We start from the raw sequence: 57958 nt of genomic DNA, 5'->3' as shown, positions 1-57958 counted from the left end.
AAGTGAAGAGGATAAGGAGCAATTGTTTGTGGTTATCAATTGCAAATTCCAAGATTAATAATAAAAAGAAGTTGTCAAATCAATCTTTATCTTATAATTGTCAATTCCAAGCTTAATAAAAACTGGTTAAATTCTATTAAATGAATCAATCAAATCCCAAACTAGATTAGGACATGATCTTGTACCCTACCTGTTATAATTTATTATCCAGACTCAACTGGTATTTCTCTATTGTCTTGATCGGTTCCCTTATTTGGATTTTTTTTTTTTAACTTAAGATTATTTTTGATAAAAATATTTAAAGAATATTGATTTATAAATAAAATAAAAAATAAAAGTTATTTTAGTATTTTAGTTAAGGAAGCAAATGATGTGATGGTTAAAAAGTTGATTAATTGAAAATTTAATTTTTTTTCAAGTAATTTTAAAAATTTAAATCGAACAAGGTTTATGTCCATTAAAGTTAGAATGAAGGTCGAACAAAAGTTAAAAATTTAATACGATTTAAATTAAATTTATTTATTATCTATTAGACTATTATTATTTTATATCTATCTATAATATTGTATTTTGGTATCATATTTATCAAAATGTATGGAAAAAATTAAGGTGCTAACTTTTGATATGTCTAATTATAAACATAATTTTTATTTTATAAAACTAGTCTATGTGGCAGAACCAAACCCTTTTATTTTGTTTTTTCATATATAATATAATTTTTTTCAATTAAGGTTATTTTTTTAATATTGTTATATATAATAATGTAACTTTATAATTTTGATATAATTGTAAGTTATATTATTATATAAAATCAGATAAAACAATTATTGACATTTTAAAAAATATTATCACATCCGATTAATAATTAAAGTGTTACAATGTTTTGAATAAGATAAAATATTTAAAATACTATATATATATATATATATATTAAAATTTCAAATAATATATATAAATTTATTTATGAAATTTAAATTATTTATTTAATAAGTTTGAATAAATTAACAAATTATTTAAAGATAATAAATTATATTATTAGGAAATTATACTTGAAGAGTTATATTTAAAAGTTTATTAAGTGTAATATAAAATGATGTGTTCTAGTGTCCAAGCCTTCAACTTTTGAGAAAGTTATTTTGAGTTTTCATATATTTTACACCTTTTATGTTTATTTAATAAATAAGACACAAATTGTTATTTTTTAAATAAAAAAATTTGAATATAAAAATAAAACCTAAAATTTTCAAATTTATAAATAATTGTAATCTATTGAGAAATAGAAAGGAACTTAAAAAAAAAATTGAAATTGATAACCAGATATTAAAAAGTATAGTAAGATAAGGTGGAAGGTCATTATTATGACTTAGTGTTTATTTTTTAAAGTTGAAAAAAAAATCAATTATATTATTTATTTATTTATATAATCACATTATTTACTAAAAAATAATATCATTTAAAATTATTTTTTATATAATATAATGTTTTAATATTAAAAAATAATTTATACTTTTTAGTTTATTTTATCTTTTACTATATTTATTGTTCTTATAAAATTTTACAATTCAATTTGTATAGTTATTAGGAAGTTATTTATTATATTAATTAAGTTTCTTACTTATTTTTATTTATTATATTCAATTCTTATTATCTTTTTACATCCATTTTAAAATATAATTATTAGTAGGTTATTTATTTTTTATACCATTCTAATTTATATGCTTATGTAATTTGACCATAACTATGTTTCTAATTTGACCATTCATTAATTTTATATTTCAATGTAGATAGAATATTTATTCTTACAAACTATAACTAAACTAACACCTTATTTATGTTCAAAAATAAATTATGATCATCTATTTAATTTCTTACATTTTGACAAACTTATAATAATTAAAGTAGCTACTACAAATTACAAAATACCCAAAATACACAAATTTTGAGTATACAATCAAATATTTTGAAACACCTGGTGTTTCAATTGAGCAACGAAAAATAATTGTGAATGGAAAGCAATGTGCATTTACAATCAAATCAATGTTTTATTTAAAATATATATACATTTCGGTATGTGGAGAAGAGCTTAATCGGCTTAAAATGATAATTGCGTGAGAGTTATTTAAAGATTCGGGTTATTTCAATAACTCACCAAAATGTTAAGTTGATGAATAAAAATTTGGTTAATTAATATGAATGTTTAATAGGTATATTTATACATATAAATAACTAATAATATGATTGTTTATTACAATACTACTAACATAGTTTAACTAACAAAAATATTTACAAGAAATCAATGTAAGGCATGCTAACTTCTTTGATTAATAATAATAATATAATTTTGACCATTGTAAATCATCTTAACATATAAACATAGATATGCATGCATCTAACATAAAACTTATTTTTCGCAATCATTTCTCTTTCGTATTTTTCTCCCAAAGTTAAAACAAACATGGATACAAAACTTTATTGTTGAAATGAGACTCTGAAAATGTATATGTGACAACTGTTACTAGTCCAAAAATTCAACATCACTAATCATTTGTTCCAATGTCTAATAATGTACATAGACATTAAATTTTCACCCATAAAAAAAAAAGTTCATTTCAATATTAATCAAAATGAGATTTATAAAAAAAAAAATAAAAAAAATATTCATTTTTTTTATTTGTAAAGGTAAAACACTTCATTAATCTATTTAATTACAAAATCTTGTAATCAAACAAAATAATATATGTATAGAGAAAGTAAAGAAGGCAAAAGTTCAATCAATAATTGGTCACTAAAAACAAGCCAACAATCCGATCCAAATGGACCAATAATATATCTTAGCTTTTCTGATGCAGCCTTTCAGCAAATGTTTGGCCCAATAAATGAGATTTTCAATTTTTTAATAGATTTTTTTTTTTTGCTAAAAGGCATTGTCACAGCCAAATGTAGGTATGGGATTTTGTTGGTTTGAAGTTTATTATTCTAATCAAAATTCTAGAAAAAAAAACTCAGGTGAAAATAGAAGTTTGATAAAAGTGGCAGGTCTATTATCCTATTTGACATAATTATGATCTCTTTTTCTTTTTATGGAGTTTTGTTAAGGCAATTCTTGAAAAATATTGTTCAAATTTTTCTGTTAAATTGAATTATTGGTAAAGATCACGAAAATGAGTTTTCTTTATTTTTTTCTATAAACTTTTTCATTCAATGTAACTAGTCTCATTATCACGATGAATCGGGATTTACAATATTGTTCAAATTTGTACAAAATTATTGCGCTAATCTTTTTGTCTTTCTCAGTAGTTCGGTAAGTTGATCCTAGTGCGGACGGAATGATACGTTGTCGAAACTGAACCTAAAAGGGTACGGAGTGTGGTGGTGTTGGAGTACATTTATTTATCAATTTCACTATTTCAGTTCAAAAACTAAAAATAAAATAACTGAATAATTTTGTCGTACACATTTTCAAATTCAATAAATGTATTAGTTGGATATTTTTCTTCTTATTACCCTGTTGCCTAATCAAAATTGTAAGAGGTACCCTGTTTTTTCGTCCTCACCATGTGAGATGACTCATTGATTATTTGTGGGGCATTAACTTTGTTTGGACTCTTGGGTAAATGTGCAAACTTTGTTTGGACTCTTGTATAGTTGTTGAAGTATGAACAATGACTCATGAAATTCACAAATACAATCAATATTTACAGGAGGAACAACAATAAAGCAATAATAAATAAAGAGTTGCAAGTCAATAAGGTAACGATCATCAAAACACCAAACCATCCAATAAAAAGACAGTTTTCGGTAGCTTGTTCATCCGTTTTAGTACCCCATTCAACTAGAGTTGTATCTCTTCCTGACTTTCAAAAGTTGTGATACGGCATGTTCTTGCAGGATTCAAAATGGTTGTCCTAAAGAATCACACTAGTTTATTATCTATTCTTCCATGATTTTGATCGTCTACCTAGGGCCGGATCTATGTTTGGCATTTAACCCTAACTCGAATTTCTCAATAAAGATTATGACAAATAAACTAAAAAGTCAAAGAACAAGATTAACAATGAAACAACTTGTTAAAATTGTCAACTAGATCCAGAACCAATTCACTAATGGAATAAAAATCTACATCTTTTATTCATGCCAACAAAGCAAGTCCCTTTAGAAATCTTAGATATTACCAAAAATAAATCTCTAGAAATAGTTTTAATAAAGTAATTCCTTTAGTTGTTTACATTTCAAAGATAAAATAATATGGACATATGGTGCATAGTAATTAATTAGCTAAGGATGACAAATTAATAACTCCCACACCACACATAAAATAATAACATTTCAAAAAGATAAACATGTGATGCTCAACATGACATATCCCATTCTATATATATATATATATATATATATATATATATATATATATATATATATATATATATAAAAGATATTTGAAATTCAAATCCAAACATATAATAATATTAAAATATCTGTCCAATATTTATGTTCTGTTTTTTTTTTTTTGGAGTGAGACCTCTCATCTGATCCCCCACACAAAAAGACACATACAAGTTGGGCACATGCAGTACTTGTAGTCCATGTATTCCCATGTTGTATGTCCCCCTTTTAGACAATCCTTACAACTGTCAACTAACATTCACATTTTTCTTCATTTTGAAATGAAAAAAAACGACAACCATTAGAATTGCGAATTGACGAGACTCAGATACGAAAAAGATATATATGTTGATCGTGTGCGTGCGTGATTATCTCATTTTGTCGTCATCGCTTATAGATAAAAGACTTTTAATTGATGGCTAATGTAAATTAAACAAAAGGGTAGTAGTAATAGTAGTAGTACCCATGATCTGTACATACATAAACTACCAATTGATTCCAAATCCAACACCAAAAGTTTGAAAATTTGACAACACCACATTACAACAACAACAAAAAGAAAGGAACAAAAGGAGATTTAATGTGCCAGCTAGCTGATCATCATCATCATCATAATGGGAAAGAAACAGAGCTAGAGATTGATGTATTAATAATCATAACTAATATTAATTAACTAATTACTATAGCTAGCTACAAATTTCATGAGTATTAGACAGCCAATTCTTGATGTAGAACCTGGTGGTACTGTTGTGATCTGGATATTATGGGCAGTACTTGATGATCTTCAATATGATCATGATCATGATCATGATCATCGACATGAGATAAATGAAGCGAAGGCTGAATCATCATCGTTGTCATCTCGTTCTGAAGATAAGAACAATAAGTGTAGAAAGTGGTTGGAGTCACATTCAAATGAAACCCCAATCCAAATAAGAAATCCACTTCAAGAAAGTTCATTTCTCCAATGCTGATTCCCCCCACTTTTGCATAATATGCATTGTTGTAATATCTGCACTCACACACACACATTAACTAATCTTTCTTTGTTATAAATTTCGAGAATCAATCAAATAATATTAACACACTTACATATCATCCATGAATTTGGCGGCAAGCATGACACTTGTAATGAGCAATCTATGAACATTGAATGAGTTAATGGGTAAAGATGGCTGTCTTTGTTGGAACCTGTCTAAGTAGAGATAAGCCACAATGAAGCAAGATGGGCTACAATTGGCGTACTTGAAGATCCTTTCCAAATAGCTTTCAATTGAGATGTTGGGCCTGCTTAGTCCCTGGAAAACCGACATCTTTTGACTCTTCAGCCCTCCGTCGTTCAGATCGTTCGATTCAGCCACCCGTTGGAGTAGGCAGGGCAGGAATCTGATCAGCCTCGGCATCCCACCACCACCACCACTACTCTCTGCCAGTTCATGATCACCATCCGCCATTGAAGATGATGATCAAGATTCAAGAATTCTAAGACCACCCAATAAATGGTTCTATATATATATATAAGGGTACTACTTAATTAGCTGCAACAGTAAAAGATGGATATTATTATTATTATTATTTTCAAATATGTATATATAACAACCTGGCCTATGGGCTATGGGTGGTCGTTATTTGGTGACTTATTATATATATTATCTTGTACAATATTCCTAGATATCAAAATATCTGTTTTCATTTATTTATGTAAAGCCAGCTTAATTTGTATATAAATTATTACAAGACATGGCCTTGATATCTAGGGAAAATTGTTTTTTTGTAAATCATGATTTATTCTCTAATTTAACACACACACACACACATCCCCACCCCCAAATAAAGAAAATCAAACAAGGCCTTAAGGGAGTTGGATTTGGAATAACTTTTTGGGTTCAAAACTTAATTTACAGAGGTGGGAAAAAAAGGTTGGGCTTAAATTAGATGGAGGGTTGTGAGTGGTGACATACTTTTCATGTGATTACATGTGGATTAATGGTTATTAATCATGATGGGACACAAACCCTATATATGGGTCCCATTGCATGTGATTTTTTTTTTTTTTTTTTTAAATTATTTTGAAATAGTTCAAGGAATGGTTTTCAGAAAAGGAAAGAAAAGAAAAACTGAAAATTGTAGATTGAAATTATAGGGTGGGGTGAGTTTGAGGGACAGTTGCATGTTAACTGGCAAAAATCCATTGTAAGAGGGGGAGTGATTTGAGGGCCAAATCTTGAGATGTCAAGGGCATGAAAAGGTCCACAAAGATAGCATTAAACCATTAATAGTGGAAATACATGGATACATGAGTGTAACACTACTAACATTTTCTCATTTTAGTTTTTCAAATAATTATCATTATCTTTGAATACTGTCTAAATTCATAGGCAATCAATCATGTCAAATTAAGAATATAACATGTATTTGTATGCATCAAGATGAACAAAGTGAGAGTTTTAATAGAATAATTGTTACATAACAAAAAAAATTAGAGTTAAGATGGATTTAATAAAATTTTGAGTGGGATTAAAAAAGTTATTAAATATTTAGTTGATAAGAATTAGAGAATTAGTAAGTAATGTCACTCCAACTTAAGGAAAGAAATTAGGGTGAGCTAAGATAGATCACCTCTCGGTATAAGATGACAATGAGCTAGATCGGAACAATGAACCAAGTGACCATCTTCGTCGCATTTTACTTCAATTTCTTTTTACCATTTTCGCTTTCTTTCAGTTTTAAGAAATTCACGTGGATCACCGTTTATATAATTTTATAAAAAAAATAAATTTTTTATAATAAAAATATGTTTTTCTATGATAAATTATTATATATATATAATCTAATATATTAAAAAATGAAGAAATAAATCTAAAATTTTATAAAATATGAAAATTAATTAAATATACTGATATTTTATATATTTATTTATTTTTATTAGTGTTCAAGTTAGGGACGAGACACGAATCTCACCACCAGGCCAGGAGATTTTTCTTCTATCAAACTAAAATAACGCTCCCCAAATGTGACAATTCTGATCGAAAAACGCAAAACGAATTATAATTGAAATTCATTCATAGTTAAATTGGTGAGATATATTTGAATTTGACCCAATGTTCTTAAAAAAATATATGTATATAAAAGAAATCCACTCAACTAATAAAAAAATAGTTTTCATGAATTTCAACTCTCTTTTATTTACATTTTTAAACTTATTTAAAGATAAATAAGATGTTTTTCTATAAAATCAATAAATCATAATTAAGAAATCATGATAATTATAATTCGTTCAACCGGGTAATTAATAGGAGATAGGTTATTTATTAATCTCATATAATTCAATATTTCGTAATAATATGCATTTTTAATATATTAATTATATAAAAATATAATTAGTGATGGTGAGCTAAAAAAATATATATATAAAAAAAATGATATATACAGCACCTTTATATAACACTACTCGATAAAAAAATAGAAACGAATGATCATCCATAATCTCTATCCATTAAAGACACCTAAGTTAATATATTAAATTTATATATATATATATATATATATATATATATATATATATATATATATATATATATAAAAGAAATAAAAGAAATCTGGACAAGATCTTTTAGGGCAAATAGCTGGACCAAATTAATTACTAAACTAGTGAAATTGACGTTCCATATTTAAGTAGTTCTACTCACAACTTTTTTTTCTCTTTTTATTTATAGCTGGCTATGCATACACACACACACACCTCAACTCCCATGTGTTTTGACCATGTGATTCCACTTCCATTTGGAATATAAATTCAAATTTTTATTTATCCCACAATTTCTAATTACATAAACAAACCCATTAAATCTATTTTGTTGGTATATGATTACAAAATATTGCCATTAATAGAACAAATAAAAGTTGTAAGCCCCACAAAAATGAATGAATGACTAGTCCATCCAAATTGATGCCCCTCTCTCAAAAAGCTTACAATATGACCTTTCATCATGAAGGGATGAACCCCCCAAGTACCATGTCCCAACATGTTCTCAAAATAAAAGTTTTAAGCCCATTTCAAAATTTATATTTTACCACAACAACACTAAACTTAAATGAATTGATTCGAGTTAACTTGCGTTAATTTCCCAACAAAAAGAAACTAAATCATCAAGATAAGCGCCGAAAATTGTGTTCCAACTCATTTTCAGTCATATTGGATCTACAGAAATGAGAAATTTACGAGATGATACCTTCAAGTTGAGTAGAAATGTCTTCCGCTTCCGCTTCAACTTCAACTTTAAGTTCATAATCATCGATTGTACCCGCCCCGGTTTCAACTACTTTGGTTAAAGAAATATGAGACATATAACCGGCATCCTCCAAACAATTAGCTATCCTCAGCACCTCCTCAACCAACCGTTCCTTACTAACCATATCTCCTTCTTCCTCACAAAGCTCGAGAAAAGCTGATATAATCGTGGGCTTCGGCTTCCAATTACTCGAACCTTCCGCTAAAACAACAGCCTCCTTTAAACAAGACAATGCAGACGAAATCCTCTTCTCTTTTACATGACCTTCCGCGAGAACCTCCCACGATGCAGCATTCGGTTTCCCGCCCGTTTCTGTCATCTGGCTAAACAATTCCTCAGCTTTTTCGAAAAATCCATTCCTCGCGTACCAACCAATAAGTATGTTGGAAATTCTAGGATCGTAAAACGTTTTAACCAATAGCCATTCCTCGTAAATCTTTTGAGCCTGTTCGATATCGCCGAGGCGAGTCAAAGACGATATCATCGTGAGGTAACCCAAGTTTGTGATGGTAGGAAAGATTGAATTGTAAAGGCTCCATACTCGTTGAACTTCCTCCTTGTTCCCCATAGTTCCGTACAAACTTATTAGATAATGGTAAGGAATTCTGTCTCTGGCTGAGATTCGGCTCTCTACCTCCTTTAAGCACTCGCATGCTTTCTCCAATTGGCCGAGCTTAATATAGGTGGTGGCCATGGTGCTGAAAGTGGTCCAGTTTCCATTAGTTAAAGCGTCCTGTTGCATTTCGTTGAAAACTCGTTCTACGCCCTCAATTGATTCTCTTGATCCTAATGATGATAGCCATATGTTATAGGAATATAAATCCAAAGGTATGCTTTTCGACTTCATTTCGGAGATGATTGTGTCTACTTTATCGTATTCTCTCATGCTCATATAGAGAGTCATCATTACGTTCATATGAAGCGAGTGGACTGTGAAACCCTTAGTTCTCATTTCGTTTAACAATGACTCGGCTTTATCTTTCAGCTTTGCCTTCCCATAGACATTTAGGAGAGAGCCATAGGTTCGCTTGTCCTTTAAGCTAGTTGGCAACTTTTGAAAGTAATCTTCAGCGCTTGATACTCCATGAACTTTTGATATTAGATCTAATTGAATAGCAGTGTCACTAGTGGTTGTTCTGAATCTCTCTTCTCGTTCATTTGTCCAATCGTAAACCTGCATGATTTAGGGGTTTTTGATTTAGAGTTCAAAGACAAAACAATATGAGCTCAATCAATTCAACCATTTCAATACCACAAACATGATGATTCCATATTTTTTGGAAATTTCCCATTTATGGTCAGATTTTATCAAAATCTGTGAATACCAATTTCATTTCAGCTTCCAAATTCTCACATTGGAAACATCTCTGGAAATTGCATATACAGGAAAAATGTAAGTTCTTTCTTTTGAAAGATTTTATCAGGTACAATCATATTTAAAAAGTATCCTTTTGCAAAAAGCATATGGTTTTCTTCCCCATGGTTACTCTGTTTGAAAATCTTGATATTTTGGAGTTTCATCAATTCATTTTTCTTCTATCAATGTATCAGAAAAGGCTACTCCTCCAAAGACAAGTTTTCTTCTCCATTGTATTGAAATTGGATTAGTTGAAAAAAACAGAAATGGTGCTATTTTTATCAATGGGATGACTATCATCATCAACATCATCATTTTCTGCTATGACAGATACCCAATATGTTCCTTCAGATAGAACTACTTCTGATTCTATTATTGCTACAAGCTTACAACACAGAAGCAAGGGCTATCATTTAGGCACTACAATCATGTCTAACTATCAGTGAATCACTCATAGTACAAATTTAGTACATCTTCATCTTTGATTTCACTAATAATATTCCTGTGAAATTAGAAAAGAAATTTTACCTCAAGAGCTAACTTATACTTCCTGAATCTCCTCAACTCCTTAACGATCCTAGAAAGTGCCCATTTGGTGAGATTTTTCCCTTCTTTCTCACACTGATTCAACACAGTGGCAGCACCTGTGTTTGGATCTTCAGAAAGAGACAATCTCTTGTATACTCTATTCCAATTCATCTGAGACCTCTTCTCGTAATCAACTACCGCTCCTTGGCTTCCGTCCTCCGATATCTTACAGCTAATGAGTGGAAACTTGAGGTTCGTAACTCCTTGAAGGTAGACGAAACTGCGAAAAGTAGAAGATGAAGTTGAGGATGAAAGAGATACATGACGATGATTCTGAAGAGGAGATTGCGAAAGTGTGGATTGAAGAAGCATCATTTCGTCGGGGATGAAGAACAGCTGCAATGATATCTGTAAGGGTTTATGGACCAATTTTTTTTTTTTTTTTGGGAACTCGGTTAAGATAAAGTCATGACTCATGAGAGTAGTATTTACTTTCCTGCCCTCAATTTTTGTATGTTTACAAAGTTTACCCATCAACTTAACTTTTTATCTCCAATATCCAAACTTAATTATAAAATGATGGATTATTATCGCTTAACCTATCTTAATTATAATAATAATAATAATAATAATAATATAAAATATCATAAAATAAAATAAGGTATCATTAAAAATTTAATAAAATAAATAACACTTCATAACTTAAAAAAAAAAAAAACAGAAAGAATAAGAGACATTAACCTAACCCATCAAAATAACCTAGAAATCGAGAAGAAAAAAATATATAACATAATGCTTAATTTTTAAAGTGTCCTGATTGTCGGGTCGAGAGAGATTAATGGTTGATTTGTCGAGGGATAAGAGATAGGTAATAAATGTTTGTTATTTGAGATAGTTGGGTGAAAAAATAAGGTTACCAGATTAGTAATATGAGATATCTATTATGTAAGAAATGATATGGTGCAAAAATAAGGTTAAGATATTAGTAATATGAGATATCTATTATGTAAGAAATGATAATTTTGATTGACCGAGAAATGAGGTTAAAATCTGTGAACTAAGAGAAAAAAAAGTTAAATGAACGTTTGTTTATCAAATTTGTTATTTTAAAAATATATTAAATTAAATTATATAGTCATATTTGTAAGGTAATTTTTTTTTCTCACGGCTAAATACTAGTTATTATAAATGTTAGTTGATGATGTGGATTACTACATGGAACTATTCATCAATTATACTTTCGGTTTGTTTGAAAATGTTTTGAGGTGTACTTACAAATATAAAAAGGAAATGCTAAATGTTTTGAGGTATATGAATATAAGTTTTTGTTATTTTTTATAAATAAAAAATTAGAAAGTCAGGTCACATTTTATCAAAAAAATTAAAATATTATTATTACTATTTTTTTTTTCAAAGACACATAAATTCTTAATATCCAATCAATCAATTCAATACCTACATCCTTCTCAATTTGGTAGTAGATCAATACATTTATTTAACTATTATTATTATTATTATTTTAATTAAAACAAATTTATTTGAGTAAGATTTGTTTCACTTTGCTATCTTAATAGGTTGGTAGATCAATACATGATAAACTAGCTAGTTAGCAAGAGTTGAACCAATTTTATTTTATTTTTAAATTAAAATTTAATTAGTACATTATTAAATTGGGAAATGCATGATCATGGAACAAAACAGGGCCAAATAATATTATTGAAGGTCTCCTCATATTTATTTTTATTTGAGTAAAAGTTCTCTCATTTATTGACACTAAAAATTAAGCACTAAAACAATATATGGTACAATCAATAATCAAAAGATTCGAAAACAATATCATATGGATCAAGAACATGATCACTATAGCTTGCACTGCCTCTTGCCTAGACCAAGAGCCCCATAACCGCAGCCACAATCATTGACCCAACAGCCAAACTGTTACTAATTCCATCAGCTCCGTTTCCTGAAGGAGGTGGTGGTGGAGAGGTGGACGTAGACGGCGGCGTTCCGGTTGTTGGTGGTGTTCCGGTTGTTGGTGGAGTTCCGGTTGTTGGCGGAGTTCCGGCAGTTGGAGGAGTTCCGGCGGAAGGAGGTGGTGGAGAAGGAGATGATGGGGGTGTGGTGGTGGCATCAGCGACGGTGACAGCTAGCTTCATGCCGCTGTTACAATGACCGCCGGTGGGGCAGATGTAGTAAAAGGTGCCTGTGGTGGTTAGAGAAATAGTAGTGGGGCTGCTTGTATGGCTTGCAATAGGACTGGCTGTGTTGCAACTGGTGTAGTCAGCTTGGTTTACTTCGTCCACACTATGGGTTCCCGAGAATCCGAAAGCTAAAAAAGTAAGATATGAGTTAATACGCTCTGTCACTGAGTTATGAGTCTTTATAATTCACTACTATTTTATAATATAATAAATAACTTACTTAATGTGTCGCCCACGGTAAATGTTTCGCCTTGAGCCCATGTAGCATAGTTGACCATCTGAGCCCAGCCGGAATTGCCACCGACGGTGTGATCAACCGCGTGGACGGTTGAGACCGCCATCAGAAGAACAACAACCAACATATTCAAGATGGAAATCATGATTTCTAATTTCTTTACTATTGAAAGATAGAAAGATGGGCACAAAAGAAGAAGTGTATAGGGTGTACATTATATAGACAACTAATATAAGAAGTGAGAGTTAAATAATAATACTTATTTTGTCATTGATTTTAAATTATATTCAAATGAAAAAATCAAAAACAAAAAACAAACACTAAAAACTATGAATGATCAACAACTGCAAGCTGACTTTAAGAGGGGATCATTAGTTGTTTTGTTTGAAGGATGTTGCCAACTAATATTGGATAATAAACTTGATTAGGTGAACATGTTCAAGCATGTTCTCTTTGACTTAATATAAAATTTACCGAATACAGCCCTAAAAATTGACCCATTATTGTTTTTTGGCAATTTTTTATTGCTATTTACTAAGATATATAGTGATCCTTAATAGAAAATTTCAATGAGATTGAAGAAGACGTAGATAGATTGGCATCTTGATTAATAATATAGATGTCATGGAGAATATATGAAATGAAAAATATATACAAATAAGGAAAAAATAGAAATCTAGATTGGGGTATTAAACATGTTAGACATTTGTTTTTGTTTCTTACCTTTCATCTTTGTTTAACTTGTCAACCACTTCACTAATATATTTTTAAAAAATTATTTACATTGAATCATTTAAGCTTAGTCAAGCTAAATATATTTATTAAGAAATTAGTTGTGGGGGATTAGGTAGTTAGTATTGTGGACTAACTAATAAATATATTTAGCTAGATACTAATTATGTCATTTAAAAAGTAAAAAATAAATAAAAATTTGCTAAAAAAATATATCATTTGGTCAAAAATCAAAACTAATTATGTCTGTTAGAAAATTTTGATCAAAAAATGATTTTTAATTTATTACTTTTTTCTTTTATTTTTACATTAAAAGTTTCATCTATTTTAATCAATTGTTTTTTATACCAAACAAAAACAAAATCACTCATTTTTTACTTTGGTGTGATTATGATTGTGATTAGGATTAGGATGATAATTGTGCCATAATATTAGTTTTTAAATAATCTCAATTATAGCTTAATAATTATTTATTGAATATGGACTAATTAATAAATATAAAAAAAGGAAAAAAGATATAGCTAGATACTAATATCATAATATATTATAACTTAATAGTAAGGTTTCAATTATTTACTATCACTAATAAATATATAGTTGTAATGATTTAAAATATTTATTATACTAATCACTTTGACAATTATTATTTTTAAAAAGTTTAGATACATAGACTTGATATGTAATAAAAAATAATAATTAATGGTTGTCAGCCCAGCAACTATATAGATATGTATTTACTTGCAAGGGACTGTATTTCAATCTTAAATGGTTTTTTACCACAAAATATATTATTAAAAAATGTCTTTTACATTAAAAATAAATAAAATTATCCTAAACACCACATTTATGAATCAAAGTCAAAAGGATTTTCAAATCAAAAGTCAAATCTTCATCCTTTCATTTTTTTATAAAGTTTTTAAGGACAAATTAACATACACTATTTATAGACACGTAAATACATATAAATTAGTAATTTTTTTTTAAAAAATTGTTAAAATTTCATAGAAAAAAAAAGATTATAAAAAGAATAGATTGGTATGCTAAGAGTTGAATTAGGCTTAAAGTTTGGTGACTTGGTCTATCCTAGGGGATGGGTTTGACTTAGTCCAACGACTCGCTAGATGTGGTGTTCAAAGGAACTCACAAATGGGTTCTTGAACTTGTAGATTGTTATCTTATCCCAATTTCATATCAACTAATAAGATTGATGAGCTTATTATTATTTGTCTTTATCAAGAAAATGAAATAAGTCTTTGATCTTATTCAATGTGGGAGAGGATCATCTATGGGATATCTTGTCTCCAAAGCTATACCTAGGGATGACAATGAGTACAGTATACTCGATATTCGTAGGCACCCAATTATCGGGTTTGAGTATTTTAAAATGGGTTCGAGTTTGAAGTCAAGGACAGAGAGTGAAAACGATTATTCGATCGAATTTGAGATCAGAAATGGAGAATATGCAAAACTCAAACTTGATACTCGATACCAAAATATTAATATTATATATATATATATATATATTTTGTTAAAGTTTAAAATGATTTTTTTTAATCATTATAAATTTATATTCAATATATTATTTAATTATTTATACTAACACTTTATCGTCCCGCTCTCCTGTCATCATTTTAATTTATATCTTTTTTATTCTTAATCTTTCATCTCTTTAATAACAAAATATTTTTTCTCTTTATTCATTTTTTATTTTTAAGATTAACATTTTTTCATATTTTTTCAACATTTTTTCTGATTTTATTGAACTTTTTTTCTAGTTTTTTTTTTTTTTTTGTTGAACTTCATTATGTAAATAACAAAGTTGTTATGCAAGTAAAAATTTTATTTGTGTTTTTAATATTTAATATATTTAAAAATAAAAATAAAAATCATAATTTAATCGAGTAATGGGTACCCGTCGGGGATCGGGTACCCGACGAATCGGGGATAGAGATACAAATACATATAACTGTCGGGTTTAGATCGGAGATGAGTAATAAAATAAAAATCAAGTTTGGGAATCACGAGGTACCTGATGCCATCACTAGTTGTACATAGAGTATTCACTCAATTTAAAATAAAAACAAAAAATTATCAATTGCTTATTCTTTTAAAAAAAAATCATGTGCCTAGAGTTGTAATTTGATTATACAAAATTGAAAACGTGAAAGCAATATTAAATTAGACAAATAAAATTTATACATATATTAGCTAGTTTTGAATAAAAAAAATACTAATAAATATATATTTTGTAAGTAAGGTATAACATCCAAGCCAAAGCCAGCCCAAGGTAATGTAGCATATCCTTTTGCATAGGCCCATTTTTAAGGACCCGATTTTAATTATTAATTAATTATATATATTATGATTAATTTAATATTTTCTTATAATTATAAGAATATTTTCAATATATATTAGGAATTTTTTTTATATAATTTTATTTTTATTTTTATTTTTATTAAAAGGTTAATAATTAGTATAATTGTTTTATTTGTATATGGCTCCAATTCTCAGGTTGGTCGTTAATTTTCGAGACTAGTCCATACAATTTGAGGTGGATCACTTATTAAACAAAAAAATTCTTTCAAATTAAAAAGCACTATGAAAGCCTCACACAAATAACCTTTAGGCTTTAGATTAGTAACATAATTTTCTAGATTAGTAACATAATTTTCTTACCAACTAAGTTAAAATTTATTTGTTATATAAAACCTGAATATATTTTGATAACACTAGATATGGACGAATTTAATATTTGAAGTTAAATGGGATTGACAAATATTTTGAGATAGACTTGAATTATTTCTGGAAAATTTATGAATACAATTTGTAGATTAACTTATGTTTTTACATATTTTGTTGAGAATTATAAAAATAAATAATAAATTAAATTAAAAATATATAAAATTACAAGGTTATGTCACATTTTTAGCATAAAAAATTTATTCATTTTATTTCGGGGTAGGCTTGAGCCCACCACATCCCTAACATACAGATAATGTAAGTTTTTTAAGATTTAAACTGTGTTGTTTAAAATAAATAATATATTATTTCACATTCATAAATATTATATTTTAATTGATGTGTGTTTTTATATTGATAAATATTTCGATTAATGTAGTATTCACATTTGATATTTTATATTATAATTCGAATATAAGTAGTATTAATTTTGAGAGTGGTTATTATAAAATGTTAAAATGAAATGACTTGAGGTTGAGGAGGGCTCCCTGAGTGTAGCTTTTCTGGCTTCTCTCGCTGTTTCGGGAAGCTTAACCACCGGTTGAGTGTGAGTCGAGGTGGGGAAGATTGATTATTCCTTTATCCCATCATGCATTAAAATTGCAACAATTTACAGTTGGTTGAGTTTCTGTGCCTGGATGATCGGTTCTTATTTCTTTCGTCTGGTTGGTAATAGCTCTTCTCTTGATTCTTTCCTCGCTTGACCTGCACTCGCTAACCGATGAGTTTAGTCAGCTCAACAGTAATATGAATCCCCTTTCACAGAAGAATTAGGGTGTTAAACACAATCATTCACACGAAAAGATAGAATTGACTCTGATCCACTTACCTTTAGAGCAACAAAAGCAGGAGTTTCCCTATAAACCGCCCGAGATCGATGCGCTGTTGAAATCTTCGGCGGGGGCACAAACAGCCCCTTTCAGATTTGCGAGCGCAAAACTCCGATGTAGAGACGGTTGGGACTATTTTAACTAGCCACGATTTGATCATTGGGACTATTTATAATTAGCCAATTAAAATTTTAAGATGTAGTAGTCATAGGAGTGCAATAGTCATCTATTCTCTTGATTATCTCAACAAAAAAAAAAAAAATATATGAAAGTATTTTTGTTATGCTATATTTGCTATATTATTCTATCCAATGTTTACCTTATTTAATAAAAAAAAAATATAGCTCTAATATATATAAGTATCATTTTTTTTTCTATTTTATTATTCTTCTAAATATGTAATTTTTTTTATTATAATTTTTTAACATTGGTAGGTTAATTTTAAAGAATTAATTAGAAGATTTGAAAATAAATATCACAAATGCATAAAAAATGAGGTACAATATTTGAATATTTGTCTATGTACTAAAATTTTTACATTACACCTTGCACATAAGAACAATATAGTTTTATAATATATATATATATATATATATATATATATATATATATATTATAATTATTATAATTATATTTTTTTTATTACTATCAATTTTTACCATATATTATTTATTAATTTAATTAAATATTTATTAAATGAATTTTTTAATACATATGATATTGATTATTAATTTATAAGAGATTTATATTAAAATTATATTATAAATTATAGATATTTTACAATTTATTTGATTATTTTTTTTGCAACATACTAGTTTTATTAAAGATATATTTATTCAAATATTTTATTAGAAATATTAGATAATATTAATATTTTTAAAAATAATTATTTTATTAGAAATATTAGATAATATTAATATTTTTAAAAATAATTATTTTATTAAATATTTAATAAAATGTTAAACTCAAAAAGATATTGTGTAATAAGATATTTTCAAATGGACATAAAAACAAGTCCTTTAAAATCTTCAATATTACAAATTGCATCCAAAAGTTTAAATACCCAAAAATATTTAATTAAAGTAAATGTTATATCAGTATAAATGCTAACTTTTTAAAATAATAATAAAATAAAGTGGTCTATTAATAGTGCGGAGTATTATAATCTCTTTAAATTTTGAATATAACTTTACTTTTGTGAATCTATTAATAGTTTTATTTAAGTTTCAAGAAATTCTATTATTGAATATTATATTGAGAAATTTAGTAAAAAAAATTATTCATTTCGTGTACTACTTTTCTTATCTTAATAATATAATATAATAATAATTATATTGAAGGTATGTAATTAATGATAAATAAAAAACTATTTATTCCAATTGAAATGAATCAAGGCCGTTGATTTTAATCTTGACGGCTTGGCTCCATCACTGGCATTCGTAAGTCACGTGGCTTAAACGTAGAAGTCCTGGGCTGAACAGCTTGCACAAACACAGCCAGCCGTACAATACAACTTTTCGTTTTTCAAATCGGCGTTCCTTTCTCTCTCTATCAATCTCTCTTTCTCTCTCCTGATTCTCCCGCGGAGCTCTATCGGATCGGATCGGATCCAGGACATCGACAATCGGAAGGCCGAGACAGTCTTGCCATCATGAATCCGGAGTAGTAAGTTTTGTCGACTTCTCACTTTTGCTTCTTTCACTCTTTCAGTTTTATAGATTTTAGGTTAAACATGGCTGAACGTTACTCTAAGACCTTTTTTTCCTTTATGAATATACTGTATCAATCTTCTCATTTTCAATCGTTGTTTGATGCTGAAATTGGTGTGATTTCTGGTAATTTTATACTTCTAGGTTTAACATGATTATAGATCCGCATCATATATACATATGAATAGTTTATAGACATGTTAGAAAGAAAGGCTAGCTAATTAGAATTCATACCGTCCTAATCATTGATGTAAATAGAATCAATTCAATTATGTATTGGCAAGTGTGTTCGTGATTCAATTGATCAATTATCCTCCATATGCTACTTGTTTACCCCCAATTTCCCTTGCTGAATTGTATTTGTGATAGTCCAAACCTGTTACATGCTACTATTGGTCTTGAGCGTATTAGATACATATTAAACAACTTATGTTCGAAAAAAATGTTGTGATGTAACTGCATAAAATTAGGTGTTAATAGTTAATTCCGTGGTTTGTTGGTTTATGTTTTAGTTAAGTCTTTGTTCTAAACATGTCTGATCCATAACTTTAGACCTATTTTTATGTGGCTTGTGCTGCACTTGAGCCATGATAACTGATTTCCCTTGAATGTGATTTTCAAGTTTATGGGAGTTGGGTATCACTAGAAAAATATACGAAAACTTAATGCATGTGCTTGAGTGCTCTCTCTTGGAGTCTATATTCCATATTTGGTTTAAGTGGAAGTTTCTTCCATGAAATTTAGTTTTCTTTGCTCCTTCTACCATGGTTTATAAACATTTATCAATTGGAACTATGTTTAGAACAATTAAGAAGATGTTTTAATCTCTGTTATTATCAAATTCCTTATAGTAATTATGAAAGATAATTTCAGGGAGAAGGTTCATAAAAATTTGGCTGTGATTATGTAAGATAGTAGTATGTTATTTTCTATTTGGTTCTCATACAAATGCTTTTGAACCACTGGTGATGTCCTTTGGAAACAGGATTATACACCTTGTTATAACTAAAGCATGTAGATAGGGATTATATACCTTATTATGGTTGTGAACTGCGAAGAAATAGGAATCCATGGCTGATTGCACACTTTTGGCTCTTTGATGGATTAAATACAAAACAACTGCTTCAAGAAAGCTCTCTGAAAAACAGAATTGTCCGTCTGCTTATATGTTAATTGACCGTCGTTTACGCACAACGACAAAACTCATATACAAACACAAATTATCAAACCCTTTCAATTTATTCCTTCAATCATGAAAAAACTACAAAATCTAACTTACAAGATCTGTCGTGATGTCCAAATAAATACCTTCCTTACCATTAGATTTCAGCTTAATTTTTACCTGATTTCAGTTCTCTACCTTCCGTGCTCTTCTATTCTGAGACTTCTATCCATCTCCAATGTTTTCTGAAGTTATTGTTCACCCCTATCCATAATGTTGAGATCCAAAGTGTTGGTTTGCCCTTTATTTTTATATGTTCTTGTATAATAACAAGTTGTGAAAAGTTGTAATGATTGATGGAGACTCCAAATTGTTAACAGTAATACACCTTCGTGCTATAAATAAAATTAGCTCCAAACAAAACTAACCTTCCTTTTCTTGTTATCTGCAGTGATTATCTGTTCAAGCTTTTGCTTATTGGAGATTCCGGTGTTGGAAAATCATGCCTTCTTCTAAGATTTGCAGTAAGCATGGATTTCTATCATCTTCATGAACTGAACATTAAAAGCTTGTCTGTGTTTAGATTTATGATATGACCATCTCATAACCCCTAAGTTTATTCTTCTATAAATTCCACTTGTGTGTTTCATAATTTATACCATACTTGTTTGCTTGACTAGGATGATTCATACCTGGAGAGTTACATAAGCACTATTGGAGTCGACTTTGTAAGTAATTTTTGTCTTGGATTTTATTGTGCATTTTTACAGTTGCATTATCATCTTCACTTTTCTTTTCTTTTGTAGAAAATTCGAACAGTGGAGCAAGAAGGAAAGACTATCAAGCTTCAGATAGTAAGTTCTGTATCCTTTAAATTTGCAATCTATGGATTGATTTTTTTAGATTACATGACAGAAGTTCTTATGTATCCATTTTCTTCCATGAACAGTGGGATACTGCAGGGCAGGAACGGTTTAGGACAATCACAAGCAGCTACTACCGTGGAGCCCATGGAATTATTGTGAGTTAAAGGCTTGCAAATTTTCTCATTCTATTTTTAATTTGCACATGTTTGTTACTAAATTATTTGGGATCCCCTGTTTAATAATTAATAGGTGGTTTATGATGTGACGGACCAAGAGAGTTTCAATAATATAAAGCAATGGCTGAATGAGATTGATCGATATGCAAGTGACAACGTGAACAAACTACTTGTAGGAAACAAGTCTGATCTTGCAGACAAAAGGGTAGTCTCTTATGATACAGGCAAGGTAAGAAAGAAAGAAAGGGCGGGCAGTGAGGGATGGGTGGGGAGGCTTTTGTTAGTGTCCAGAAAAACTTCATATTATTTATGCATTTGCAGGCACTTGCTGATGAAATGGGCATACCCTTCATGGAGACTAGTGCAAAAGATTCAAGTAATGTGGAGCAGGCCTTCATGGCAATGACTTCTTCAATTAAAGATAGGTAATTATAATGATCCGACCAGACCAGATTGTCAATTTTGTTGTTTGGTTAAATGAAAATGTAAATTTTGTTTTCTAGGATGGCAAGCCAACCGTCTGCAGATGGTGCAAAGCCTCCGACAGTGAATATTCGAGGACAGCCCGTTTCTCAGAGTGGCGGTGGCTGCTGCTCCTAGTGAGTATTATCGGCCTCTTGTTCTACTCGCTAAGCTCTGTTGGTCTTTCTCTGAAACTCCAGAGTCTTTAGTAGTACCTTTGCATTCGTATTCTTATTGTTATTTTTATTTTTCATCCATAGCTTCTGAACAATGTGTATATGGGTAATGTTAATTACTACTGGGTGATGACCAAAGTTTAACCTTTTTATTAGTGTTACAAGACATTAATAGCACAACTTGTTGGGTCAAATTAAATGTCATATTGTGTGGATTTGGTATACATGGAGCAAACCAACAACCTTTGTTTTTTTATGAACTCATTTCAGTAGATTTCTGTTAGTAGTTTAGATTTCTGATCAATCTTTGAAAAACAACCTCCATTTATCAAGCTTTTGTTCATACTTTGGTTAAGAATCATGAAATAGAATTATATCATTCTCTTATCCATCTTGAAGGTGCTTTTTTTATAGTTTCATTTACAAGGACACATATATTCATTGATTGAACCAGTCTCCTTCATTCTGAAAGGGAAAAGATTTTCAGATATGACATTAATTGTCTTCTTTATTGTCAGTTCTTGATGGTTTCACCCTGTTGGGTAAAACATTTTTGAAAGAAGGATATTTTTTTTTATTGATCCACAATCAGTTCCAAGTCATAAAAATACCAAGAGCTAGTTTGATTTTGATACTTGGAATTTTGTTCAACTTTTTTATTTAAAATTTAAATTTAAGAAAAATAAAGTAAAAGTTTTTTTTAGCATTTTAGTTAGTGATTTGATTGATGATTAGAATGACAATTATATAGGAATACATTTATTTTTTTTTTAATTTGGATAAAGTCTGAGATCAAATATTACACAACTATCATTTCATAATTTGATAATCTGAAAGAAACGAAAAAAAAAATCAAAATTATTATGGATTCATTTTTTCAATCTAATTAATGAATTTAACAAAGAAAAATCAAGTTTGAAAACACATGAAATCTTTGAACCAATTTCAAAAAATGAAAATGACATTGAGGATAATTTCAAAGGTCGGTTTGTTTATCGGAATAAAAACAAATGTTCCAAAATCTATTGTTGACTCATCTAGATGTCTTTTACTCCTTTCTTAATTTTGTTTTTTCTTGTGGATTATCAAAAAAATATTTGAGAATATATTCTCGAGTTGAGTGCTAAATATATATATTAATTTTCTATTAGCATTACTAACATTTTCTAAATTTCTACTCAATTGTAAATATTTCACCACTAAACTGGCTTGTTTTTCAAAAGTTCCCAAATTGTGAAAGACCTAAACATTTTGACAAAACAATATTATAATAGTGTTGTAGTTTTTACTATAGCATCTAAGTAGGTAAAAAAACACTACAAAATGACATGCATTGGTTAAGGTTGAAAAAAACTAAGCCCAAGTTTCAAAAAAAAGAAAAGAAAGGAAGTTTAAAAAAGTAAAGATTGGCTCCACCACCACATTGAAGACTAATTGCCCAAAAACTAAAGTAAAGAAATGTGGGAAATCCCATTTAAAGTGGAGATAGGCAAGTGAGGGAAGAATCATGAGATTGATTTGTCCACAATCCCACCCTTTTGCTAATTCCAATAACACTATTTATCTTCCTTTTCAAAAAGCCATTAGAGAGTGGCATTGGCATGGGCATGGACCCCTCCATAAGACAACAAGAGTTACCTATTTTCTTTTCTTCTTTTGGAATTTCTTTGTTTTACCTTAATAAACATGTTATGAAGAGGAGACTAATTAATTAATTAATATAATAATATTTGGCTAATCATTTTCATCACTAAGTTTGCTTTCTTTCATGGGATTTGTGATCCCACATGACAAGTTAGGTAGGTGAGTGTAGACAATGGACAAAATGGGTAGGGTAGGGCAGTCTACCATTCATTTCCATTTCTCTATTTTATAGTGCCTATATTAAAAATAAAAATAAACTCATTTCAATTTTTCTTTAACTTATTTTAAACTAGGTTAATTCAAATTATTGTAGTAACTTATTTATTTATTAATTTTAGGAAATTCCTTATGGACATATTATAAGGTTAAAAGTGTAGTAAATTAATGGAGGTGTGAGATATCGATTTTTAGAAACAAAAGTTATAATCTCAATTAAAATAGACAAAGAAAACCTTATCCTATTTATTTTCAAAAAGATCCAGTCTCTATTCATTATTCTAGATTTATTCCATTAATTCTTAAAGTTAAACTTTAGAATCCTTAAAAAAAAATCTTCTCAAATAGTTCACAAAATTTTGCTTCATGTTCCTTTGCACTTGGTTATATGGTTCAAGATCTTTATGAGTTATAACAAATTGCAATTTGTTTCAAGATATTAATTTATAGTTCCAAAATTGTAAACTTATTTTTTTTTTACATAAAAAGAAAAGAAAAAGGTTAACCTTATTATTCTGAAACAAGAAAATTAATTTCAAAAGATGTTAGAATTTCTTCTTTGGAATAGTAGTACTTTTTTTTTTGGTCAAAAGAAATGTCTGTAAATTTATATTTCAAATATTGCATCCAGCTATAAAGTTTATATTCTGCACATGTTATCTATTTCAATGTTTTATTTGAATAAGTGTAAATTCATTTCTTGAATAATTTGTTATATGCTGCATTTTTAAGTGAAAAAATTATGATTATAATAATTTTTTTATTTTTTTAAAAATAAAATAAAATAAAGATATATTTAATAATGAGTCTATTGATTAAATTACAGAAAAACAAATAAAATATGATTAACAGCCCGGGTTAGTAAGGAGATCCGAACCGAACCGTGTTATTTGAACGGTCGGAGTCGGAGCCTGTAAACAGTGAAAGGAAATGTAGTGTAAAGTAACGGCAGGCAGAGTTAGGCCCACTTATTGGGCCAGCCCAAAAATGTTTGTGGGCCCCACACATGATTAACAGTGGGGGATAGTTACGTCTCTCTCCTCCCTCCTCATTCTTTTTTGCTTTAATTCTCTCTCACACACACTATACCGTTACTCTCTCTCACACACACAGATATCCAGTCTCTCTGTATTTGTCTCCTCCGTCTCTTTCACAAGCTCTCACATTGTCTCTGTTATGGCAATGGAGGATGGAATGGAGACTCTGACTAAAAGCGCTGTGCGCATCAAAACAGTGAAAGAGATAGGAGAGAGAAAAAGCAAAAGCAAGCAGAGCTGGTAATAGTAGCGGCAATCAGCAAACTAAAGCTTTACCTTCAGACTTTTGCAGACTAGAGAGAGAGAGAAATTGAAATTTATCAACAAGAACTGACCTCTGTCTGAACGGTTCACCTATTTGCTCGAGCTACTCAATTATCTTCTTCTTTGCTCGAGCTACTCACTGATATAACTGATAGAGAGAAAGAGAGAGAGAGAGATATCTGTTCTCTCGTAAAAAGCTCAATCTCAGGTTTCCGCTCTTCAGGAATCCCTAGATCCGGATTCTGAACAGGTAATACTTCTGATTCTTTTCCACATTCTCCATAACCGTCTCTTGATGTTCATATCGATTCATTTCATATATACTGTATATATGCAGTGTACATTATGCAAATATCCAGAGCTGCTGCATTTGTATTTGTTAATCTTCAATCATACACTAGAGAATGATAATTTTGGAATTGTTAATTAATTCCAAGTATTAAGAACTAATTTGTCTAGTTTTGGCTGTTTCTGCAATTAATGCAATAGGACAGAAAAGATTCACCAACTAATTAAGCTCTGGTACATTTGGCAGATTGATTATTCCTTCTGATGATCATCAACGAGTAGAGAGATGGAAAAGCTTCGTGAGGGAAAGACACTTCCAAGGCAGTTACCTTTGGTACGCCAAGGCTCAATTGCACGTATAAACTCTGTTAAACTTGGTAGGATTGAATCCGATTCAAAAAACTATGAACTCATGGATTTCCATGCGCCGGTTCGAATGTGGAAAGGAAAAAACTCGCTGGAGGAGGATGATGATGATGATGAAGACGATCTCATGTCTGATATTTTAGTATACAAGAAGAGTAAAGAGGAGGAGGATTTTCCTAGTTCATTCTCTGGCGCCAGCCATCCTTTAGAACCGGTTGATACAGTTCTCATGAGTCCAGTTTATGTTCCAATTAGTCAACAGAACAAATCAGATGCAAAATGCTTGATAAAGGGTCTCCCTCTGAAAGGTCCTTTCCTAGAAGATCTTTCACTGCGAGTTCCTCCTGGACCTGGTACAGAGAGCATTGAAGAAGAAGAGGAAGAAGATGGACGAAATATTGATAACAGTCATCCGGATTCTGAAGACAAGGAATGTATTTGGGATGCTTCTCTACCTCCGAGTCCTCATAGCAGCATTGATAGTATTGGAGTTAGGGCTATGAGCATCGCCAATAGCTGCGCCAGTACATACAGGAGCGATGGGGTTACGAGTGATGGTATGCTCAGTTTAGATAGAAACTTCGAGTGTATGAAAAGAGGAAGAGGAGGAGGAGGGAGTGGCATTGGAGATTCACTTGAGAGTGGGAAAACCAGTCTGAGTCGTGCTAGTGATAGCAGTGGCCTTAGTGATGATAGTAACTGGAGTAGCATAACTGGAGGTGCTAATAAGCCACATAAAGGAAACGATCCTAGATGGAAGGCTATAATGGCCATCCGATGTCGGGATGGAATTTTAGGGATGCATCATTTTAAACTTCTCAAGCCACTTGGTTGTGGCGATATTGGTAAAGTCTACCTTTCGGAATTGAGTGGTACTCGCTGTTTTTTTGCGATGAAAGTTATGGATAAATCTTCCCTTGCTAGTAGGAAGAAGCTCACCAGAGCTCAAACCGAAAGAGAGATATTGCAGTTACTTGACCATCCTTTTTTACCCACTTTGTATACTCACTTTGAGACTGACAGGTTTTCCTGTTTAGTTATGGAGTATTGTCCAGGTGGGGATCTCCATACCCTCAGGCAACGGCAGCCTGGGAAACACTTCTCCGAATATGCAGCTCGGTATGTCCATGTTCATGTTCGGTCTTTATAATTGCCTTTCATTTGATATTTTTAGCTGAATTAAGTTGATTATTTGAAATTGTTTGGGGTGTTTATGCAATTAGGTTTTATGCTGCTGAGGTTCTTCTAGCGCTTGAATACCTTCACATGTTAGGAGTGATATACAGGGACCTAAAACCGGAAAATGTCCTTGTAAGAGACGATGGGCATATAATGCTATCGGACTTTGACCTTTCACTAAGGTGTGCAGTTTCCCCGACCCTAGTTAGAACCTCACATATCGGGGATCCATCCAAACGAGGCTTAAGTGGTGGTGCATTCTGTGTCCAGCCGGTAGTATGCATGGAGCCAACATCAGCCTGTATTCAGCCATCATGCTTCATTCCAAAAGTCTTTTCTCTGAAAAACAAGAACAAAACTCGAAAGACAAAGATGGAGGCAGGAATGATGTACGGAAACACACTCCCGGAACTAGTGGCAGAACCAACCGCAGCCCGATCAATGTCTTTCGTGGGGACCCACGAGTATCTAGCACCCGAAATAATAAAAGGAGAAGGACACGGAAGCGCGGTTGATTGGTGGACGTTTGGTATTTTCCTGCACGAACTCCTTTTCGGAAAAACACCGTTTAAAGGGTCAGGGAATAGGGCCACACTGTTTAACGTCGTGGGACAACAACTTAAATTCCCCGAGTCTCCAGCCACGAGTTACGCCAGCCGAGACCTGATAAGAGGGTTACTGGTAAAGGAGCCGCAAAACAGACTCGGTGTGAAAAGGGGAGCTACTGAAATAAAGCAGCACCCTTTTTTCGAAGGTGTGAATTGGGCGCTTATCAGATGTAGTACACCTCCGGAGATACCAAGGCCGGTTGAATATGAATCGCCGGTGAGACAGTTTGGACCGCTCGATGATGCCTTTGTTGGCGGAAGTAAAAGGGTGACTAGTAACAGTAATACTGCTCCTGCTGCTACTAGTGCGGTAACTAGTGCTACTAATACAGGAAGTGAAATGAAACCTGGAGGTAAATATCTGGATTTCGAGTTCTTTTAAATTTTTACCATAGGGTGGGTGATTGTGTTATTAATATATATGTATTCATCTTCTTCTTTCATTTCATGTTTCACCTTGACATTTTCTATTGTAGTAGGTAAGATGAAAATGTTTTTTTTTTAGCTTTTAATCAAAACATCCTTGACATTTTGGGGTGATATTTTTGAAAAAAAGAAAGAAGAGAAAACAGGACAGATCTTGTAATATATATGATAAAAGTCTACTTGACCCCGGTCAAAAGGGGAACTTGGTCCCCCTACTTTAATTGTTCTTTTGAGGACGACAAATAGGCCACCAACTTTATTGAATCAATCAATCAGGATCAAGATCAGGATTGAGTTTATACAATAAATAAATAAAGCAGGTTTCTCACGACAAAATCTTGCATTTTTGTCATCATCAGAACTATTTTATTTATTAAACAATTAACACCCACTAATTAATTAGCAATCTTTTAAAAGCTGTTGAATTGATACGATGTTATTATCTCATTTTTTAATTAGGTCCCTGAAGAATTAGTACACTTAGGAAAATAACAAATAGACCCACTTCATTGCATCAACAATCAATTAATTCACATACATAGAAAAGATGAACAATCATACAATGAAACTAAACAAACACAGAAACAACAGTTTCTAAAGTTATTGGAAACCACCAACCAAACCTTGTGAGTTTGTTAATAATCGATCAAGGTTATTTTTGTCAAGTTGAATCATTTAATAAAACTTTCCAATTTTGTACAATTTTTTTTATTCATTTTGATTAATTAGAAATTTCTGAGTTATTTGATGATGATGAATGGTCAAGACAACATCTAATCTCATTCTTATACAAAATATATTAATTTATTTGTTCATAAAATAAATCGATAATGAAGAATGTTTTGTTGGCAAACAAACAAATATTATTAAATTTGTTAACTTATATAAAATTAAAATATATTTAAAATATTATCTAAACTAAATTAATATTCAAATGGAATACTTAAATATATATATTTTAAATAATTTATAAATTGTTTTGGTTCAAGTTGAAAATGATGCTTAATTATGACAGACAAAAAAAAGAGAATAAAATTTTGATAGTGGTGCAATTATTTATCAAATGGAATATAAAAATCTTTCGTATAAGTTAGTATGCTAATTTAAACGAACTGTATAACTTGAAGGACATATTAATTTATTTGCCCCCTAAAAACCAAAAGATGAAAACTGTAGAAATTCTCCTTCCCTTCCCGGTTCACCGACTGATACTTTGAAGTGTTAGCGCTTGCTTTCGTTTTGGAAACCATTAATTCTGTCTCTGTAATAAATTCTAGGGTTAATTTCAAATAATCCAGTGTTTTGATTCTCAACAATGGACCTCGAACAGAATCAAGCAGAGTACATCGCCTGCTTCGTCAAACAAGCTTCTCTCCTTGAAGGATCGTCTCTTGTAGACGTCGTCGTTGAATCCACTTCTCATCCATCCCTATTTGCTTTCTCTGAGATTCTCTCTGTTCCAAATGTTATTCAGGTTTTCATTTCCTCATCCACATGCATATGATTGTACATGAATCACGATTAATTACTTATTCAAGAATTTCATAGGTAAACTGATTAATTAATTTATTCAACTTAAATGCAGCTTCAAGGAACTGAAAACTCTGTATATCTTGACCTGCTTCGTCTCTTTGCTCATGGAACTTGGAGTGACTACAAAGGTAAGCAAACAAATTTTGATTGTAGAAAACAATTGGAAAATACAGTAAATACTACTAGTATAATGTTCATCATTAATCAATGTATAATGCTTTCATCTATATGAAGAATCATGATCATTCATTAAGCAACTACAAGAACTAGAAAATATAAATTAAATTAGTTATTTCTCTTGTTATTGTGGTTATAACTTTTATAATTTTGTCATTGATTCCAGAATTTTTAGGTAACTACAATATTTTTGAACTAAATTTTCTTTTACCGGTATTTTGTTAAGCTACAACAATTGGATAAATATCATAAATCCATTCCAGTTGAGTATATCAGGAAAAGAAGATTGTTTTGAACCATTCATAAAGTGGATTTCTTCCTTTTTTTTCCAGAAGAAGTGCTTGTTAGCAACAGAGTCTTTGAAATGAAAGTCTCATATTTAAGAAGGAAGACTAGTATGCAGTATACTAAATGTCTAAATGTAATACATGCTCTAAATTGGCTAGTGCCATTCATAAAATATGGTGATTAATAGGTATGCTTGTTGTTCCAATGTTGAGAAAAATGCTTCTGTTACATGAAAGGAAAGTGATATTCCCTTCGGTCCTGGCGCTTTACATTGTGTTCGACTAGGAAGTAATGGGGATCATGTCCCTCTCATGTACTAGAGTGGAAACCTAGTCAAGATTCTGATTTGAGGTGCAACGGAATGGAGAATTATAGCAGAAACGGATTTTTTACATGTGCTGTGAATATTTTTAACAACTGTAATATGATAACATACAAATGCTATGACGTAAAACCCTATTTTTATTGAATATAATTCTGAAGTTCATTTATGGTATTACACAAACATTTTACAGTTAGTGTCATTTGTTGTAAAGCCTTCTGTGGATTCAAGTTTTTATTTTTATTTTTGGTGACTCGGTTTTTGAAACTGAAAACAAAAAGATATTTAATGGAAGAGATTCTGGACTCTTCATGCAAATCTTGCCAAAATAGCTGTCTGCCTAATATGTAGTCTGGATCATCATGATTTCCAGATAATGCTCGTCATCTTCCAGCATTGGGGCCTGACCAAATCCTCAAGCTTAAGCAACTTACTGTGCTCACATTGGCGGAGTCCACTAAGGTAATGTTTTTCATAATCTTTCAAATGTCTTTTCACTTGGTTCTATTCAATGTGGAATGGGTTTTGAACCTTTGGTGTCTTTTGGAACAAGGTATTTGAATGTGTTACCTTTTGGGTTCATATTCAATTTAATTATTTCAACACAGTATCTTCGCATTTTGAATTTGCTTATGCATTGGGGTCTGATTTAGAGTCCTTTCCAGGTTTTGCCTTATGATGTGCTGATGCAGGAGTTAGATGTCTCAAATGTACGCGAGCTAGAGGATTTTCTTATCAATGAGTGCATGTATGCTGTAAGTTTTCTATCAATATCGGTGTAGTAGCTCATACAAAATTCTTGGAGAGTATGGTGCATGAAAGGGATTTGTTGTTTATAAACCCTAGTTGTGTGGAAAGAGTTTCATTTCCTTGTTTCTGCAGTTTTATGTAGTGGTCAGAAACCTTATGTAGACTGGATCATATAACTGAAAGCTAAACTTCTGCTGACTTTTACTTTCCTATCTTCTGTAGGGGATAGTTAAAGGAAAGCTGGATCAATTGCGAAGATGCTTTGAGGTCCTTACTAGATGTGCAGGCTAAGAAGCATGATGATTTCATGCATAGTTAACCATGTTTTCTTTTTGTGATGTATAGGTTCAATTTGCAGCAGGAAGGGATCTAAGGCCAGCGCAACTTGGAATTATGATAGAAACATTAGGAAACTGGTAAGTTTCTATCACACTTTTGATTTTAGAATTGGTTTTTATTAGAATCATTGTCAAACTAGACACTACCTAAAATATTCCAATAGACATGATTATCATATTGGATTTATTTCATTGTTGTTAGTTTAGATATGAAATGCATGTTTAATTTATGTGGCTGAAGATTAATAATGCACAATGCCTCAGTGCTAGATATGCTGAGTATATTGTCTGCATGTCATTTTGGTAACAAGAACTTAGCATCTCTGAGAGGTTTGTTAACCAGACTAATAGAAGCATCTAATGCTTAGCATTTTTTTTGTCTATTGTTACAGTATATCATAATCTATGTACTCCAAGTGGTTGGAGGTTGATTGTAGGAAGTTTCTATATCATTTAATTAGCTTCTTTTTGTACTGCATATAAATTGTATTCTCCTTGCATTAGTTTATCCAAAATATATGGAAAAAATATTCTTCTCTACAAAATTCTACATGGTATCTGAGTAGTACTCTTGTTCTTAACCAAAATCACTCATTTTTCGCTTCCTCCCCCTTTTGGCCAGAGTAGCCATTAGTGGAGGGTTCCGGTTGTCCATCTACACAAATACAACCCAACTAACCCACCCCAAATGCTCGCAGAAAGGTGTGGATGTTGCATCTTGTGTTTGGGCTTAGGGATATCTTAGAATTTCTATTAGGACTCTGTTCGATTTCAAGTTTTGAATTTCGAGTTCTCACAATAAAAAGAACAGAAAATATTTAGATTGATTCTGGAAGAAAGCAAATCATCAGAGAACCTTTTTGGTCATCTCACTTGGTGGTATGGCATCTCAAATTAGCCCACCCCAAAATTCCAAAGCTCATTTCAGATTTGAGCCAAATTATTAAATATTCGAATGTGTTGCACAATATCCGCATACACTGTGCCACTTTGTAAAAAATTCTTGCACCGACTGTCAATTCAGCGGTCGCTACTCGGCACACATTTCACAACACCACTATCCAGAATCTTTACATCAACCATCTATTTGGTGATTGTCTCCGAAGCCACTAATTTAAGTCGAATCAAGTTATGCCAGGCCTCCTCGCTTTAGGCTGAAATTTCCCATCTGAATTGAGGTGGAGTGTTTGGAAAATACAAACTAGGCATATTTTGTCATTTTCAAGAGTCATTTAGCCCAAAGTGGTCGGAGGTTGTTCCTCTTCCCAAACAAGATTCATCTATGTTTATCTAGGAAATTGCTATATCGTTTAATTAGGTTGTTTTTTCATTAACCTATAAATTATACTCTCTTTGTATTAGTATATGAAAAAAATGTTCTTCTCTACAAAGTTCCACACGTGTACTTGAGCTTGCTCTTACATTAATCTTCATTGCCATCTAGTTTTTATTTGTCACCTTGTTTTGTGTTAAGCAGAAGTTCTCCATATTTTTTGTTTTTGCGATGAGAGTTTATTCCTAGGTAAGGATCACCATAAAAAACCTACAACCAGGGTGTTCTTTCTTAGTTAAAATCATACCTAGACCTCTGCCTCTTAGGTAACTCTTTCTACTTGACATGTCTAGATTTGTTGGGTAGCATTGTTTAGATACAGACAATCAATGAACAGGTAGATTTTGTATGTTAGTTTGATTGACTTTCCCTATTTATACGTTATATTTTTGGAGTCGGCATGGTAATGTAGAGCATCTTCCATCTGAAGCACAGGTTGGGTACATCGGATAACCTTCTTATATCCATTCAAGATAAGATAAAATGGGCAGATAGCATGGGTGAATTGGACATGAAACATAAGAAAGAAGTGGAAGACAGGGTTGAGGAAGTAAAACAATCACTGTTCATCAAGGTCAGCGAGTGAATCTTTCTCTTTTTCTGTGATGTATAGAATAGATAAATATTTTCAATAGGATGGCGGTAACTTACTATGTGACAGAAGTTACACCCTGTGAGCAGGCAAACACAGACTTTCGAGCTGGACATGAAGAGATCTATTCTGGAGCTGCTGGAGTGATGGACTACGAGGAAGATCGCATCCGACCAAAGAGGTAGGTAACATGGAATTTTGATAGAGGTGTGATTTATTATTATTATTACTGAATTGTGGGATAAATGAAATTGAAATTGCAGGAGGAGGCATCCCATGAATTGAGAAAGTGTGCAAGAAGAGTGTGAAGTATAGGACTCTCTCATCTCTGCTGTCTGTCCTGTCTGTCTGTCTGTCCGTTTAGATAAGTTTTGTCTTGTTTTGGAGCCAAATATTTTGTTGGTTGGATTTTGTTATTTTTCATTTTTATACATTTCTTTTATTAATAATTGGATCTATTTGGTACTGCTGATATGACATTTTCTATGATTTTTTTTGTCACAAAATATCTCATATATATGTGTTATTTGAAGAACCCAATTTGTAGAAATACAACATACATAGGCCTAAACTTAAAAATATTTAAACTTATAAGTTGAATCAAACTAGGCTTCTAATCTGACACTCTAGCTTCCTATTCTGATCGGTCGGCACGGACGAAGAAGATATATATATATGGGCGAGTTTTATGGATCTTATGGTTGATACCTTCATCATCATCATCATCATCCTATTTGATCGTGAACCTCATCGAGAGAGCTCTGTAAGTTTCTCTTTCAAAATTGTGGAAATTCATTCATACAAATCAACTTTTTGTGCAGACTTTATTATTTCATACATAGAAAGAAAGATGGATCGTTGGAGTGGAATCTTTAAGGTCCCTTTGCAGCAACAGCCATGTAATAGTAACACCAAAGCAGCATACTACAGAGTTGCTATCTCTCTCTGCCTCTCGCCTTCTTCCACCACAAACCTCATTGTACGTACGTCTTCTCTTTTCTTCTTCATTCATGAAAACCCTAATTTCCAAACAAAAAACCCTAACACTGTATGATTATAAAACAGACACCTTCTGCTAATGTCATATTCTTTAATGGTGATCGAGTTGAAGGAAGTGGAGATCCAACAATTGACAGGCTTTCTAATATTCAGACTATTTCTGAATTACTCGTTTCTAAATTCGGCGCCTCTATTAACGCATATGTCATTGAATCGTCCTATTATAATGGCCCATTTGCTGTATACAAGGATTTCATTCCTTCTTCAAACAGTCGTGGAGAGCCTAAACTATACAATCCAATTGGATTCCCTGCTTCTACGTCCATCGCCTCACTACTCGCATCCTCTCTTCACCAGGTATATATATATATATCATCTTCAAAATTATAACATTTAGAGACCTTTTCTCTAATATATAACAAACAAACAATCTAACAGGCTGTAAAAGTTAATGATTTTGTTGAACCATCATCTACATCATCATGCCCCCATACATTTCTGCTTGGATTTAGCAAAGGGGGTACGGTTCTGAACCAGCTAGTAACCGAGCTTGGGAATATGGACAAACAGACACTAGTCAATGAAGTTGAAGAAGAAGGCATTCTAGTACCAAATTCAAGAGAGTGCTTCTTAAACAGCATAAGTGAGATTCATTATGTCGATGTTGGTTTAAATAGCAGTCTGGCCTATCTAACTGATAGGAAAACGATAGAGAGGATTTCCAATCGGATTATTCAGATGGGAAGAAGAGGAGTAGGAGGTTCTGGAATCCGTTTTGTTATTCATGGAACTCCGAGGCAGTGGTGTGATGGGAGAAGAGAATGGATACGAGCCGAAAAGGATGAACTTGTGAGGCTGCTGCAATTGGAAGCTCGGAAGACTGGGGGGAAACTTTCTGTGATTGAGAGACTGTATTTTGCTGATAAGCTCCCTAGCTTGAAGATGCATTTTGAAGTAATAGAGCATATGGATGTTAGTGTTTGAAAAGGTTCTCTTTTTTTTTTTTATGTATAGGAAAAGAATAAGGGTATTTGCAGTTGTTGTCAAAAATAGAATCTCTCTAAAAGGGGTTTCCTTCTCCTGAGAAAAAAGCAATGTGATTTGATTCTTTGAGGTCATTCCAAGTCTCTCTCTTTCTGTGGCATGAATAAGTACAATTTGATGGCGATTTAGGGTTTAGGAGAAGGATTGAGAAAGAGATGGGGATGATCATGAGCTTAATGGGAAAAGGTTTGTCTACTTTTTTTCTTCTTCTCTTGTATCCAATATCCATCCATAATGATGTAAAATATGGCTGCATTAGGATCGCCATCAAATCAGATGTTGAATTTGGTGACGGGAACACTTTACCATCGATTCTTGGACAAAGATATCAAAAGCTTTGAGGACTTCCACTTAGCCATTCTTGACATCTTCAAGTAAGTAACAACTCATCGTCATCTACTGAGGCCTTGTTTTGATCTAGGGAGTTATTTCAGATTATTGAAAATCAAAGTTATTGAATACGCGCATTGGGTTATTTGAAACTAACCCACATCAAACAAGACCACCAAATCTAAGTACTGAATCTGTGTATGTATGTATGGTTGATCTGTCTCAGCACATTCAATTCAGCATTGCCTGGAAAACACTATGATGCTCCATCGAGGCAGTTAGTAGAGGTCCCTCGTCTTTTCTCTCTTCTTCCATCCCTGATCCTCCCTATTTACCAAATGAAAATCCCTTATCTGTATTTTTGTGTTTTGATAATAGGAGTGTTTTGCGAAATGGAAAGAAGGTGGAACGAAAGAAGAAAGAAAGGAGATTTTCGTAGAATTTGTGAGGAGAAATGCAAGCCTGAGCAAGTTGGACAATTCTTCAATTATCACAGGTCTAGTAACACCCCCAGCAGCCATGGTAGTAAAGAAAGCAGGAGAGAAAGTGCCACAACTTAGTATGGTGAAGGTCATACCCGACGTTATATTTGTACCATCCGCCACTGTTTTAGCCCTCGTTTTTGTCAAGCTTTCCAGAAGAATCTTCCCCAAGAACGTTTCTGCTGTCCCTTCCACTCCTGAGACTGCATAGCTCTCAGGGAACAAACACCAGGCTCCTCAAAGTTGAATTCCAATTTACATTCATAGAACTTGATCACCATGTCTGTAAATTTTATTTTAAATAATTGCCCCACTTTATCAAAATTCTCGTGTACATGTGTTTCGATTATATCAAACAATCTCGACTTTCATCTTCAACTTATAAGAGCAAAATTATTAACATCAGTGTCATGGGTTTCACCTTATAGATGAATAGGGTTTCAATAAGAACACTTTGATTTAAAGAGGGAGGACATGACTGTCTAGTTGAGCTATCCATTTCCATGTCACATAAATATCAGCCATCATCACAGCATATACCTTGCATTATAAGTTCAATGAAGTATTTGATCTTAAATAACATATTATAAAATCCAACATACTAGACTTGAGAAGAAGAAGAAAATAACACTCTTATATTATGTACACATATATTTGCATCCAACAGCAGCTTCATGTCAGCAGACACAAAAGTACACCCTGTTTTACTTACTTTCCTCTGTTTTTTCCCTCATAACATATACACAAGTCCAGGGAAAAAATACAAAAACTCACCCCAACTTTCCAGAAAAAAAAAAAAAAGAAAAAGAGAAAAAAAGGTAGCAGTTGCAGTTACAGCAGCATAACCCTTGTTAGTAACTGCTGCTGATCTCAATACACCCGAATACTGGTAGTCCCGACTGAACTCTCCAGTTCTTTACTGTAAACATTTTGGCCATGGCATCGAAGCCATATGCAGGAAAGCCTCGCAAATTGAACTCTGCAAGCAACGCTCAGTTTCGCAAATCTCACATTATCATCATTATTCTCATCATAACCATTCAGATCCGATTCAGTTATTACCACCACCGACCCATCCTCCTCCTCAAACCCCACCACCGATCTAGTAATCTTCATTAACACACGACCACTACTTTCATCATCAGTTCTCTCACTCATATTGTTGTAGTTGTAATAATCTTGGACAGCCTACAAAAAATCATTCAAACCCTAATAGAAGTAAAAGACGTGACTCAAATGAAGGTTGTTTCAATTTTAATTAGTAGAGGAATCAAACAAACCTGCCGCTGAGCAGAAGCCAAGAGCACTCTTGGCCTAATGGACTTCACATATTGATATGCAACATCAGGTGTCATATGCTTGTGTTTCACCTGTTTGTGCAAGTAATCAAACGAGGAAAGGAAATTACTGCTTTTGCATATATGAGATGAATTTCAAGATCTTAGAAAAAGTTTTTACACGTACCAAGTAGCAAAGAACAATCGTCGTGCTACGTCCCCTCCCAGCCTTACAGTGAACATACGTTGCTAAACCACGGGATGCATTGTCTTCATAAACAACACATAAAATATTTACATTGATCCCATTCAGAACAGTTCATAAGAAAGTGTAATACTTTAATTTGAATTTGTTAAATGGTTTACTAGAGATGATATTACCATATGAATTTGTTAGGGTTTAATTTGAGTTTTGGTAAATAGAGAGACTATTTTGTGTTTCCCAATATGGAAATAAAAAAAGAAAAAATATTCCTTTACTGGAGAGATCATTTTTGCTTTCTTTCTGTTTTCCTTTACAAAGTGTGAATGTTTATGAATAATGATATGAGCAAACAAGCACGCCCTTACCATGGATGAAATCCACGGCTTGACAAATATCAGTTAGGGATGGAGCAAAGAGATAGTCTCTTGTAGGGATCACCAAATGATCGATGCCATAAGCCTAAGAAGAAGAAATTATACAGTGATCAGAAATACAGCATCTGAGTGAAATGAGTTGTATGTAAATGAACAGCTCTTTTTAATGAGCTAAAATAACTGACTTTTGTTGCCAATTCACTTACAGTTATGAAAAACATTACAAACTTCTTCCAAAGAAGCGTGACAGGAATCTTCTTAGAACTTGTTTCTTTAAGGGTTTTTACTTTTTTTTTAAATAGTCCGATTTTTTTGTGGGAAAAACATTGTTTTGATGAAAAATTGGATTATCAAGACCAAATGACTAAAATATCATTTGTATTTAATATTTAAAATGTTATAAAAATAAAGTACGGGTATTTTTATATTTTATAGATGATTTGAATGATCAAATGATTGATGATGTGGTAAGGGGTTATTTAGATTAAATCTTGATGAAATGCCTTAGTGAATACCAATGTGTAATAGCTAGTATAACATGAACACACAACTATTACAACTCGAGGCCTCCTGGTTACTTCTATTGTGATTCAATATCATCCTAAAAATAAGAATAACAGAGTGAAATCCATATTGAATTCATGCAAAAAATACTTACATGATAGAGTGATGTATGAACCAAAGTTTCATATGATTCATTAAGCGTAACAACTCCATGAACGCCAAGGCTCTTCAAGCGCGGAACATCAGCAGGAAATGGCACGGCACCTAGCAATACAAACTGAAAAGAAACGGAGAATGTCAATATAAGATGTATCAATTGCATAATATGGAATCAATATTTGATGAAGTGCAACTTCTTTTATTTCACTTTTATGCTTGACAATCTTCCTATATTAAATAAGCTTATTCCTGTAAGTTCCCAACATGTAACAGGTAACAGGACACCTGTTATTATTACATCTAAAAGGCCCTGAAATTGAAAACTCAACTAGATACTAGCATCATGCAAAATTACCCCCACTCAAATACTGATATACTACAACTAGAAGGAACAGAATTCAACGAGACATGTGTATATAGATATATAGATATATATATACCTGATCAATTTCGTCCCACCAGCGGAACTCAGATTGAATCTTGTTCCTGACAACATTGTATAGGAGAGTTGGATAGAAAAGAGCTCTAGCTCCAGCTCCAACCAAAACCCGTTTTGTATCCCAAACTAAAACAGTGGTTGGAGAAAGATCATTAAATAATAACTGGTCCTCGACAGATTCTGTCTCCCCGCATTCATTAAGTTGTTCAATATGCATAACTCCAATATATATATATATATATGGCTCAAAATTAGAACTAGGCGAGGATTAGAGAAGCTATGAGGAGGAGCGGCTTAAAACGACGATTGGCGATTAAATTGAAAGAAGAAAAAGGGAAAGGGAAAAGGAAAAGTGGGTAAATAACATAGGAATTCACGTCCACGGCACTAGATTTGAAGAGGAAAAACATAGATTTGTAGAAGAAGAAATAAAAGAGAAAAGATCGGGAATAATGTACATGATGATGTTGATCGATCCTCCCATAGAAGAAGAGAAGAGGGAAATGGATGATGAAACCCTAGAATTGAGCTGCGGAAGAACGATCGATCACCTACGGACAAAGCAATAGGAATGAAAAGTGGAATTAAAGAATAGAATACCTTCCTTCCGCGATTTCTTGCCAAGTGGGAAGACGGAGCAATCTCTCTCTCTCTCTCTCTCTCTCTCTCTCTCTCTCTTCTCTTTCTTCTCTTTCTTCTCTAACCTTACTTTCTCTCTCAACAAAGGGGGAAAAGGAATGTTAACGCTTTGCCTGATTTGGGTTTTACCAAACGTCTCATTTAATCCTATTTTTAACTTTCTAAAATTTAATTTAACTTACTAATCAATTTCTTTTTAATTCCTTTCAAAATATTATTTATTAATTTTACTTTTTTAATTAATTTTGTTTTATTAATATTAAAATTGATTAAAATTAATTTACAAATTTATCAAATTAAAATTAATTTACAAATTTATCATGCATAAATTTTTTACTATAAAAGGTTTGGATGTAGGCATGAATTATATATATATATATATAAAAAAGTCGAAATGACCTTGAAGATTGCCTTAAATCTGTGTTACCGCTTAATTTTAATTATTCTGACCATTTTAATTTTTTTTTACAAAATACCCCTCGCAAAACGTGGAGAAAAAGTTTTTATATAAATACTTAATTTTTTTCATTTCATTATTTTACGTTCTCTCTTCTTTTCTCTCGCTATGATATGGCGTCGGAACCCTAAATAAACAAATTATACAGATCGACGACGAATATCAGGTGATTGGATCGATTTATGTTCTTATTTCCATTATGTTTATTTTCAAACCCTAAACCATGAGGTTGTTCTTATTGTTCATCTTATTGCCATGATATTTGTCGATGATACTCTGAATCGGTTCTGTTTCAGGGAAGATTCGTGTGATCTCGCAAAGCGGCACAGTGGTCACACAAAGCGGCACGGTCGTCACGCGAAAGCCTATCGCGTTACGCAAAGCGACACGATGGTCACGCGAAGCCATCGCGTTACGCAAAGGTCCATCGTGTTATGCGAAGCAACACGGTCGTCACGCGAAGGCTCATCGGGTTACGCGAAGTGGCATGGTCGTCACGCGAAGGCACATCGGGTTACGCGAAGTGGCATGGTCGTCACGCGAAGGCCCATTGAGTTACGCAAGCGGCATGATCGTCACGCGAAGGGCCATCCCTTGGGCGTTTTGTTTTACCTTATAAGTCGGATTTTGTTGGAAGTTTTTGTTTTTCAATGTTCTTTGCATCTTTTGATATTCTAAGATTGCTTAGAAAGACAACTATTTAAAGTGATTAATAATACACTTGTTTCTATTTATCTTTTTCACTGGTTTTAGTGAATGATTATCCAATTGTTAGATTATCTTAAATTTGGTTCTTTGTGACAATTGTTTTTTGAATAATTTATAAGGCCTTGTTTTTTCAAATAACCTTAATTACTGTAACAAATTCTTAATTCGAAAATAAGTTTATTTGAAATTAATCTCAAATCAATTGAGATTTACACCTATAGACTGAGACTAAAACATAGTAGAGAAAAGATTGATAGAGTTGATGATACAATGTTTGTTCATAATATTTAACATAACCCTAAATCTATTTAAATTAATGCCCTTAAATACTAAGTAAACTCTAGCAAAAGTCTCAACCATAGTTAGGAACTTAACTGATAAGACAAGACAGACAAATATGCATAAATATGAGCACAAATTCTTTAATCAAACAAAAAAAACATTGTTCATTCAGCTGAAAACAATAGGAATCGAATCTTGTGTTTTACACAAATCTAAGTACAACTCAATGTCGCTTCGCGTGACGACCGTGCCGCTTCGCGTGACGCGATGAGCCTTCGCGTGACCACCGTATCGCTTCGCGAGATCACACGAATCTTCCCTGAAACGGAACCGATTCAGAGCATCATCTGCAAATATCATCATCGAAAAGATGAACAACCAATATGAATAAGATGAACAACCAATATGAACCAAATGAACAATAAAATGAATAATAAGAACAACCTCATAGTTTAAGGTTTGAAGATGAACATATTGGAAATAAGAACATAAATCGATCCAATCACCTGATATTCGTCGTCGATTTGTATGATTTGTTCATTTAGAGTTTCGTCACCGTGCCGTCGCGAGAGAGAAAGAAGAGAGAAGAGAAAAAAAGGAAAACAACGAAATGAAAAAAATTTGAGTATTTATATAAAAACTTTTTCTCATCCGCTAAGGCCCATCGTGTTTCGAGAAAGGGGTATTTTCGTTAAAAAAATAAATAAAGTGATCACCAACGCAATTAAAATTAGGCGGTGACTATGGATCCAAATAAGACAATTTTTAGGGTCATCTCATCAAATTTCCCTATATAGTTGTTGGGCGGCCCTAATCATACTAATTTTTTAATTTAACTTCAAAATTATCATGAATAAAAATTTTAATTCATAAATTAAAAAATAATTTAATTTAACCAAATAATAGTCTTGGTCATTAATAATTAATAAATTTGGAATTTTTATTAATAATTTTTTATTATAATTGAATTTGACATTACTTATGAGATTGTGAGGCTTACTTAGAGCCGTATGAAAGAGTTTTACTTTGGGTTTAATGAAATAAATCGGTTTTATTTAAAATATGTTAGGCAGGTGATTTTGAGGTTTATTTAAAAAATAAATAAATATGAAATATTTTAATATTTAAATTTAATTATGTAATTAATGAAAAAAATGAATAAAGTGATGTTTGATTATTAAAACCTATTCATATCAAACAACATTTTTTTTTTCATTGTCATGACAAAATAACATAGGCTCTAAGAGATTTAGTATGTAAATTTTAATAAAAAAAAACAATTAATCCATCTAACTGATACAAAACAACTTTAGTTAAAATCAAATTAGCCAGAGATTTGTTTAAAATATTGTAAATTTCCAAAGATTTTAATTTTATTTTTAAAAGAGATTAATTTTTATTTTCTAAAATATATCATTAATCATATTGACATTTTTTTTTATAAAAATCACAATTAGACTCCATTGAATCCACATTTAAAGTAAGTTGTTGAAGGCTCTTTAAATGAAAAACCACATTATTGCCATGTAGTCACACATGTAGGTAGTAGACTATTAAAGATTGGATTTTATGAACTTGGAGGTAGAAATAAAATCTATGATTCCCACAAACAAAAAGGATGGGATTTTGGGTTACATATGAAATTTCTATTTATAGGTAAAAGAAGTATAAAATCCCTCATGAAACTAGAAAGTGTGCTTGGGAAGGCCAAAAGCAACTATATTGTGACTTTGTGTATAAGTGTGCATGGAAAGAAATGTAAGGTTTTTCAAGAACAAGAAAGAATGAAGATTACATATGCTTCTTCGATGATCATGCCCTTATTTATACATGATCATGCCCTTATTCATACGTGGAGGACTCACGAATTCAAAAAATTAGGGTCATGTCAAAATTGGTCCATCAACTTCGAAGAAGTCCCGAAAGTTCAATGTTTAAGGCGAGATTTTCTCTAATATATGAACTAATGTAAGTTTTTACCCTTAAATGACCTTGAATAGTTTTCTAAAAAAAAGGATCAAATTCATGTTGACATTTATGGATACCCTTTGAACAATTTCTTGGTAAGTTAATATTTATGAATACTTAGATACCCATTAAATTTCTCATAGAGAATAAAATACAGATTTTAACAAAAAATCAAAATTACATGTGTGAGATCTCATAGCAATAATTAATCATGAAACTAGCATTGCAGTAAATCAAGAAGATGAGAGCTACTTCCAATGTTTGAACCCTCTAGCCGAATTTATCTTTTGAAGCCTAATTTGCTCCCTAAACTTTGCAATAAATTCATCAGCCTTCCTATCAACCTCCTTCCCATCATCATCATGATCATCAACTTCTTCTTCCAAACCAGTTCCTCCTTCCACACTTTCTTCTTCTTCTTCAATGGCGCTGCTGTCAACATTACTACTACTCCTCTGTTCAGCTTCTTCTTCTTCTTCCTCTTCCTGTTGGTCTCTTCCCTTTCGATCAGCCTCATCATCCTTCTTCTTCTGATCATCCTCCTGTTTGGGAGATGATGATTCTTGTTGATAGACCAGATTGTTATAATTATTATTATTATCAGTCTTTTTATACAAATTCTCTGTTCTAATTGTTCTCACAGATTTCCCCCTAAATAAGGCTCTTCCATCCAAATTACCAACTTCATGAGAACAATCATCTCTTTCCATGTTCTGGGTTTTCGAAGAAGAATAATAATAATTCGGCAATGGAGGAGGAGAAGAACTGTTTTCAGACAGTACAGACGCCCAAAAGTCCTCAGATTCATCAATCTTCTTCTTCCTCCTTCCCGAGCTCCTCTTCCATGGAATTGCCGAAGAAGCTTCCTTGATGAATTTCTTCTCCAAGTTCATAGGAACCAAACCCCTAACTTTCCCCCTCTCCATTTCAACTGAGCTCACCGAATCCGAGCTAGACCAGCTTCTCTGATCAGAAGATTCTTCTTTAATAACCTCCACTTTTCTTGATCTCAAACTTCGAATAGGCAACCCTAATGGCTTATATTCAATCTCCGATCTGGGTTTTATCCGTTCATCAGGAACCGACAATATCTCCATGGATCTGGGTGCCAAATAGCGAGAATTCCACGTCTCTGTCTTCATTTTCTCTTCGGAAACTGAAGGGAAATGAAGAATCCCAGAAAAGTAATTTTGGGTCTGAGATTGAGACAGCGGCGCGTGGGTACCGGCATATTGATTTCTCCGGCTTAATAATCCATAGGAGACGGCAATGCCGAAGAAAAGAATGTGAAGGAATTCCCAGAACTGGGCGAAAATGGTTTGGTTTATGAATTCTGGAGCTCGAGAAGGAGAAAGGGGGATAAAGAGGAGAAATGCAAGGAAGATAAGCTTTGGGAGGAGGTAAGAGAAGATTGACTTACTTGGGTTTGGATGAACTGGATCTTCATGTGGATCGGGTTTCGCCATTGATGAACACAGATGAAGAAGAAGAAGAAGCTAAAAGAAAAAAAGAAGACTTATGATCAAAGGAATTGTCTTTAAAGAAAGAGAGTGCTATTAATGTCTAGTTTTACTGTTTGTCGCAATTCTTGTCGGTTTCTGCTGCCTGATTGAGTTTCGGTTTAGATTATTATAAATTAAAGTTTTTTTTTTATCAATTAGAAAATAAAAAAGTTAAATCATCATTGATACTTTAGTTTGGTATTGGAGAAGAGGAGTGGGTAAAATAGATTATTTAAAAGAGATAATTGTTTGATATCACTTTTAAAATAAGATTATCTCATAAATTATTATTTAAAAACACCTAATAATTATTCACCTAGGTTATTCCAAATATAAACTCCGGTATAGAAAAAATAATACATTATTGAAAAAAATGTATGGAGATTATAACACCCAATTATCCAAACAATCTGTGACTGAAAATATAATAAAGTTGTTTGGGCTTCAAAGGAATGCATACACATTTTTAAATACCTATTATATTTATACCTTCATATAATTTCACTACATTTGGTGTGCAGGATAAGAATATCCTGAAAAGGCTGGAACTTGGCTGGCTCTAATCGCTCCATAATAAGGCGGATAGGCAGATGCGGCGGCGTTCATCATCCCCATTCCAGCCCCGTGATTCCTGTTTACATAAGAATGACTTAACTCGTTAATCTAGTAAGAACTGTAAAAAATACAACTTCAACTCATGAAAATCAATCAAATTTCTTTATATATATGTATAAAAATTTAGCATTTAATTTTCAATTTTATCTAAAACCAGCTAGACACAGCAAAGCCAATGATTGATATGCTTTTCTGAACCTAAATAAATTATTTTTCCCTCATCAAACCAAATCAAAGATAAGGAACATACATTATTGGTTGAGCAATGGCTTGTTGTATCATGGAAGGTTGTATTGTTGATGATTGCAAGCCAACTCGAGGATCATGATGATGATGAACGCCACTTGCTTCAATCCCATATTGTTGTATGTATTCAGAATACACGTACTCGTCTATTCTTTGCTTTGCCCGTGCAACCTATATTAATTTAAAATTCCTTTTTGGGTAAAAGGAATAAGACAAGAGTCTTTGAGCTAGAATTTATGAGTAATATAAATTATTTACTTGTTGAGCACTACCGCCAATCTGAAGTTTTCTGTGATTTTGAGCACCTTTTCCTCCATGAACCTGCGATGACCAAAGAAAACAAATAATGCTGAGATATTCAAATATTCAAAACATGGACGCTGATAATGAACCTTAATTGCAGCTCCAGATTCGGTTCTAATTCGCGATATGTTTGAACCACACCTTCCAATTAAACCACCAACCATTGATTCCAGCACTAACATCTCTATCGTCACATAATCAGCTACAAAATGTTTCCCAAACATAATGTTATCATCAGATCTACAACAGCCAATAAAGGAATAGTACTGAACAACCTGAATTTGGATCCAAATAAGCTTTAGGTGCTCGGTTGAATCCAAGATTGTAAGATGGGCTAATTGCAATTGTTTGCTTAGGTGGATTGTCACTGTAAAAAAAATGTATTACTGCATATCAAGAGGCTCGGAGAAAGGGAACATGATTAATAAAAGACAGAAGATAAAAATTCTCAACCGTAATAGACTTCCAATCTCCATCAAAGCCTTCATTACTGCAGACACATCTCCTGATACCTGCATCTCAATAACTGCTAATCAATTTCAGCCCAAATGCATTCTCAATTTCACTAATACAAATTTGACTATTTGAGGAGTAATAATAATAATATACACAATCTAGCAGTTATTGCAGTCTCTATCCCACTATCCAATATCCAACCCAACCATTTCCCTAACCACTTAAAGTCCCCAACAAGCTACTTCACACAACATAATAGAATCTTAAAGAACCTTCAAATCAAGCTGCCACAAAAAAAGTTACTATCATTTTCACATCTGCCTCAACTGAAATTGGAACAATGCAAATCCATGTGACAGATGGTGGACCATTAAATTTAGACTGAATCGATCTACACAACTGGCTAGACAACAGCTGTTCTTTGTATACCTGGATTCACTGAGCTAGCAGATTCCTCGGGTAGAGGAACCTGCTATTACATACTTATCTCAAATTGCTGAAAGCATTCAATATTTTAGTCATTATTTTGTATAACACATAAACAGCAATCATCTTAGAATGATAGAAAATGCCATTCTTAAATAGGATAATGATAACACAGTTTTTTACCCACTAGCCAAACAATGCAGAATTATGACAAAAGGACACAAGGGACAAAGTTTAATCACAATATTTATAATCTAGGATGCAGGTTTAATAAAAACTCATAGGGATATGGGGCGGGTTTATTTTCATTTTTTGGGGGTGGGGGATCTTGAGAGAGGAGTTGAGAAAAGGAAAATGATTCATGGTGTGGGTTGGGGATTGTGTGTGATAAAATGAACAGCACACAGGAATCAAGGGGGATTAGGGTTGTGAGGGATGGGGGTGGAGTCATTAGATCTACCTGGCGCAGGTCGGATTCTCACTGAAGATTGGAGTAGAGTGCGCATCTGAAACCATCTTCCTTAATAATATCAAACGCTGACATAGAACAGCTGCGGTAGAAAAGACGTCATGATAATTTTGTAAGTTTTTCCATCTTACTTAAGATCCAGCCAGAAATCATCAAGCACCAGCCAGTAATAGACCCACATCAATTCAATAAAAGAAAAACAGAACTAGTTGGGAAAATCAGAGAGGACATGGCAGATTTGTTTGCAAAATGAAGAAAGAGTTCAAAACAGTGGGGATAATAAACAGTATGTATAGAGGAAAGAAACACCATGCCCATTTCATAAACTATTTTGCTTTATTCAACCTAATACACCATAATCTCATATAAGAAAACAGTTTAGGTTTATCCGTTAAAACGAACAATAAATTAGCCAATTAACATTATTCTCCACTCGATCAGTCAAGCTAGTATGAGACAACATGATGGAAGGATCCGAACAAAAACAATGAGATAGACTCACCTGCACCACTCGATCAGACTCATAGGCTGATGCGCACAGGGGCAGTTGATTTTGAGCAAGAACTGTTATTGAGGCACCAGATTTCATCCTTAATTTCTCAATGCTTTGACCAGAAACTCCAATCAAAACACCGACTTGGCAACCCGTAATCAAAAGCCTTATTGTATTTGCAGCAACATGCCCTCCACCAATCTTCAGTGCCACTGAATTTCCATCATCATCCTAATGCATGAATACAGAACCAAAGAATGAAATTATTTGCATATACAAATAACCAATCTCTAGAATAAAGAATTACAATCACCTGGAGAATCAAATCAGCAATTTGGAATAGAGCATTTTCAGCATCAGAGATGGTGTTGTAACTGTACTTGGAACTTATAATGATCACACGCTCTTCATGCCTCTGAAAAAGATAGATAACTACATCTCATTACAATTTTCAGCATAAAACCGATCAATTAGAATCAGTATTGAGAATAATAATTAGAACCTATTAATATGTAGATATTATAACTCACAGAAATTGCATCAGCAATCTTGATGGTTGCTTTGGTGTTTTCACGAATCCTCTGTATTCGAAACCCTTCTTTCCCAATAACCTTACCGATTTGTCTTGAGGGGAGCACGATCCTGTAGAAGACGTCCATCATGGACTTCACCCGCCTCTTCGGGGACGGCGCTCCCTCGGAGGACGCATCGCTCTCCTCACGTGGACGCTTCGCCGGCGCCGGCGTATAGAGCTGCCTGGAGCTAATCGGAGTTTCACCAATCTGACCCATCATCATGTGACGCGTGAGAGAGAGAGAGAGTCTGAGAATGTTTGGGCCCTTTGCGATTGATTGATTACTCACTTCTTTTGCTCGGAATTGGCTTATACCATATTATTATCCAACTTTATTATCTTTCTCAAGAAAAAAAACACATTTTTTTTTAACTACCCTAAAAAATTCTTACAATATATTATTTATTTAGATCTATAATAAACATATTCAAAATATATTTTTAAGTTGGATTGTTTTCAATAGTTTATAATTTATGTGTTACAAGATTTTTATGTCTAACTATGACATTTGGGAAGATATCTTGAATTTGAAGATCTTTATCTCATTTTAGTAGATTTATCAGAAATTTTGTCCGATTTTGACTATTGTTATCAAACAAATATGATGTTGGGTCTTTTGGAATTGCAATTTGATTGGATATTCTTTAAACTCTTTTGTTATATAGTTGGAAGTATCTTAAGCGGTCTTTTAGAAACTATTAAACTTGATTTTTGAGTTTCTGACCTATTACATGTTAAATAGGTGATTTTCTAAAAAAAATCAATGTTTGTAAGGCATTCGACTATAGGTTTGTTTTGTATATTTCTTAAGATTTTTGATAATTGCCTATTTTTTTTTAGACTTTATGTTAATATTTTAGAGACAATCTTTAGAGCACTAGCCACTAAGACAATTATTCAAAAAAACATCTCAAATCTTAATTGCATTTTGAATTGTTACTTCAATTTTAGTTATGTCAAAATTGAATAAATTTATAGTGAAATATATAAGTTCAAGTTATTTGTGTTGTCATTTGAATAGCTAGTTATTAATTAGTCCTTTTAATATTAAAATATGTACTTGATTGTGAGTTGTGTCTTGAATAGGATAGTTTATATGTTTATCTTCAATTGTGTTATAGTACGGTACAAGATAAAAGAGAAATATGTGTCGAAAACATATGATCATTTTTGTAAAAAAAGTGTTTACGAGTTACATACCCCAATTGTATTAGAGAAAATGACGACATTATCTGAAAGCATATGATCATTTTGTAAAAAAACGTCATCGAATTTAATAAAATTATGGTCACATATGTCATTTTCAAGTTACTTGCTTTACTTGCTTTGTCACGTTAAAAGCTTAATTATTAATTATAACTATTCCAAAATTTGAATGATTCATTTAATCTTTCTTTTGGGGTGAAACAAAGGATATCTCAATTCGGAGAGAAAATTGAGAAATTCCAAAGAGTTTTATATGGAACCAAAGAGAAAAAGGATTTATGCAGTATAAATATGTTAATATGTAACTGCCCACCTCGTCTCTAGTAGACTTAACCTAGAGTCCTAATTATATTATGAATGGTTATAGCTTTAGTTGTGGTAGTGTACCAAATAAAGAAGAAAAACTTGGGTTAAAATATATGATCGTCCTATAAAGAAATCTTACAAAGAAATAACGTTGGATTGAATAATAAACTTGTCTCGCATTATAAATTCCAAGTTGTGTCGTCATTTGAATACCTAATTATTAAGTTGACCAGAGTATTATGTGAATATGTAATTGCTCATGAGTCTTGTCTCCGATAAGCTTCTTTTTTCTCTTGAGCCTTAGTTACATTTAGTTACATTGTGGATTGGTACTTAAATTGTTCTATCTTCAATTGTGTCAATGTACTAAATAAGATAAAAGTGAAACTTTAGTTGAAAGCATCTAACATTCTTGTAATGAAATATCATGAATTGAATAAATTTATCAGCACATATATAAATTCCAAATTGTTTCAGTTTCCATTTAAAGACCTAATTATTAAAAAGATACGAGTCATGTAACTCACCACGAGTCATGTCTCCAAGTAAGCTTAGTTGTTTCACTTGCAAGGTTGCTTTGTAATAATTTTTTAGCTTTGTAAAAAGATTTTGGAATACTTTTATCAAAAAAAAATTGTTACTTTCAATTATTCAAGCTTCAATTGTGTCAAGTACTAGACAAAGTAAATAGATATGTAAGTTAAAAAATATAATCATCTTGTAAAGAAATTGTAAAGAAATACCTAGAATATATATAAATCCCAAGTTATTTGTGCTGTCATTTGAAGACCTCGTTATTAATTATGATATGGAAAATATGTAAATTAGCAGTCGCGTTTATCAGGTAGGTTTGCTATCTTAATTGTATTATAAATTATTTCAGCTTCAACTCCGTTACAATATTGGATAAAGTTATGGCCGATAATTTTGGACCCGACACGAAAACATAACCAAGACCGAACACGAAGAAATCATGTTAGGGTCATGTACATTTTTGTTCCGGCCAAAATCAGGTCGACCTGTTTAACCTGATTAATAAACAGGTCAAAATCGGGTCAACCTGAAATGACCCAAAATAGACTCGATAATTCGTTTATAAATTTCTTTTTGTTAAGTTTTATGTTATTCTTTCTTATTCACTTACTCATTTTCTTTTATACAATTTTTTAAAAGTAAAATTATGATTTAACTTCATTAGTGTTTTGTGTTCATGTCATTTTAATTTGAAATAGAGATGTGAATTAAGTACATTGGGTTTGGTTCGAGTTGAGTTAGATAAATCGGGTCAAATAGGTCAGATTCACCGTTAACCTGTCAACTCAAACCCGTCAACCTAAAATTGACCCAAATTGCCACCCCTAGATAAAGTAATGAATTGAAGTGTGTTGTGAATTTCTATTTCAATTGTATTACACCTATTTTCCGACCCTAGTAAGCCCAAGTCCACGAGTTAATGGTAGCCCACCCATGTAGCCCATTTAATAAAATAATAAGATTTTTAGTTAAATTTATTAGTTTCTTAATATAAAAGTGTTAAGTATGGTGGTTCAAGATGATAAATAATAACTTTTATTTAGTTATGAGTTCAAATCTCACGAATTTTTTTTTTTTTAACTAAATTTAGGGTAACCACAAAATAATTCACATTTTTTTCATATAGGATTGGGGCAGCCCAATTCTCGGGGTCACACCTACTGTCATCTTCTTAGTATCGAGGGCTTACACGGAAAGATAAATGACAGTATCAAATAAATTAAAGAGAAACATGCGGTGAAAACATGCGTCCATTAGGTAAAGAAGTGCCATCGAATTATATAAATTTGCCGTCATGAAAAATATGAAATTGCTCACGAGTAGTGTCTCTAGTAAGCTAAACTCCTAATTGCATTATAAATTGATCGCTTGGGTTAGAATATTAGATAAAATAAAGAGAAACGTGGGTCAACAACATCTCATCATCTTGTATAGAAATATCCTTGAATTGAATAAAATTGTCATCATATAAATCTAATTTGTTGCCATTTTAAGACCTAATTATTAATAATGATTTAGGTAAATGTGTAATTTCAGGAGTCACCTTAAGCTTGATTGTTTCTATAGAGTCTTAATTGGCTTATGAATTGCTATTTTAATGATTTACCTTCATTTGTTATAGATTACCCAATAAAGTGTGAAAAATATCTCACAATCTTGTACAGAAATACCATCTATGAAAATAAAATGTTAAGTCACAAATATCAATCATAATCAAGTTATTTGTGTTATCAAGTTGAAGATCTAATTGCTATTTATGATCGGGTATATATATTAATATGCAACTACTCGCGAGTCACTTTTCTAGAAGATTGGCATTTCTTCTCAAGTATTAGTTTGCATTATAAATGATATGATTTTGCCTCAATTTTCATGAGTTTGAGTATTTTAACATCTTATAAATAAATATCTCCAAATTGAATAAGGTTGGTGCATCGTATTCTAAATTATTCAACTAATGTTAAATATCTATGTTACGGTTGTGTATTTGTCTAATCCTCTATAGTCTTAATTGCTTTCACTTATTAAGAATACTTATAAAAATAAAGATTGACATGAGTTGAAAATAGACCATTTTATAAAAAAAAATAGCATATTATTAAATAAAATTGTCGTCCCATATATAAATTCCAAGTTATTTGTGTTGCCACAATGAAGACGAAATTATTAAATATGATTGAGGGTAAATCTACAATTATTAGCACGATAATTATTTGTGTATTGAAATATTAAAAACCTAATTATTAATTATGACTTCGCCATAAATATGTAATTGATATGAAGTTGTGTTTTGGATATAAGCTTTATTGTTTATCTATAAGTCTTAATTGTATTATAAATTAAAAACGTGGATAAAAAATATTTGACCATCCTATAAAATTATACCATCGAATTTAATAAAATTGTGTTAATATATATAAATATTGTGGTTTGCGTAGCCATTTGAAAACTAATTATTAATAGGAATAAATACTAAAAACCTAAATACTTCAAATATGTATTGCGTGTGAGTTACGTCTTCTCCACTCTCAATAGATTGAAGTGTATAAATTAAAGAGAAATATGGGGTGAAAGTGCATCCATTATGTAAAGAAGTGTCGTCGAATCATATAAATTTGTCGTCATGATAAATATGCAATTTCTCGCGAGTAGTGTCTCTATTAAGCTTTATAGTCCTCTTCTTAGTATTAGAGACTTCCACGAAAGATAAATGAGAGTATCAAATTAATTAAAGAAAAAACATGTGGTGAAAGCATGCATCCATTATGTAAAGAAGTGCCATCGAGTTATAAAAAATTGTCATCATGATAAATAAGCAATTGCTCGCGAGCAGTGTCTTTATTAAACTAAAGTTCTAATTGCATTATAAATTGCTCTAGCTTCAATTGTGTTAGAATATTGAGATAAAATAAAGAGAAACATGGGTCAAAAGCATCTCACCATCTTATATAGAAATACGGTAGAATTGAATAAAATTGTTGTCTTATTTTGTGTTGCCATTTTAAGACCTAATTACTAAGAATGATCGGGTTAAATATGTAAATTTCACATGAGTCGCATATCTAGTAAGTTTGATTATTCATATAGAGTCTTAATTGCCTTATGAATTGCTATTTTAATGATCTACCTTCAATTGTGTTAGATTATCCCGATAAAGTATGGAAAATATCTCACAATCTTGTAAAGAAATACAACCGATGAAAATAAAATGTTAGTCACAAATATTAATCATAATTTAAGTTATTTGATAAAGTGTTATCATGTTGAAGACCTAATTGTTATTTATGATCGGGTATATATTTATGCAACTACTTGCGAGTTACTTCTCTAGTAGGTTTGACACTTCTTCTCAAGTCTTAATTTGCATTATAAATGTTACTTTAATTGCTCTTGCTTCAATCTTCGTAAAATAAAATAAAAAATGAGTTAAGAAAGTATTTTAACATCTTATAAAAAAATATCTACAAGTTGAATAAGATTGTTACATTGTATTCTAAATTATTTACCTAATTCTTAATTATAATTCAAGGGTTAAATATGTATGATATGGGATCAATGTATTTAGCTAATCCTCTAGAGTCTTAATTGCTCTAACTTTAATTATCTTAAAGAATACTTATAAAAATAAAGGGCCACATAAGTTGAAAATAAACCATCTTATAAAGAAATAGCATAAGTATTAAATAAAATTGTCATTACATATATAAATTCCAAGTTATTTGTGTTGCCACAAGACAAAATTATTAATTATGATTGAGGGTAAATCTACAATTATTAGCAAGTCCAGGCTTCAATAATTATTTGTGTTAGCAATGTTAAGAACATAATTATTAATTATAACTTCCTAATAAATATGTAATTGATATGGAGTTGTGATAGGTTTTATTGATTATCTATATAGTCTTAATTGTATTATAAATAAAAATGCATGGATAAAAATATTTAACCATCTTGTAAAATTACACCATATAATTTAATAAAATTGTGGTCATATATAAATTTAAAGTTATTTGCGTAGTCATTTCTACACCTAATTATTATTTATTAACGGAAATAAATACTAAAAACCAAAATACGAAAAATATGTAATTGCGTGTAATTCGCGTTTTCTCCTTTTATAGATGTATAAATTGTTACATATTTAATTGTTCTAACCTTAATTGTTTTAGGTTAACCAATAAAATAAAACAAAATAACTTAGGAAGAAACATGAGTTTTGAGGTTTGACCAAGAAATATAGTTGAATGAAATAAAACTGTTGTCATTCCGACAAGTTGCAAGTTATTTGGTTGGAATAACTACTTCTACTTATTATTATTTATTTATTAATAAAATGTAAATATATAACTGAAGAAGAACGTGGCAATGGTTTGCCTTCTTCCCATTTCCGAACTGATGGCTCTCTTCATTTCCGCAAAATTCCCTCTAGAAGATTTCCCTTTTCGAGCATTGCTAGGGTTTTAATCATCTTCAAGCATTTCCGGGTATGTGTTTATAAGGAGGAGTCCGCCGCTGCTTGAGTAAGAACTCTGAATTACCATAACTAATCCTCCTCTTGCAACCCTGTTTCAGCCTTTGATCTGATCGTGGAAGAAGCAAGCACCCAACTTTCTGCTATCTGCTCCATGTAAGATAAAAACCCACTTTCATTGCTTTGTTTTTACCTGATATCCAACATTGGTTTGGTTTCTACTTTTCTCTTTATTCTTTCTTTTGATCGTTGGGTTCTTTGTATAGTTCAATTGAAGAAGGTACTCTAATGGCGTCACCTGTGCCCGCTAAGTCTCAGACTGCACTAAGCTTCTCCTTGCCTCAATGGAAGCTGACGAAGAACCACTCGAGCAGTCATCGTCGAAGTGCAGATTCATCCCCCCATCAGCAATTACCACCGCATGAATCATCTCCAGGGCAATCATCTGTTAGGAAGGAGTCTCCGATGAGAGACTCTTCATCTGAATCTGAGTCTAGCCACGAGCCCGCTGCGAAACGGAAGAAGACATCTCCCCAGGCTGAGAGTGGAAAGAATGGCTCTTTCGGATCTTCTTCTTCTGATCAAGCCATGATCAAAGAGGATAAGCCTGCTGAAGTCTCTGATCATGATAAAGACGAGAGTAAAGAGTCCAAAACGAAGACCCAGTTTCGACTGAAGAGGGCATCCTCGAAGAAGAACAAACCGTGTGAGGCTCAGGAAGAATGGAAAGCTCCAAATGCTGCTGAAGGGGCGGAAGTGGACGAGTCGTTGGCCAAGACATGGAATTTGAGGCCAAGAAGGCATACCCAGAGGCAATCTGATACTGATGAAGGTAATCCGTCAATGGCAATGGCTGAAACTAAACTTCAGCCATCACAGAGTCTCCCTAAGGGGTCAGAGATTCGCAGTGCTCCTCTGCTGGAAGCTGCAAAAAAGCAGAGAACTAAGTTCTCCATCACACTCGCTCGGGATGAGATCGAAGAAGATATTTTTGCTATGACTGGATTAAAACCATCCAGAAGGGTAAAGAAGAGATCGAGGAGCATCCAGAAACAACTTGATGTGAGTCTTTCTTTTTTCTATCCCTCTGATCATATCACATTTCATTTGCTTGACATGTCATGGTTTTGCAGAATGTATTTCCTGGTTTATGGCTTTCTTCAACTGTAACCCCTGATGCATACAAAGTCTCTCGAATGCATAAGAAGGTAGAGATAATTGTTAACAATGCTTCTTCTTTTTTCTAGTATTCTAATTTAGATGTTGATCATGATTTGGTTCTGCTTCTTGCAGGATTGAGTGTGGAGATGTTTGAGATCATCATCAGCAGCATGAAGACACAGATAGCTGGAAGGAAGATAGTTGTTATTTGTTCATTTTGCCTTTTTTATACTTTATAAACTATTCTGGAATTATATACTTCAAGGCATTTGGCTGGAAGAGCTTCTTGGTTTTTATTTTACAATAGTGACAGATACAGGTCTCAATGACTGACCCACCTCATTACATTACAGATTTTTTTTTTTTTATAAATTATTTGAAACCATTATTTCCATATGCTTGGATTATTTGATTCATGTCTCCTTTCCTCTTTAGTGTTTTAGATATAGATTTTTGTTTCGGATTAATGTTACAACAGTGTTGAAGGGAAATGTGAATACCTACTGCGTTTCTTAGGTTTTGGGATCATTAATGAAATGATTTTATTATGGAGATTGGAATCAAATGATGGAAAGAATTGGAAACATGGAAGCACAGTCTGTGTTTATCTGTTTTTGTTTCTTTGTGCATGTGTTAGGGTGTTAGGGTGGCCCGATTAAATGCAAAAGTGAAGTTAATAGTATCTTATGCTGGTTTTGTTAACTATATAGAAGGAAGTGATTTATGCTGAATATTGAAGATTGCATTTATTACCGTGTTCATGACGTATCATTCTAAACGTCATTCTAGGATCGACTATACTAGTTTTTTCCAGATAAGGTTATTACAGTTTTTGCTTTCACTCTGAAGTTTACAAGATGGAATGATTGGTTTTTCATCCTCCATTGTAATTTGAATTGTTTTTATTTGATCCAAATGTTCTATAGGATATGGTCACCTTAATAATGCATGACATGTTGCTGTTTTACTTTTGTATGCACAGTGTCAGCAGCTATAGCAGCTCCATTCTGTAGACGGCTCGAGTCAATTGGCTCAGGCTCGTGGTTTTGAACATCGTTAATCGCAGCCAACCCAAATGACAAATATTTGACATGTTTGGTCATGTTGGCTGGCAACTTCAGGTTGAGTCACCATTCCCAAATCTCTGTAATTGTACTCTACTTGTCATTATATTGACATACTTTAATTCGTTGTCAAATCAGACTATTCTTATATCTAATATTGGCAGCTCCCCCATTAATATGTTGTTTATTAGTTGGTTCTCTCCTTAGATTTGAGACAACTACAATATTTCCATCGTTGGTGTAGCAGTATGATCTTCAATTCTAAATAGCTCTTAGCTTAACTCCCCTATCTTCTCTTCTCATCTCAAACTCAATTCTCTTTGATTCAATGTACTCATTTCATCAATTCTACACTTTTAATTTCTAGATATTAAACATAACTCTAGTTCTACGTATATCATAGTGGAACATTCATGCTCCTCTCCTCTTTAAGGCTTATTTCTTGTTCGAAAAATCTCCCTGTATTTTCTGATACAAATTGCACTCTGGTAAGTAGTAAGTAAACCACTTCCAGAGTCTTCAACTGCAAACAATATCAACCTGTATCTCTTTTTAACTTTTTCTTGTATTATTATAGTTGAGGCAAGGGGCTTTAACCTTATATAAACTCATTGACAATAGTTTGAGTTATAACAAAAACAATAGTTATGTTTGAAACTTTTTACCCTGAACTGTGCTTCTTTAAAGTACATAGTGTCTGATTTTGCTACCTGCGTTAACAAATAAGTCTTAAATAAATCAATTATCTCTTATGATGTTTATGTTTATGTAAAACCCCTTGACAATACTTGAATTATAACAAAAACAATAGGTGAGATTAACTCATGAGCATAACATTGTCAAGTTATGAATACCCTTGTTGATGTGATTTTTTTGAAAGTATATATACTTCTCAAACAACATATTGGAAAAAAAAAATAATAAAAATGATCTAGCCTTATTTACGTGTTGCCATGCATGCAGCGCAACGCGCATGCACCCCGGATCGCTTGGGGCGTGGGCAGATGATATATAGGATGGAGCCACGTGTCCTAGGGTCGTAGCTAACTAGTATTA

At 32.1% G+C, this 57958-nt stretch overlaps 12 protein-coding genes across 14 annotated transcripts; 6 read left to right on the top strand and 6 right to left on the bottom strand.

Annotated features, from left to right (window-relative positions):
• Nucleotides 1-4854: 4854 nt before the first annotated feature.
• Nucleotides 4855-5924, bottom strand: LOC124926485 (cyclin-U4-1-like). The gene is made up of 2 exons (XM_047466716.1): nucleotides 5476-5924; nucleotides 4855-5395 (listed from the first exon to the last, which is right to left on the bottom strand). Exons 1-2 carry the CDS (start codon nucleotides 5835-5837, stop codon nucleotides 5092-5094), a joined length of 666 nt encoding a protein of 221 aa, XP_047322672.1. The 5' UTR covers nucleotides 5838-5924; the 3' UTR covers nucleotides 4855-5091.
• Nucleotides 5925-8246: 2322 nt separating this feature from the next.
• Nucleotides 8247-11005, bottom strand: LOC124925697 (pentatricopeptide repeat-containing protein At1g02150-like). Its single transcript, XM_047465769.1, has 2 exons — nucleotides 10561-11005; nucleotides 8247-9849 (listed from the first exon to the last, which is right to left on the bottom strand). Exons 1-2 carry the CDS (start codon nucleotides 10933-10935, stop codon nucleotides 8602-8604), a joined length of 1623 nt encoding a protein of 540 aa, XP_047321725.1. The 5' UTR covers nucleotides 10936-11005; the 3' UTR covers nucleotides 8247-8601.
• Nucleotides 11006-12221: 1216 nt separating this feature from the next.
• LOC124928141 (uclacyanin-2) lies at nucleotides 12222-13122 on the bottom strand. The gene is made up of 2 exons (XM_047468670.1): nucleotides 12982-13122; nucleotides 12222-12889 (listed from the first exon to the last, which is right to left on the bottom strand). Exons 1-2 carry the CDS (start codon nucleotides 13100-13102, stop codon nucleotides 12444-12446), a joined length of 567 nt encoding a protein of 188 aa, XP_047324626.1. The 5' UTR covers nucleotides 13103-13122; the 3' UTR covers nucleotides 12222-12443.
• A 5661-nt stretch (nucleotides 13123-18783) lies between these two features.
• LOC124927783 (ras-related protein RABD2a-like) lies at nucleotides 18784-22120 on the top strand. Its single transcript, XM_047468258.1, has 8 exons — nucleotides 18784-18962; nucleotides 20620-20692; nucleotides 20849-20896; nucleotides 20975-21022; nucleotides 21118-21189; nucleotides 21284-21439; nucleotides 21532-21635; nucleotides 21714-22120. The coding sequence occupies exons 1-8, from the start codon at nucleotides 18949-18951 to the stop codon at nucleotides 21808-21810; spliced, it is 612 nt and encodes a 203-aa protein (XP_047324214.1). The 5' UTR covers nucleotides 18784-18948; the 3' UTR covers nucleotides 21811-22120.
• Nucleotides 22121-24810: 2690 nt separating this feature from the next.
• LOC124927782 (serine/threonine-protein kinase D6PK-like) lies at nucleotides 24811-27990 on the top strand. Its single transcript, XM_047468257.1, has 3 exons — nucleotides 24811-25259; nucleotides 25545-26782; nucleotides 26887-27990. Exons 2-3 carry the CDS (start codon nucleotides 25584-25586, stop codon nucleotides 27830-27832), a joined length of 2145 nt encoding a protein of 714 aa, XP_047324213.1. The 5' UTR covers nucleotides 24811-25259; nucleotides 25545-25583; the 3' UTR covers nucleotides 27833-27990.
• A 1091-nt stretch (nucleotides 27991-29081) lies between these two features.
• LOC124925589 (COP9 signalosome complex subunit 7-like) lies at nucleotides 29082-33649 on the top strand. Of its 2 annotated transcripts, none has more exons than XM_047465634.1 (9): nucleotides 29082-29350; nucleotides 29462-29537; nucleotides 30570-30658; nucleotides 30862-30951; nucleotides 31169-31213; nucleotides 31292-31362; nucleotides 33053-33191; nucleotides 33279-33390; nucleotides 33473-33630. In XM_047465634.1, the coding sequence occupies exons 1-8, from the start codon at nucleotides 29192-29194 to the stop codon at nucleotides 33354-33356; spliced, it is 747 nt and encodes a 248-aa protein (XP_047321590.1). In that variant the 5' UTR covers nucleotides 29082-29191; the 3' UTR covers nucleotides 33357-33390; nucleotides 33473-33630. The 2 variants fall into 2 exon arrangements, with proteins under 2 accessions (XP_047321590.1, XP_047321589.1); XM_047465633.1 differs by having other exon boundaries at nucleotides 29083-29350; nucleotides 33299-33390; nucleotides 33473-33649.
• A 121-nt stretch (nucleotides 33650-33770) lies between these two features.
• On the top strand, nucleotides 33771-35326 carry LOC124925588 (mitochondrial protein C2orf69 homolog). Of its 2 annotated transcripts, XM_047465632.1 has the most exons (4): nucleotides 33833-33972; nucleotides 34031-34188; nucleotides 34275-34565; nucleotides 34647-35326. In XM_047465632.1, exons 2-4 carry the CDS (start codon nucleotides 34060-34062, stop codon nucleotides 35190-35192), a joined length of 966 nt encoding a protein of 321 aa, XP_047321588.1. In that variant the 5' UTR covers nucleotides 33833-33972; nucleotides 34031-34059; the 3' UTR covers nucleotides 35193-35326. The 2 variants fall into 2 exon arrangements, with proteins under 2 accessions (XP_047321587.1, XP_047321588.1); XM_047465631.1 differs by having other exon boundaries at nucleotides 33771-34188.
• A 61-nt stretch (nucleotides 35327-35387) lies between these two features.
• LOC124925590 lies at nucleotides 35388-36442 on the top strand. The gene is made up of 4 exons (XM_047465635.1): nucleotides 35388-35438; nucleotides 35512-35626; nucleotides 35809-35869; nucleotides 35961-36442. Exons 1-4 carry the CDS (start codon nucleotides 35408-35410, stop codon nucleotides 36273-36275), a joined length of 522 nt encoding a protein of 173 aa, XP_047321591.1. The 5' UTR covers nucleotides 35388-35407; the 3' UTR covers nucleotides 36276-36442.
• Nucleotides 36443-36680: 238 nt separating this feature from the next.
• Nucleotides 36681-39733, bottom strand: LOC124925884 (phosphatidylglycerophosphate phosphatase PTPMT2-like). Its single transcript, XM_047466005.1, has 6 exons — nucleotides 39024-39733; nucleotides 38579-38701; nucleotides 37912-38005; nucleotides 37529-37611; nucleotides 37345-37434; nucleotides 36681-37252 (listed from the first exon to the last, which is right to left on the bottom strand). Exons 1-6 carry the CDS (start codon nucleotides 39237-39239, stop codon nucleotides 36935-36937), a joined length of 924 nt encoding a protein of 307 aa, XP_047321961.1. The 5' UTR covers nucleotides 39240-39733; the 3' UTR covers nucleotides 36681-36934.
• A 3497-nt stretch (nucleotides 39734-43230) lies between these two features.
• LOC124926953 (DNA ligase 1-like) lies at nucleotides 43231-44724 on the bottom strand. The gene has a single exon (XM_047467288.1). The coding sequence runs from the start codon at nucleotides 44540-44542 to the stop codon at nucleotides 43325-43327; it is 1218 nt and encodes a 405-aa protein (XP_047323244.1). The 5' UTR covers nucleotides 44543-44724; the 3' UTR covers nucleotides 43231-43324.
• Nucleotides 44725-44923: 199 nt separating this feature from the next.
• Nucleotides 44924-48443, bottom strand: LOC124925467 (poly(rC)-binding protein 4-like). The gene is made up of 9 exons (XM_047465473.1): nucleotides 48117-48443; nucleotides 47900-48001; nucleotides 47596-47817; nucleotides 46196-46254; nucleotides 46018-46109; nucleotides 45832-45944; nucleotides 45698-45760; nucleotides 45444-45610; nucleotides 44924-45209 (listed from the first exon to the last, which is right to left on the bottom strand). The coding sequence occupies exons 1-9, from the start codon at nucleotides 48381-48383 to the stop codon at nucleotides 45083-45085; spliced, it is 1212 nt and encodes a 403-aa protein (XP_047321429.1). The 5' UTR covers nucleotides 48384-48443; the 3' UTR covers nucleotides 44924-45082.
• A 6154-nt stretch (nucleotides 48444-54597) lies between these two features.
• LOC124927377 (microtubule-associated protein 1B-like) lies at nucleotides 54598-56254 on the top strand. Its single transcript, XM_047467784.1, has 4 exons — nucleotides 54598-54833; nucleotides 54944-55739; nucleotides 55811-55885; nucleotides 55971-56254. Exons 2-4 carry the CDS (start codon nucleotides 54966-54968, stop codon nucleotides 55974-55976), a joined length of 855 nt encoding a protein of 284 aa, XP_047323740.1. The 5' UTR covers nucleotides 54598-54833; nucleotides 54944-54965; the 3' UTR covers nucleotides 55977-56254.
• The last annotated feature ends 1704 nt before the right edge of the window (nucleotides 56255-57958 follow it).

This window comes from Impatiens glandulifera, chromosome 2 (assembly GCF_907164915.1).
Source record: "Impatiens glandulifera chromosome 2, dImpGla2.1, whole genome shotgun sequence".
Lineage (NCBI taxonomy): Eukaryota > Viridiplantae > Streptophyta > Magnoliopsida > Ericales > Balsaminaceae > Impatiens > Impatiens glandulifera.
This window is presented reverse-complemented; position numbering and strand designations above follow the sequence as displayed.

Excerpts from the sequence above, each read along its gene's own strand:
- LOC124925590 (XM_047465635.1), top strand. The coding sequence starts at position 35,408 with ATGGGGATGATCATGAGCTTAATGGGAAAAG. Across the intron at positions 35,439-35,511 it reads CATGAGCTTAATGGGAAAAG|GATCGCCATCAAATCAGATG; the intron begins GTTTGTCTACTT and ends TGGCTGCATTAG. Across the intron at positions 35,870-35,960 it reads CATCGAGGCAGTTAGTAGAG|GAGTGTTTTGCGAAATGGAA; the intron begins GTCCCTCGTCTT and ends TTTTGATAATAG.
- LOC124925588 (XM_047465631.1), top strand. The coding sequence starts at position 33,898 with ATGGATCTTATGGTTGATACCTTCATCATCATCATCATCATCCTATTT. Across the intron at positions 34,189-34,274 it reads CTTCCACCACAAACCTCATT|ACACCTTCTGCTAATGTCAT; the intron begins GTACGTACGTCT and ends ATTATAAAACAG. Across the intron at positions 34,566-34,646 it reads TCGCATCCTCTCTTCACCAG|GCTGTAAAAGTTAATGATTT; the intron begins GTATATATATAT and ends ACAATCTAACAG.
- LOC124925467 (XM_047465473.1), bottom strand. The coding sequence starts at position 48,383 with ATGATGATGGGTCAGATTGGTGAAACTCCGATTAGCTCCAGGCAGCTC. Across the intron at positions 45,945-46,017 it reads TTATTTGGATCCAAATTCAG|CTGATTATGTGACGATAGAG; the intron begins GTTGTTCAGTAC and ends AACATTTTGTAG. Across the intron at positions 45,761-45,831 it reads AATCTGGAGCTGCAATTAAG|GTTCATGGAGGAAAAGGTGC; the intron begins GTTCATTATCAG and ends TGGTCATCGCAG.
- LOC124925589 (XM_047465633.1), top strand. The coding sequence starts at position 29,192 with ATGGACCTCGAACAGAATCAAGCAGAGTACATCGCCTGCTTCGTCAAA. Across the intron at positions 29,538-30,569 it reads AACTTGGAGTGACTACAAAG|ATAATGCTCGTCATCTTCCA; the intron begins GTAAGCAAACAA and ends CATGATTTCCAG. Across the intron at positions 33,391-33,472 it reads GATCGCATCCGACCAAAGAG|GAGGAGGCATCCCATGAATT; the intron begins GTAGGTAACATG and ends TTGAAATTGCAG.
- LOC124925697 (XM_047465769.1), bottom strand. The coding sequence starts at position 10,935 with ATGATGCTTCTTCAATCCACACTTTCGCAATCTCCTCTTCAGAATCAT. Across the intron at positions 9,850-10,560 it reads AGTATAAGTTAGCTCTTGAG|GTTTACGATTGGACAAATGA; the intron begins GTAAAATTTCTT and ends TAAATCATGCAG.
- LOC124927783 (XM_047468258.1), top strand. Across the intron at positions 21,190-21,283 it reads GTGGAGCCCATGGAATTATT|GTGGTTTATGATGTGACGGA; the intron begins GTGAGTTAAAGG and ends AATAATTAATAG. Across the intron at positions 21,636-21,713 it reads ACTTCTTCAATTAAAGATAG|GATGGCAAGCCAACCGTCTG; the intron begins GTAATTATAATG and ends TTTGTTTTCTAG.
- LOC124925884 (XM_047466005.1), bottom strand. The coding sequence starts at position 39,239 with ATGCATATTGAACAACTTAATGAATGCGGGGAGACAGAATCTGTCGAG. Across the intron at positions 38,702-39,023 it reads GGTGGGACGAAATTGATCAG|TTTGTATTGCTAGGTGCCGT; the intron begins GTATATATATAT and ends GTTTCTTTTCAG. Across the intron at positions 37,612-37,911 it reads AGCCGTGGATTTCATCCATG|ACAATGCATCCCGTGGTTTA; the intron begins GTAAGGGCGTGC and ends TTGTTTATGAAG.
- LOC124928141 (XM_047468670.1), bottom strand. The coding sequence starts at position 13,102 with ATGGCGGTCTCAACCGTCCACGCGGTTGATCACACCGTCGGTGGCAAT. Across the intron at positions 12,890-12,981 it reads TACCGTGGGCGACACATTAA|CTTTCGGATTCTCGGGAACC; the intron begins GTAAGTTATTTA and ends TTACTTTTTTAG.
- LOC124926485 (XM_047466716.1), bottom strand. The coding sequence starts at position 5,837 with ATGGCGGATGGTGATCATGAACTGGCAGAGAGTAGTGGTGGTGGTGGT. Across the intron at positions 5,396-5,475 it reads GCCAAATTCATGGATGATAT|ATATTACAACAATGCATATT; the intron begins GTAAGTGTGTTA and ends GTGTGAGTGCAG.
- LOC124927782 (XM_047468257.1), top strand. The coding sequence starts at position 25,584 with ATGGAAAAGCTTCGTGAGGGAAAGACACTTCCAAGGCAGTTACCTTTG. Across the intron at positions 26,783-26,886 it reads TTCTCCGAATATGCAGCTCG|GTTTTATGCTGCTGAGGTTC; the intron begins GTATGTCCATGT and ends TTATGCAATTAG.
- LOC124927377 (XM_047467784.1), top strand. The coding sequence starts at position 54,966 with ATGGCGTCACCTGTGCCCGCTAAGTCTCAGACTGCACTAAGCTTCTCC. Across the intron at positions 55,740-55,810 it reads GCATCCAGAAACAACTTGAT|AATGTATTTCCTGGTTTATG; the intron begins GTGAGTCTTTCT and ends ATGGTTTTGCAG.
- LOC124926953 (XM_047467288.1), bottom strand. The coding sequence starts at position 44,542 with ATGGCGAAACCCGATCCACATGAAGATCCAGTTCATCCAAACCCAAGT.